Below are 72,089 nucleotides of genomic sequence, written 5' to 3' on the forward strand. Positions count from 1 at the left end.
AAATTAAAAATTAACAACAAATTCTTCAATTAAAACTAATTAATTATAACTATTAAATTAAATTAAAAATTATTAAATATCATAACAATGAAAATGAATTTGATTTGCTTTTTAAATCTTTAGGTAATCATTCCATTTCTATATTTAAAACTTTTATATTGTAATGAATGAATAAGTAAAGAAAATATAACGTTTTAACTCTGAATTAAGTTCAAATATTATATTTAATTTATATATATATATATATATATATATATATATAATTTTTTTCAAAAGTTAACGAATATTTTTTTTACATACTTTTAAAATTTTTTGAGTATGAATGAAGTCTAAATCTTTACAACTATCGAAAGACTTTCAATCCGAGAAAAATAGAGGTTAGTTTTTAAAATGTTATAGAAGCATTTTTTATATTAACATATGAAATTAAAATTAATTTTTATATTAAATACAATCATTCTTTTCTTTTAGTTTTTACTTAAATCTTAATTGAAAATTTTTTAACAACTCTTTTTTTCTCTTCTTCTATTATTTTATTTTTAAAAAAAATTATTTAATAAGAATTGATATATCATAATTATATATAACTTATTAACATAGACAATATTTTATTTATATTTTATATTATAATAATTATGATGACAAATTTAATTTTTTTAAATTAAAAATTAACAACATTTATCTTTAATGATTTTATTGCAATGTTTCTTCTTATAAAATGTTATAATGAGAATGACAAATTCAAAATTCTCCAATTAAAATTAATTAATTATAACAATTAAACTAAATTAAACATTATTAAAAATCATAACAATGAAATCGAATTTGATTTGATTTTTAAATCTTTAGGTAACTATTCCATTTGTATATTTAAAACTTTTATATCGTAATGAATTAATAAGTAAAGAAAATGTAACGTTTTAACTCTGAATTAAGTTCAAATATTATATTTAATTTCTATATATATATCATTTTTTTAAAAGTTAACGAATATTTTTCTTTACATACTTTTAAAAAAAATTTAGTATGAAGTCTAAATCTTCACAACTATTGAAAGACTTTCAATCCAAAAAAGATAGAGGTTAGTGTTTAAAATGTTATAGAAGTATTTTTTATATTAACATATGAAATTATATTTATTTATTTATTAGAATTTCATATTCTAATTATATGATTATTCAAAATTTTCATATTAGAATATAAGTTCTAATGCTTTTGAAAATTTTCCTGGGAGCATTCAATTGCAAACACAAAGAACAGTGCTTCATAATGGAAAAATTCAATCATTTTGTGGACTTACAATTAGTTCCCAAAATATAAATCAAAATACAGGTATTATACATAAAAATATGAAATCAATATAAATATTTTTTTATTAATATAATTATTTATTATGTTATATTCTTAAAATTATACATTTTTTAATTTAAAAAAATATATTTAAATTAGGTTCACTGAATATTGACATTTTTTGTAGGACCAAGTAATGTATGAAGTAATGTTTAAATTACAAGAATATTCTAATGTAGCATTACTAAATTATACATATTTTAATTTTACCATACTATTCCAATATGTATGATATTGTTTGTAAATAAATTTATTTATATAACAATAAAAAAAAGAATATATTTTAATTTGTATACAATACCATATTAATTTTTTTTTTATTTATACTGAAATTTTTATTATTATCAATTTTAATAAAATTATGATAGTAATAATTATTTATTTATAAAATAAAATATTTGTTAATATCATCATTAAATTTTTTAATTAATTTAAAGAATTTTTAAAAAAAATTAAGTAAGTTGGTATTTATTTATTTATCTTTTAAAATTTATTACAATTATTACCATATGAAATTTATTTATTATAGTATATTTTAAAATAAATAATAATATGTATGACAATATATATATATATATTAAAAATTTACTTATTTATTTATTAGCTTTTTTAAGATACAACATATTATTAGTTTTATTATTATCTAAATAAATATTATCATAATTTTATTAATTCTATTATTATTACATTGACAAATAATTATTTAAAATTATTTCATATTTAAAATTTATTTTAATTCTTTATTTTAATTAGAGATTAATTATAATAAAATTATTCATGCATGTATTAGTATTAATATTATAAACTGTAGTGATATTTGCTTATTTATTTATTAATATATATTTATTATACACATATAAAGTTCTTCATAACTGCTCTTATAATTAATATTATATCATAGAAATCATAAATTAAAAATATGCTTTCTTATTTATTAATAATTTTTTTAAAACTGTAGGTGATCATTCAAAATATATGAATTTAGGATACTCAAGTTACACCTGTGAATATTATATCATAGAAATCATAAATTAAAAATATGCTTTCTTATTTATTAATAATTTTTTTAAAACTGTAGGTGATCATTCAAAATATATGAATTTAGGATACTCAAGTTACACATGTGAATATTGCGTAGTTCTATGTGGTATACAGAAAAAGCGAATAAATCATGACAACCAAAAAAGCCTAAGTTTTCTCTTTGTTGTCAACAAGGAAAAGTTCAATTATCAATCCTTCAAGAACCACTAGATGCTTTAAAAATCTTCTTAATTATGAAGGTGGTCATCAATGGGAGCATATAATTCTATTTTAGCTTTTACATCAATGGGAGCAAAAATTGACAACAAAATAAATTTAAGACCAGAGCCATATGTTTTTAGAATTAGTAGTCAAAATTATCACAGGATTGGAGCACTCATACTAGAATAAGGTTAACAACCAAAATTCTCACAACTTCTGTATATGATACAAAAAATGAAGTCCAAAATAGATTACATTCCTTTAATAATGGAGAAAATCTTGACAAAACTATTGTTCAAAGTTTGAAGGATATGTTGGACATGCATAATCCTATTGCATAGGTGTTTAAAATGGCAAGAGATAAATTATCTTCATCTGATGATAAAAATGTACGAATCAAGTTGCTTGGTATAAGATCAAGAGAATCTCAACAGTATAACAAACCGACCTCAGCTGAAATTGCTGCACTTATTGTTGGAGATTTTGGCCAATCTAATGGAAGGAGAGATATAATAATAGAGCATCAAACAAATGGGTAACAAAGAATATCAGAGTTGCATCCTTCTTTCATGTCAATGCAATATCCATTATTATTTCCATATGGTGAGGATAGATTTCACTTAGACATTCAATATTCTTTTAATGATGGAAAAAATAGAACAAAAAGAAACAATTTGACAATGAGAGAATACTATGCATATCGAATACAACAAAGAAACTTTGAAGCAAAGACTCTTATTTCTGCTGGTTAGATATTCCAATAATATATTGTTGATGCATATACAACCATAGAAGAAGATCGGCTACGATGGATTAGGCAAAATCAAACAATTTTACGCACAGAGTTGTACAAAAATGTTTGTGATGCAATTGTTTGTGGGGATACAATAGCTGCTGCTGCTGGAAAAAGAATTGTATTGCCTTCTTCATTCATAGGTGGTCCACGATATATGGTCCAAAACTATCAAGATGCAATGGCCATATGTAGAACATTTGGAAATCCTGATATTTTTATCACTTTTATTGCCAATCCAAAGTGGCCCGAGATTCAGTATATGCTTGATCAAATTTCAGGACAACCAGCTAATGATAGGCCAGATGTTAAAACAAGAGTTTTCAAGATGAAACTTGATCAACTAATGAAACACGTAGTGGATAGACAGTACTTTGGTCAAGTTATATCAGGTAAAGAAAAGTATTATACTAATTTTTTAATTTATAAATTTAATCTTATTCTTACTAATTATTTATTATATTTGTTCCTTCTTTTAGCTATATACACCATTGAGTTCCAAAAAAGAGGTCTATCACATACTCATATCCTAATATGGCTTCACCAAAATAATAAATATCCAACGCCACAAGACATAGATAAAATAATATCAGCAGAATTACCATCTCAAGTGGATGATGATCCAGTTGGATTCAATGTTGTTTCATAATTCATGATACATGGACCATGTGGAACTACCAATGAAAAGGCACTTTGCATGGTTGATGGCCTTTGCAACAGAAATTATCCTAAAAAGTTTACGGATGAAACAACCATAGATATGGATGGTTTTTCTACTTATAGAAGACGGGATGATGACAGACATGTCAAAAAATGAGATATCAACTTAGATAATATAATTTAGATTTATTACTCACATTTCAGGCAAATCTAAATATTGAATAGTGCAATAAGTCTAAGGTTATAAAATATTTCTTCAAATATCTCCACAAAGGTCCAAATAGAGCAATCATGGTAATTGATGAGATCAAAACTTATTTAGATTACAGGTATGTAATTTTATAAATAAATTAATTTAATTAACCATTTAGTTAAAATCATTATATATTCTTTTTTTATTCTAATTTCTCTGATACCATATATTTATATATTATTTTAGGTATTTATAATGAATTTATAATTATTAAGATTTAAAATATTTAAATTTACTATAGAATATATTACATAAACAAATTTGCTATAAATTGCATTAGATTACAATTTATTAAAATTATTTATAATATTTTACATAATGTAACAATTGAAATTATAATTGATTCATATTTATTATCTTTGAATTATATTTAAAGAAAGTTTATTAGAATTTATGCTTATATAATTTTAATAATGATAATAATAAACTATTACGAATGACAATTTAATAAATAATTACTAATATTTTTTATATATAAAAATAATATTCTATAATTATAATTAAATAATATTATTAAACTATATATTTATTACTTATTGTATATTTATTAAGTGTACAAAATCATATATAATTTTTATAAATAAGTATTACTAAATAAATAATAGTAGTTGTTATACGTATAAATTTTTAGTCAATTTTATTAATTAAATTTCATATTGACTTTGATATTAAGTGTTATATTTTTTTTTTTTATTTTTAAACAACATTGAACATATTTTTTCTTTTTTATATACTCAAACTTTTATGAATTTATAAATATTATAATTATTGCTCATATTTCAGATATTTGTCAGCATGTGAAGCAAGTTGGAGAATTTTTAACTTTGATATACATTATAGAAGTCCAGCTGTTATGAGATTGATCTTCCATTTACCAAGAGAAAATTCAGTTACTCTACAAGATTCAGGACATTTGCCAACAGTTATAAGAAGAGAAAGAATAGAACAAACCATGTTTACAGAATGAATGAAAATGAATTATATAAATTCTGAAGCATGCATGCTAACATATTGTGGCTTTCCTACAAATTGTTTGGGATGATAGAAACAAAAAATGGAAACAAAGGCAGACTGGAAGAACAATTGGAAGAATTTATTATGCTCATCCAAAATCTGGTGAAAGATATTACTTAAGAATTTTGTTAAATATTGTTCAAGGACCAAAAAGTTACGAAGAAATCAGGACAGTTAGTAGAGTGACACATAAAACTTTCAAAGAAGCATGCTATGCTCTTGGCCTTCTAAATAATAATAAAGAGTGGAATGATGCATTAAATGAAGCAAGTCATTGGGCCTTACCTTCTCAGTTAAGAGAATTATTTGTTACAATTCTTCTTTTTGATGAGGTTATAAATGTTAAGAAACTATGGGATAACAATTGGCAGACACTATCTGATGATATTCTTTATAAAAAAAAAGAAGGTTATTTCATCACTTTGGTTTGGAACTCACAAAATAACAGATCCAAACTTATTGTTTAATTGAAATTGACAAGATATTGATGAGAAATGGAAAGGTCCTCTCCGACTTCAATGGAATGTCTTTACACGATAAATCAGCAGTAGAAGTGATGGACAATAGACTGATTAGAGAGGAACTTGATTATAATATTGAAGAGTTGAAATTGGAACACCAGAGATGCTACCCATTACTGGATGACCAACAAAGACAAATATACAATGAAGTTACTAATGCAATATCTGCTAATGTAGGTGGACTTTATTTTGTGTATGGCCACGGAGGAACTGGAAAAACTTTTCTTTACAAGACTATCATTTCTAAACTAAGGAGTGAGAAAAAAATAGTACTTGCTGTTGCATCTTCGGGTACTTAACCACTTCCTTATATTTGATTTTATATTTTTATTAATTATATATTTCTCATATTTAATAATTTTTATTATATTTCTCATATTAATTATATATTTTTATTATTAACTTTTGTACTTACACATGTAGTATTTTATTTTTATTTTTCAAATTTTAAAATTTACAAATATAAAAATTTCAAATCTAATTAAAATTTCAAATCTAATTTTTTGTTTTATTATATTAATATAAATTAAATTTTTTATTAATACTTACAATAAAAAAATACATTATCTATAAAACTTATAAAATATTCTTTTATTAAATAAAATAAGACAAAAATATTATTTTATTAATATTACACACATAGAAATTCTAAATTTTAGTATTAGCATCATCAAAATTATTTTCTATTTGTCATAAAAATTATAAAAACATCTATTAAAAATTAATATTTCTTACATTTTAACGAATACTTTTATAAACTATTATATACATGATTTTATTTATGTTTCATTTATTCTTACTTTAAAATTTTATAGGTATTGCATCATTATTGCTTCCGGTGGTAGAACAGCTCACAGTAGATTTCAAATACCATTAGATCTTTTTGAAGAGAGCACATGTTCAATCAAACAAAATACTCAGCTTGCTCAGTTAATAATTCAAACAGATCTCATTGTTTGGGATGAAGCACCAATGATAAATAGATTGGTTTTTGAGGCTCTTGATAGGTCCCTCAAAGATATTGTGGGTTATAAATATCTTAACAGTACGTCTAAGCCATTTGAAGGAAAAATAATACTTCTTAGAGGAGATTTTAGATAAATATTACCCGTAATACCAAAAGGACGACGACAAGACATAGTTCAAGCATGCATTAATAAGTCGTATTTGTGGGATCATTGCAAAATTCATATGTTGTCTAGAAGTATGAGAATTTTCAACAACTCCTCTTCAAGTCAGGAAAATTCCTTGGCACATGAATTTAATAAATGGCTCATACAAGTTGGAGATGGAAACATACCAATATATAGGAAAGAAGGAGAAGACATTCCTATGTGGATAAAAATTCCAAGCCAACATCTACTTAAGCCAATGGAGGATTCACTCAAGCAAATTTTTGAAAGCACATATCCAAATTTTCAACAACAAATGCGAGATGAAAAATACCTTCAAGAGAGGGTCATACTTACTCCTTTAAATGATATTGTTGATGATATTAATAATTATATCATAAACATGGTTGAAGGATCAATAAAGTATTACAGAAGCTCTGACAAGATTGACAAAGCAACTGATAAAATAATTGAGCAAGAGCTTATGTATCCCGTAGAATTCTTGAATACTTTAAATTTCAATGGATTTCCTCCCCATTGCTTGCAACTTAAAGAAGGAATGTCAATTATGCTACTTAGGAACATCAATCCAGCATTAGGAATGTGTAATGGAACAAGACTTCTTATCATACGTTTAGGAGAGTGGATAATTGAAGCAAAAATAATTACAGGAAGCAACATTTGTGCTAAAATACTTATTCCGCGGATAGTTTTAACAGCAAGTGACTCCAAGTGGCCATTCCTTTTAAGAAGAAAACAATTTCCAATAAAAGTATGTTATACAATGACAATAAACAAAAGTCAAGGACAATCGTTAAATTATGTTGGATTATATTTGTCAAAACCTGTATTTAGTTATGGTCAATTATATGTTGCATTGCCTAGAATAATGTTAGCAAAAGGAATAAAAATCCTTATTATTGAAGAGGATGACAAATATATAGGATATACAAAAAATATTGTATATAAGGAAGTATTTCATAATCTTCCTCAATTATTTATATTTAATATAATAAATTTTTTATTATATTTATATATTTTTATATTTAAATTATATATTTTATATTTTAAAATAAATTAATTTAATAAAAATAAAACAAACTCGTACAACACAAAGATATATTTACTAGTTTATAATAAGTATTTTTAATAAAAGATAATATTTATTGAACTGATTAAGATTATTAAGTTGTGGAATTAAGTTATAACAATTCTAGGTAGTTTTAAAATGAACATTAAACATTTAAAATTTAAAATAAATATCCTTAAATAACAAAATTTCATTTTTAAATATTTAAATTCAACTTAAAAAGTTAAAAATTTTAAAACCTCTAAAAAGTTATCCTAGCAGGTAAGTTAGAAGAAAAGGTTATCTTAAAACACAAAATAAATGAGTGACAAAAATATCATATTCGTTTAACACACTTTGTCATACTTCAACTGAAATGTGAAAATGGATAATAATAAAATTACACGCCAAGAACATGGGATGATAAGAATTCAACTTTAAAAATGAAAAGTTTGACAAAACGCGGACGAAAACGCGCGTTTGATTGAGACTCCCGTGTTGTTGGTTCATGCTAGCATTTGACCTAAATAAGTAATTATAAATATAACAGCGTTGCTAACATCAGAGACTCTATTTTTTTCCATGAATTTTTCAAGGATACACATTACTACAGATAGATCGTTTATTCAAAAAAATTAAAAATATATAATTATGAACATATACCTAAAATATAATAACGGATAAATATTTGCAAAAATTACTAAATAAAAATAAAAATTTAAAATTAAATTATCATTTTAATTATTAATTTATATGAAATAAATAATGTTACAATTGGGATCACGATGAAAATAATTTTAAAAAAAAATAGAAGACAACAAAAGAACTGAAAACGATTGAATAAATGTTGGATTTACTCTAAAATAATAATTCATAATTTTTTCCATTTATAAATTTATTCTTATCTTATTTGTCTTATTCTAAATTTTATAATTTAAAAAAATTAGTTTTTTTATTTTTTTAAGTAAAGAAATATAATTTTAGAATTTTTTTTTAATTTCAATTGGAGGAATAAATTATTTATAAAAGTAATATTCTTTTTTATTTTTGGGTAAAAGAAATAAATTTAAAAAGTTATTTGATACTTTAATTTTCTAATAAAATTAAGAAAAAGTAACAATTTTATTTTTCTTTTTTAGAAAGAAGAAAAATTTTAAATTATTTTTTAGTCTTTTAAAAATTTAAAATTAGATTAAAAAAAAAAGTGTTTAAAATTGATGTTTTAGAATTAAGAAAAAAATTATAAAATATTTTTAACTCATGGATTCAATTTTCGCTCTTATTATCACATGCAATAGAAAAATCAAAGTTATGTAATTATCATATGTTTATAATGCATTGTATGTCTCATAACAGGTATAATGCTTTATTTTTATCTTAGTTAATCCCAATTCAACATTAAAAATATATTAATCTCTCTTACACACACATAAAAAAAAATTGATTTAATTTTTCATCTTAAATTTTGAAAAGAACTTTTCTTTAAAAAAATATCTGAGCTTGAAAAATAGTTTAAATTTCAAAAAGATTAATTTAAGTTGGAAAATAATTATTTAATTTTTTTTATTTTAGAAAAAACTCACTCTTAATTTAGCAGTGTACCTACACAACAAACTATCAAAATAAGATAAATCTACTACTCAGTTAACATTAACTTATCATTGTGTATATTGAAAAATAAATGAATCCACTTTCACTTAAGATTTATGTTATCACATAACTACTCCAAAATAATAATAATAATTATCTTAGTTTATTTTTATGAAACTAAATTTGTGATTTTTCATAAAAATTATTCACACAAATTATTTGCAATAACAATAAATATAATGATAAAATAAAATAAAGTATAGAAATAACATATTATCATTTTAAATATTTAAATAAAAATTATCACACAAATCATCAGTTTTATATATTTAAAAACCTAAAAAGTCAGAAGAAAAGAATATCTTAAAACTCTAAATTAATAAATAAGTGAACAAATATCTTGATTTAAGAAACGTGAAAATATTTAAAAGAAAAAGTACTTTTTGAAAGTCTTTGGATTTGGATTACTGCGATTGTAAAGATAATATGAGAAACAAAATCCTAAGTTGATAATAATAAAATCTGCAACATCATGGGATGATAAGAATTCAAAATTTAAAAGCGAAAACATTTGACGAAGCGGAAGCATTGACCTAAATAAGTAATTATTTACAAATATAGCAGAGACAGAATATAAACATATTGGCCCACCACCACCCACAACCCTGAGTTCCGTACCTCGTGACAGAGACAGAATCACAGAAAAAGACGCAAGCAAACAAAAAGCAACCTCACTTCACAGGTTCTTTCTCTCTCTTTCACTGTTAGGGTTTATCATTTGTTTATTTGGTTGGGGTTTCGTGCTCACCAATTTTACTGTTTGATTGAGTCTTTATTGTTCTTCCCAAACCCTAATCCATATTCAATTAGCTTCGATCGCGCTTCTTGATTTAAGCTTCGCAGTTAATTGGGTAATTAATTGATTGATTTTCACGATGGTGCTTGTTTGATTGATCAAGTGAATGATAAACGAGTTCAATTAATTCATGTCTCATAAATTTAATACCAATCGTTGTCGTATTTTTAAAATAAAATCTTCGAATTTTTAACCTAATTAAGCGGTTTCTTTTTCTGCGAATTTAGTGAATCTTGAACGTAAATCAGTGTTGCTTGCTCTTTTAGTTTTCTTTTTGTAACTTAGACGCAGGTAACTTTATCTATGGTTGTATAATTGAGTATTAATAATCTGGCCCCGCGGAGTGTACTTTAATCGATTTTGTTAAATATCTTTCTATTTTAAATATTTAAAAATAATAATTTTTTATTCAAAATTATAACATTTATTATACTTTTCTTAAATTGAAATAAAAATTTATTATTAAAAATCTTGGTGCCTATTTTTTTTTTGTTATTACTCCTCTGAATCGTTACAAGATTTGAGGTATTATTTCCGCTGCTTTAACTGTAACCTCTTATAATTTCCTATCATCTTAATATACTCATAAGAAACTGCTAGTTCCATCAGTTGAAAAATATACAAAATAGCTTGTAATTTCGTGTCATTGCCTAACTAGGGCAAAGTAGCAAACAGTAGGAACTCTAAATTGTCGAGTACGAACTGGCATTCTGACTGTCACCATACAACAATTTTCTGTCAAGAAAAGTTTCAATTTGTCCGGCATGGATATATATAGTTTTATTGTTAGACCCCAATCCACATGTCTGATGTGTATCTATGTCCTCGTGATAGATGTTACCCAATCGTCATAACCATGCTTCTGACTTGTGTGTCTCAACGATATTTTTCTCTTATACTTGTTGGAATCTTAGTAACAAGCTTCATCCTTTTGAATTTACTTACGATGGATTTAATCTACTACTTCATTTCATGACTATGCAATCTTAATCTAAACTAGAGGCAATTGATAAAAAAAAACATTCATTCTTTTAATGTAGAAAAAGAAGTGTGAAAAGCATATTTCTTCCTTACTGCCCGTATGGGACTACTACTTACCACTGCAAGAATGTTTGGAACCACGAAAAATTTTCTTCTTTAAAATTGAAACGCTAATAATAATTTTTAAATATGTCCCTTGAGGGTGATTCAAAATTACATAATGACTTTCGATGCTGAATTATTGAAGGGGTGCCATATACATTAGGCAGTCATCTTAGATTTTATCATGTGTTGAACTTGAATCATGAGTTTTTCTTTCTAAAATTTTGACTTTTGATAATCCAATTTTGTGTCTGTTTTGTTTTTATGCCGTTTCAAGATGGATATGGCTTCTTCGTTAAATTTTGAATTTTAAATTATTTTAATTGCTATTCACATTGGTTTTTGAGTGTGTAAACTTAATTATGAGCTTGTTTAAATTTTTGATAATCCTGCTTTCGTATTCTGGGTTAAGATATCATATCAAGAACATGTAATACATTTTCTCTAACTAACACATTAATAATTTCTAGCGGCTTATAGTGCCTGCAGAAGGATAGTTTCTGATAAAGTAAGAAGATGCATGCCAAGGCTTCTAATCTTGGGAATACCTGCAGACAAATGCAAGGAAATTCTTTGCCATTTTTCTGTGACCTTCCTCAGCAAAGTGGTTTTGATTTAAGCCATCAATGTATAAGAAATCAAGTAGGAGTCTCCACAGACTGGCGTAAGCAACCTGGAGTCATCCACTTCCGTTATTTGATTAGAAATAAAATGTAAGTGATATGAGTTTTGATATTAACTTGAACTTGTATAACTTTTATCCCTGCATGATACAAAGATGCTGAAATCAATAGTGATGGCATTTTCTTCAACATAAGATTGTCATTGAGTTGAGACTAACTAAATTTTATATCAGTTTTGCAATTTTCAGTTCCGGAATCCATTATGAGCAAGAGCAGCAAGCATATGATATTGCAAATATTCTGGAAAACTGGCTATTTATTGATGCTGCTTCAAAGGTTGTTTTTTGAATTGTGTCTGAGAATATGGGGTTTTCATTTGTTAAAAAGGCAATAGGAGGATCAAATGCAAGTTCTATCTAGTTAGGTAAGCATCCTGGCTATTTATTGATGATTTTTCTTTCTACATATTTGGCAGGAGGAGTATATGAACCTGGAGACATTGATAAAGCGATTGGAAACTCCACTCAATAAGTTGCATGCAACTAAATACAGTCAACAAGCAGATAGCTCTATTACTAACACATCTAACGCAATGCCCTCTTCTGTGTTATTGCATGCATGGTCTAACGGAACTCTACTGGAACCTGCTTCTCGTCAAGTGGCTGGTCCTATCACTGGGGCCACTGATTTTGCAGTGGCTGTAGATAATAAATCTGGCTTACCAAAAGGAGGGCTATCTCATCAACCGGTTTTTTCACCTCATGCCTGTTCATCAATCCCTGCATGCACTGATAAGGAAATGCTTTCTAACTTCTCTGTATCTGGTGGGGGAAGGAATCTGGAAGCTAGCTCCAAGTCAATTAGTTCCTATTTTCCTCAGCAACAGGCAGACAATGGTATGTTTAATGAGTCTTGTGCTGTCTCAAGTTTCAATCCCCATATATGTGCACTTCTGATTTTTGTTTTTAATTTTGTTTTTCCTTATCTCTTTTTTGCTTGAACTATTGTTATTATATATAATGTATTGTTTACCATTTAATTAACTACTTTGGCAGTGGAGATGCAGATGATAAAATATAGAGATTGTTCAGGGACTATGCAAAAAGATGACTCAATGGCTTTTCTTAATATGATGGGAAATTTTGAATCCTCAAAGTTGCTGACCCCTCAACATGCCTCAAGGGAAGTTTCAGAAGTTTCCAATCTTCTTCCTGGATTGAGCAGCCTTGGGGATACAAGGCAATACCAACACCAGAAGCTTGATATTCAACAGAGTCTCAATCATTCTATACAGCCATATGAGCTTCGTGGTAACATTTATATGACCCATCCTAGTTCATGCTTTGTCAATCAAGGTGAACATTCCTGTCAAATGTTGGGACAGAAATCTTTGAAACAGCCTCAGTGTTTTAAAATACTTCTTAATGGGAATGAACAGTTCACTTCAGAAAGTTCAGCATATCTTTATGGTTTAGATGGATCTGCTAATATGAATTCTTATAGTAGTTCCCAAGTCCCAGTTACACAGAGGATCCTGCTTGCATATTTTCACAAGAATCTAAACAGTGTTTCACAGGCTAATGTTTTGAAATATTTGCATTCAGCAGTTTGTTGCAAAGGGACATGCGCTTGTGAACAGTATAGCAAGCTGTTATTACATTTTGATGGTTGTCGACGTGATGATTGTCATATATGTTACTCCTGGAAATTGGGCGGTACTGATATTCTGGAGCGTCAATCTGAATTTCCAAACAGTGTAACCATAGGTTCTGTTGCGAGAGAAAATGATGCCCCTTCTGTTGGTTCTAAAGCCATGCTACCAACTACCAAAAGACAAAAAATGGAGTATGCTTTTGATGTCTCTTTAATTAATAATGCACTTTCTGATCAATTGACTCCGAAGATGGTTCAACCTCATTCTTTTGAAGTACTTTCAGAATTTCAGCAGCACCAGGAATCTTCTCTCTCTTCTATCTATTCTGAAGTTACAGAGTGTAATGTGGAACAATTTACAAATCCAATGCTTGATTCTATAAGCAACATTGACACAAAGAACAGTGTGATTGATGATACAGTTGGGCAGACTTTTAAGATGGAAACAGTTATCTCTAAAGGCTTAGAAGCTGATCATATATCAGAGGAACTAGACCTCAAAAGCCATGATGCAAAAGCCAACAACAACTTAGAAGAAAATGTTGGATCCAATTCCAATATGCATACTCTCTGCAAAGAACTGCTTGCAGATGTAGAGGACAGTGTGATTGATGATACAGTTGGGCAGACTTTTAAGATAGAAACAGTTATCTCTAAAGGCTTAGAAGCTGATCATATATCAGAGGAACTAGACCTCAAAATTCATGATGCAAAAGACAACAACAACTTAGAAGAAAATGTTGTTGGATCCAATTCCAATATGCATACTCTCTGCAAAGAACTGCCTGCAGATATAGAGGACAGTGTGATTGATGATACAGTTGGGCAGACTTTTAAGATGGAAATAGTTATCTCTAAAGGCTTAGGAGCTGATCATATATCAGAGGAACTAGACCTCAAAAGCCATGATGCAAAAGCCAACAGCAACTTAAAAGAAAATGTTGTTGGATCCAATTCCAATATGCATACTCTCTGCAAAGAACCGCCTGCAAATATAGAGGACAATGTGATTGATGATACAGTTGGGCAGACTTTTAAGATGGAAACAGTTATCTCTAAAGGCTTAGAAGCTGATCATATATCAGAGGAATTAGACCTCAAAAGCCATGATGTGAAAGCCAACAACAACTTACAAGAAACTTTTGTTGGATCCAATTCCAATATGCATTCTCTCTGCAAAGAACTTTGGCCTGCAGATATAGAGGACATACAAGGTAGAACCAGGTTCGACAAGGCTGGGGTAAATGCTACAAAGAAAATCATTGACCCAAAAGCTGATCAAGAGAAGGAAACAAGGTCCTCGAATCCAACGGTTGATACTGTTTCCTTAACAGATTTTTTCACAAGTAATCAATTAATGGATCACATTATGAGTCTAAGAAGGCAGTTTGTTCAGGTTAGTACACCATCTTCCACTGTTTTCCTTTGTCTTGATCTGTTTAGGTATTTTTATGAGTATCTTTAGCATTGAAATCTTCATTGTGATTGTTTTCTATTTGCTTTTAAAACTGCACAAATTACTCTGTAATATTAACAAGGATTTAATTTTTTGTAACGGAATAGTTTAGACTGCTATGCACCTACTTCACCATAATTTTTCTTTCTGACATGCTTTGTTTTTACAATAATTTGTATATATATGTGTGTGTTTTCAGGTCTATTGGCAATCTGGGATTCTATATCTATGTACGTTAGTAATGATTGTATAACCTTTATTAAACTTTCTTTATATTTAATTTTTTTGTAATTTCTTCTGTTCCTATTCACCATTAAGGTTACATTCTTATAATGTGATGCTAATTTTATAAAAGCATGCCTACTGGATAGAATAGAGAGAAGAAAGAATAGAGAGAAGAAAGACTTCAGATAATATTCTATTATGTAATGAAATATTTGGAGAACTAGAATCAAATTTAACCTAATTTGTGGGACTAAAAATATTCTGCCCAAAACAAAATTGAATTATATTAAGGACCAACTCCATAGGCAAATGATGGGCTTATACCTTGTACATGTGCATGTCTATATTTTATAAGTTTGCTTTTGAATTTTTCTAAGCATGTACAAATTGATGCTTCCTTTAACAGAGTCGAACAGATGAAGAATCAGAAAATGCTGCTTACATATGCCAATTATGTGAAATGGGACAGCTTTATTTTGCCCTAATGCCAATTTATTGCTTATGTTGTAACACCCGCATCAAGCAAAATGCAAACTATTACTGTAGCAGAGCAGAAGAATCTGATACACAACATTGCTTTTGCACTGTGTGCTATAGAAATTCTCGAGGAGGGCACATCACATTCAATGGGACATCTGTTTCCAAGTCACTTCTTGATAAAAAGACAAATAGTGAACCATCAGATGAACCGGTAAGTTTAACGACTACTCTACTATAATTCAGCTGCATATAGAGCATTTTAAACTCACTTTTTATGACTGCTGCTTCTTCCAGTGGGTTCAATGTAATACATGCAAAAGCTGGCAGCATCAGATATGTGCCCTCTATAATGTTGAAAGAGATTTTGACCAAAGTGCTGAGTATATATGCCCTATTTGTCGCTTAAAGGAAATTGAAAATGGAATGCATGTGCCCTTACCCAAAACTGCTGCATTTGGTGCTAAAGACTTGCCAAGCACCATGCTTAGTGACCATATAGAAAGAAGACTTTTTAAGCGTCTCATGCAAGAGAGAGAAGATTGGGCAAAAGTTGAAGGGAATAAGAATCTTGATGAGGTAAGATGAAGAATGCTGTTCAATTGAAGAGGTTGAATGCCTATGTTTTAGCATTAGTGTGCATATGTGTAAACTTCTAGCTTTTTACATTTTCTTATTCTTATGCAAGCCAATAAATTGGAAATAGCAGTAAATTAGTAATATATCCTAAAGGAGCTCTGGTACTAAGAAACAAGTTTCTATTAAAATAGCTATTCTTCAGCCAGAAAAAAGGCTGCAGTTTACATATTTTCACACATACAATATTATCCTCATATAATCAATTTCTTCCTATAGCCTTTAAAGTTTTACAGACATTAATTTAAAAATTATATGTTTTCTGATTTGCTTTGTATGACTCCAAATTTTTAGGTTTTGGTTGCAGAACATCTTTCTGTTAGGGTAGTGCTATGTGTCGACAAACAATTGAAAGTGAAGAAAGAATTTCTGGACATCTTTTCGGAGGAGGATTACCCTGCTGAGTTTTCTTATACATCAAAAGTAAGTTAAGAGTTTTAATTAATAACTAGTATATCCTGATATCTCCAGCATTTGTGTTATTCAGAAGTGGTGACAGCAGTTTCATCTGTTTCAGGTTATTCTTCTGTTTCAGCAGATTGAAGGAGTAGATGTATGCCTTTTTGGAATGTATGTCCAGGAGTTTGGCTCAGGATGTGGCTACCCAAATCGGGGAAGCGTATATATTTCATATCTTGATTCTGTGAAGTATTTTAGGCCTAAAAGAGAGACTACGACTGGAGAAGCCCTTCGTACCTTCGTTTACCATGAGATATTGGTAAGTTGCTTATAAATTCTGTTGTTAATTGCTCTCTGTTTTTCTTGGACCACATTTCAGCTTGGGTTCATTTATTATGTCAATTAACTGGGACACTGAATGTTTGAAACCTTCCATTCGTTCTATGCATGTTTTAATTTTTCTCTTTCTATCATCAGATTGGATACCTTTATTTTTGCAAGAAACGAGGTTTCACAACTTGCTACCTATGGGCTTGTCCACCTTTAAAGGGGGAAGATTATATACTATATTGTCATCCTGACACTCAAAAAACTCCAAAGAAGGATAAACTACGGAACTGGTCTGTCTTTTTTTCTCCTGAAGTTAGTATTGAATTTCATGTGCCTCAGTATACATTTCTTCAGCCATATCCCAATAACTCATTAGTATTGTACTTCTGTATTGTTATAGGAGTAAATTGCTTCTGTATTTTCATCGATTCTTTGGAAAATCAGCATTGCCATATAACCATTGAGTGATTATATATATATTGTTTGTTTAATTTATGCAGGTATCATTCAATGCTAAGAAAGGCTGCTGAAGAAAATATTGTTGTTGGTTTAACTGACATGTATGATCATTTCTTTGTTCCTACTGGAGATTGTGACTCCAAAGTATCAGCTGCTTGTTTGCCTTACTTTGATGGAGACTACTGGTCTGGTGCTGCTATGGATATAGCCAGGAAAATTGAACACGAAAGTAGGGGAGAGTATGAAAAGATGTTGAAGAAACTAGCATCGAAAAGAACTTTAAAGGCCATGGGACACGTAAATCCTTCAAAAGCAACTGCCAAAAACATTCTAGTAATGCAAAAAGTATGTCAGCTTTGACTATCACCTTCATCCATTTGTTATAGTAGCTCTTTATTGGTGAATCAATATAGGTAGTTTAAAATGTTTGCAGATCTTCTCTGTCACAAATTTTATCAGTGTTACTTTTTACATATATGAATCTCATCCTGTGTGATATATCTCTATACATAATTGAAATGTGAATATATCTGTGTAAATGCATTTAAGTTATTTTTGTTGATTCTTCATATTTTTAGATGTTATCTGATCTTTCTTCCTTTTCTTTTTACCCCCTATGTATGTTAGCTGGGCCAAACCATTTTGCCTGTCAAGGAAGATTTCATCGTGATTCACTTACACTATGTATGCATACACTGCCATGAAGTGATAGGGTCAGGGAAGCGATGGTTTTGCACTGAGTGCAAGAAATTTCAGGAGTGTGAAAGGTGATGATAGCTTAAAATTCAATTACTTGAACTGTTGTTTTACCTATTGTCCCTGGTATTTTGTCATTCATGTGCTGGTTTAATTAGAATTTTGATCCAAGATCCTTTTCTTTGTATTTTGCAATTTGCACGATTTTGTCTCCTTCGTTCTTGTAAATAGTTATCGAAGTGCCACTGCTGCATTCTTTTTTCTCTCATTGAACAACTTGGTCAAGTTACAACGTTTTCTCCCCTAGACACTTCCAAACATAAAAAAACAAAAACAAAATCCTTATCTCACTAGATGTGATTAACTACATGGATCACTAGGTGCAAGTAATTTGTATTAATAGGTTCATATATTCATAGGGCAACCCCATGCATGAGGCTCCCACCTGGTGGGGATTTGGGATGGCTTTCTGGAATCAGAGAGGCTGTTTACATAAGAATTTGAATTCTTGTCTGTTAGTAGTTTCACTACTGGTATGAAATGTGTGAAGTGTCATTTTAAAAAAGGCTAAATAAATATCATCTCTCATTAAAATTAGTCATCAAGTTGCCACTGGTATATAGACTAAATACATCATTTGTTAATGAAAGTTGATTAGTTTCATTTTCTCTTCCCTTGTGAAGGATCCACTAAGAAATTTAATCTTTTCTTTTGCACCAATTATGCTAGCAGAATGTTTAGTGGGAACTCTCAAAAGTATGAAGCATTCTTTTTCTACCAGGAACATATAATGAAAATCCAATGTTCATGACATTGAAACTTAGTTACTTGACTTGTAATACGGGAGCTGTAATATTTTAGTTGTTTCCCGATGTTACAATCCAATAATCGACCCTTTGATTGTTGTGTTGAAGATTTGGTACGCAAGGAACTGAAATGTAGGATATGTCAATTGAATTTTATTATAATGTTTCTCTAGGTATCTTCTCTTTTTTCTTTTTCCCATCCTTTTCCCCCTATGCTATGTTGCATGCTTCTTTTCTGCTTTGAAAAGAAACAAAAATGTCTTATGTCAGTTACTTTTCATATTAATATTTCAGATGCCATACTGCTGACTCACACATTTCTATTGGTGGCGAGAAGCATACACTTTGCCAGGTGCCTTTCTAAACTTGAAACTAAATTCATATAATTTTCTCATTCGTTAGCGATTTCATGAAACAACTTATATTTTTCAATTGTGTGACTTTCCAGGTCCTCATGAATGATAGCTTTTTTGATACTAAGGAGAATGATATCATCCTTGATAATGGGTTATTTGAGGATAGGCAGAACTTTTTGAGCTTTTGCCAAAAGAAACTGTTTCAGTTTGACACACTCCGCCGAGCCAAGTATTCTTCAATGATGATACTCTATCATCTAAAGAATCCTACTCTGCTGACTGTTGGAACAATATGTAGCATCTGTTTTAAACGCAATGTATTGCATTGGAACTGGAAATGTGAGATTTGCCCAGAGTTCACTGTCTGCTTTTCATGCTATAAGGAGAGAGGTGCTATTTGCCATGTACACAAGTTGAGTCGAAGTTATTCAAGAGCACAATGTCCCTCAGGGAACAAAGGGTCAAAGCAGAAGTTGGTACGAGAATGAACCTTTTCCCAGACTTTATGGTTTCTGTCTCTTGTTTCTTCTAGATTGTTGTTCACACCTACTCTTTTCTTTTTCTTTTTTTCGGATTTTATTATTTTATTTTCCATTCTTGTGATGATATGCATGCTTGCTGCCTTACCATGTAATTGTCATGCAGATACAGGAACTACAGGAAGTTATGCTGCACGCATCGCAATGTCACTCAACCAGAACTCAACCATGCTCTTACCCTCACTGTCTTAAAATTAAAAAGCTGTTCTCTCATGCAAGTAGGTGCGCTATTCGCGTTTCTGGGGGCTGCCAATATTGTATGAAGGCATGGCTGGGAATAACTGCACACTCTAGGAATTGTAGAGATTCAGAATGTCGCATCCCCCGCTGCAAGTGTGTTACTTTTACATTTCACTACCTACAGTCAATTTTGCCTTAAATTGTTTATAAATATTTATTCCTTTATATTTTTGACAAATTTGCAGGGATCTGAAGAAGCATGCAGAACAGATTGCAATGCAATCTAAATCGCAGTGTAGAGCTGCAGTTGTGGAAAGCAACAAAGCACCCACCGCTCATTGATAATTTGGTCCATGTATATATTGATTGAATAGGATTCCAACAGCAATAAGCCAGTTTACAGTCAGTTGTAATTCGTAAAGTTATAAGCTTCAAGGAAGTGTACAGAATTTTTTTAGAAGTTTCTATAAAAGTAAAGGTTTAGTTACAAATTTACTTTAATCAATGTAATAAGCCAGTGCAGTCAGTTGTAATTTGTATAGTTATAGGCTTCAAGGAAGTGTACGGAATTTTATTTTTTTTTAAAAGATTCTATAGAGTAGGTTTAGTTACAAATTTACTTTAATTTTGATCTCTCTAATTTAAATAGCTCACATTTGGTCATCATAGTTTTCCAATTGATAAAATTCGGTTCCGCATCATATATTCCATCCATTTACTGGCAGAAATTTGATGTGGTTTTGTCTGATTTGGCACGAACATCTCGTAGCCATTGTTTGTCTCATGGTTGGATTGGAAAATTTCTGAATGTGATTAGGGTTTTAGCCCAGATTTTCTCCTTGAGATCCAAAAGAGTGGGTAGCAGTTGCAGTGGAGTGTCAAATGTTTCTGATACTCATCCACAAGAGTGAACTACTTAAAGTAAAGATATATCCCATTCCTTCATTATCCCAATTTGATTCACCCATTTTCTGTGTTGCAGGTCCAGGTGAAAGAACATCATCAAGGCTTTGTTGAAGAGGGTGGATGAGATGAATTTGGGGAAAATTTTCTGAACGGTGACATTGTAATTTACTGGCAGAAAATTTCTGAATGTGATTAGGGTTTTAGCCCAGATTTTCTCCTTGAGATCCAAAAGAGTGGGTAGCAGTTGCAGTGGAGTGTCAAATGTTTCTGATACTCATCCACAAGAGTGAACTACTTAAAGTAAAGATATATCCCATTCCTTCATTGTCCCAATTTGATTCACCCATTTTCTGTGTTGCAGGTCCAGGTGAAAGAACATCATCAAGGCTTTGTTGAAGAGGGTGGATGAGATGAATTTGGGGAAAATTTTCTGAACGGTGACATTGTAATTTTTTGGGACATCATTGGGGGTATTAGTTATTTTTGTAACCAAGTTATGGGATTATGAATGGGGTTGAAGCTTTGTTTATTTGTTTGGAAAGGTTGATGTCTAGAAATGGTCGGTAGTGTTTTGAGGCTAAATGTCAAGCGATGATTATGTGACTGAATGGTTGGATTATTATCTTCTTATTATTTAAGGATTTTGATTTGATTTGAATTGTTTTAGGGGTTTTATTTGTATTTTGCTTTATTTTTTTAGATTTGATTATGTCTAGTTAGATTTTATTATTGTTTGTGTTTTGTTGAATAATAACTTTATTTGAAAGTATTTGGATTAAATTGGAGTTAATTCGTATTCAAAAGTTATAGTTTTAGATTAATAAAATATTTATAATTTAGAACTATTTGGTGGAGAGAATATCTGCATATTTAACAATAAGACATGATACTTAACACATTAGTCTGGACATTATTTTTTTTTCTCAAAGAGTGTTGATAAAGGAAAAGTTTCAGACACAACCAAAAATATAAAAAAAAGGAAAGGTTCCACTTGTTAGAATTGGAATTTCTAATAATATCAACTAGAGGTGCATGAAGATGTAGTGTTTATGCACTATGAGTATTCAAAGATAAAGAAATATTAGAATTATTCAATTTGAGTTGAGAAGCTAATCAAAGAGCATATATATAATAATAATAAGTTCAACATAAAGACTAATTGAAATATCATAAAAACATGGAAAACCTAAAATTCATATCCAAGAGAATATTTGATTAAGTCACAAAAACCTACTCTTCCTAAATGACTAAATACACTCTCTTCTACATTGATTATATAAAGTTTTTTCACTAGGAAAATATCAAGAAGCTAAGCATTGAGGACGAGTTACAATATTACCATTAAATAACAAGATTACTTAAAATTGTATAAAATAAAACTAAATAAAATATTATTGAGTTGTAACATAAATTATAAATTAATTAAACAAGTGTATAATTAATAATGTTTAGCAAAACTTCATAATTAAAGTACGTTCTTAAATTTTTACATATTCAATATAAATAATTTTATTTATATCACAAATATTTTTTATTGAAAATAGACAATCATGTTCAAATTAAAGAAAAATATTACGATTAATACGATTAATAAATTTTTTAAATATTTAACACGATTGTATTTACTAAAACTTAAACATAAAGTTACAAATTAAACTATAATAACCTTCTATTAGTTGATTTACATTCTTGATGACAATAGCATATGTTATGTTTGATAACAATATACCAACATTATTTTTATAAGAATTAAACCATGTTCTTTCTTTAAATTTTTTTAAAGTAATCAGTTATGTGTAGTCTGTTTTTAATAAATATGATACAAATTAAATACAAATGCATGGTTCATATAGAAATATAATTTGTGACATTTTATATTATCATATCACCAATTTTTTTTTGAAGTGAGCCTACAAAAGTTTCGTGAAAATTTAATTTTGATATGTAACTTAATTTTGATATGTACTGCAGAGTCAGGGAGAGCTAGAATAAAATAGAGTTATATTATTTGTATATCATTATTTTATTTTATTTTATTTTATCTTCCTAGCCATGGTTATAATTTATGAGTGCATCTAGTGATATCCCTAATTTTGATGTTGTAAATTTGGCCATGTTGTAACTAGCTGTGTGCTTCAGGCATCTTGCTTTATGAGTTGTGAAGGAATTTAAATAACTGCAACATGACTTAAGGTAGGTGATGATAACCTTGGACTAGAAGGCTATGAAGTTGTAATTAATTTTAATATCAATATACCTTTGATTTTTTAATGTATAATAAGATGTCTTTCCATTTATGAGAGTTAACCAATTGATACTAAACTTAACAAAACATGGATATTTTTTAAAAACAATGTTAATTCAATTTCTAAAGCTGAGTTTCAACATTTAAAATACAGTAAGTTTTATATATTTTTTTAATATTTATCTTATTTTATAAATTTAATATAATAAAAATATTAATTTTTAATAAAATTTTATTATTTTTGGTTACTTAAACTTAGTGTTAAAACTTTAAGTTAATAAAACCTTATTAAAAAAAAAAAGACAAACACATATCTTCATATAGCAGAAATGATAAGAAAATAAATATATACAAATATCTTTTATTACGAAGAAATTAAAAATTAAATTATATATATATATATATATATATATATATAGAATGGCCTTCTTATAGTGTAAGTTTAAAAAAAATTTACACTCAATTTAAGTCTTTTATTTAATTTATATCTAATGGTAAGTGAAGTAATATAAATAATATTTTATTTTAACAAAATTATATGTTACAAATATAAATTCACAATGTTTATACACTCATGAATTAATTTTTATTAAAAAATATATTAAATGCAAATAATTGGGATAAAAAAAAAGAAAAGAATCATTGAAGACTCACTTTTAAGAAAAAGAATCGTACATTGCTTAAAGCAGAATGCCTTTTTAATACCATTCAACCAGCGAAAAGCTTTACTCTGTACAAGTCACTTTGCTTCCAACCTTTACAAAACAATTAACAAAGCTTCAACCAAACCACACTTTGTATGAGGTTATGAAACATGTTTAAAATAAATTAAAAATTTCAATTTTAACATTTTCATTAAATTTGTTATATATGTAGACACACACCTCTAAATAATTTTATCATACTCTCAAAAATGAGATTTTAAATTATCAAACAACAATAATTGTTCTTTATTATGACATAATCGTGTTTGAATTGTCACATTGCATATGTTACATGTAGTAAAACTTAACTACTATATTGACTTTCAACAAACAAATATATATCTTTAGTAAAACAGGTAATAAAATTTTGACTATTAATTATTAATTTTATATTGAATGGCTATGATTGATCAATAAAAAATACAATTAATAAACATTTGAATTGGACAAACGGAACATAAAATTGATTTTTTTTTCTACAATAAAAATCTCAAAAAGAATTTACTTCTGAAGATTCAAATCAAAATTTTATAATAATACTTATTATTTTAATAAAAATTATAATTATTTAACAACTTATATATTTACTTTTATTCTTTATCTTTTTATTAATAGTTATTTTTGTTTCATCTATCTTTCTTTTTATCATTTATTTGACATCTTATTCAGGATAAAATTAATAGTGGTTGTTGGACTCTCTTCTATATTAGCAATATATATGGGTCCTAGTGTATCTCATTTATTTTTTGCTGATGATATTATATTGGTTGTTAAAGCTGATAGTCTAAATGTTGAAGTTATTTATGAGGTTTTGAAATTCTGTTTTGCTTTTGGGTTCTCTATTAATAAAGATAAACTTTTGTGTATTTTTTCAAAAATTATGATATTGGCCTTTTTATGGATTTGAGTACTAAGCTTGTTTTTAAATTTTGCTCTCAGTTTGAAAAATATCTTGGAGTCCCAATAAGTCATATGAAATTTTCAAGGCATGATTTTGTATTCATAATTGATAATATTAGGAAAAAACTATTTGTTTGGAAAATGAATTCGTTATCCATGACTAGTAGAATTACCCTTACTTAATCTTGTTTTATGAGCATCCTTAATTATTTTATGCAAAATATTCTTTTCCTAAATTTGTGTGTAACGAAATAGATATTATTTGTAAAAAATTTATTTGGAGATCTTTGGGAGATAAAAAATGTCATTTAATTGGGTGGGAGAAAATTTGTAAACCTAAGAGTAAAGGTGGTTTGGGTTTTAGAAGTGTTGCTTCACTTAATCAAGCCTTTATCATGAAGCTTTGGTGGAGACTCATTTCGTGTGATACTAAGTTGTGGGCTGAGGCCATACGTAGGAAGTATAAGTTTTCCTTAGGCAAAATTTATGTGATTAATAACAATAAAAAAAAAAACCTCCCCCCTTTGGAAAGTTATGATTGCAGTCTGGGGTTCCTTCTGTCAGGAGTTGGGCTGGTCTTCAAGGAATGAGATGAATGTTAGATTCTAGAAGGATAATTGGCTTTCAAATCACTAGGATTTATCACAGTATGCTCTTTAACCTATTGTTGGAGAAGATTTGAATGAACCTATGGCTACTTTAGTTCTTCAAGGTAGATGGGATTGGGATAGAGTTCATCAGGTCCTCCCTCCCTCTATTTGTAACTCTATTACAAGTATTGATCCCCCTATTTTGAATTAGGATAAGGACCAATTTTTTTGGAATTTGTCTACTAATGGTATTTTTTCAATCAAATCGGCTTATAGTCTTATTTCTGGTCATATCCTAAGTGGGCAGGATAATAACTATATTTTTAAATTAGTTTGGGATTGGGAAGGACTCCTAAAAATTAATGTTTTTCTTTGAAAAATTGCTCCTGGTAAGTTCTTTACCAATAATAAAAGATATATTTGCAAAATGTCTTCTTCTCCTTTGTGTTCTAGGTGTTTTGAGGCTCCTGAAACAGTAGTTCATGTCCTCAGAGATTGTGAGTGTGCCTCCTAGATCTGGAACCAATTCATCCTCCCTAACAAATGGTCTTCTTTTTCAATCTTGGCCTTCATAAGTGGCTGGGATTTAATCTATCTAGCAGCAATTTTCCCTTGTTTCCTTTTTGGAGTAAATTGTTTGGTGTAATCAGTTGGAATCTTTGGTGTAATAGAAACTGTGTGGTTTTTCAAAATTCCCCTTTATCTAATGATGTTTTGTTGAACAAAATAATTCATGATTTTGACTGTTTGTTGTTTTGTGACAAAGGCAACCCGAATCATATTGCTAGTAGCTTGGAGCCTAAAAGTCTTGTTAAGTGGATTCCTCCTTTACTGGACCAATTTAAGTCGAACACTGATGGAGCTGCTTTTCTTTCTTCTGATGGTGCTAGTTGCAAGGGTCTATTGCGTGATCATAAGGGAACTTTCTTGGCTGAATTTTATCCCACCTTGTTCTCCCCTTACAGTAGAATTATGGAGAATTTATTGGGGTCTTGAGATTGTTATCTCTAGGTTTATCAATGTAATATGGGTTGAATGTGATTATAAGGATATCATTTCCTAAGTAGCTAATGTTCAAAGTAGTGCTCATCCGTTATTTTTTACCCTTGATAAAATTAGGTACCTCTTTAGGAGAATTAAGTTTGTTAGGCTAAGCCATATTTTGAAAGAGGCCAACTACTGTCTAATTGACTGGCTAAGTATGGGTTCGAAGTTGGTATGTCTTCTTCTTATTTTTCTAAGACTCCTCCTTCCCTTGATCTACTGTTAATGCTTGATTCTTTCGATGTTTCTTAGCCTAGAGTGTTTACCTAGGCTTGTGTGTTGTTTTGAGCTTTTAGTCCTATTTATTAAAAAAAAAATTATTTGATTTGTAAAATATAAGTGTCACATTTGCTTAAGGTAGTGCATACCATTAAAAATTAACAAAAATAAATAAATTATTTCTTATACTAATCACTCTTTCATAAATTAAAAAAAAAAGTGCTCTAATATTTTTAGTCTAAATTAATATATTTAATTTGAATCTTTAAATTTTTTTAGTTAATTTTAATTTTTATATTTTTTTGGAAATTGTCCCTATAACTACTTACTAATAACATAACATGTATTTTATCAAGTTAATAGTTAATAATTTTTATTTTAAAAATTAAATTCCATATAAAATAAAGAGAAGGTGAGGACCACCTTCACACCCTTTAAATTCATTCCTGATTCTTGAATTCCAGAAGTAAGAAATTAAATATTCAAACTAATTCTTTCTTCTCTATTTTTAAAGCTAACCATACATATTCTTTTTTCATGATATTTTTAGAACCGATAAGTAAGACATTAATGACCCAAAACACAACCAAATTAATTATTTTTTTATTTTTCTTCAATTTAATCATACATAAATAATCAAGATTATTTTTATATTATCTTAGTACGTAAGTAATTTTATTTATTTTAAAAAATTACTTATTTATTTTTACCTTTTTAAATAATTTTTAAGAAGTAAACGTTTTTTTTAATTTAAACTAAACTAAAAGTAATCTTATTATTCATTTTCTTCATAGTCATATGATTAAGATCTCATACTCTATTTTTTAAAGAAAAAATAAACATATATATCATTTTTAATAAGTTCAATTATACATAAAAAAATTAAATATTACTTTCCTTATAATCTTAATCCACATTTTCTAACAAAATATTTCTTAAAAATTATTACATATTTTAAATAAAAATCTTAAAATATTGACAAAGTTAATAAAAGAATTGGTTTATTTTAAAGTTAAAAAAACCAATTTTTTAATAAAAGAATTGGTTTTGTAACTTTGTTTATAAAAAAAATATAAAAAATTAATTCCTTCATTTTTAAATAAAAGATATATACACATTTCAATTGTTAATTATGTTTAATAATTAAAAAATAATTTGATGAAAATGAATTCTAAATGTGAAGTTACTTTCTGGTGTGGGAAGCAACTGAAGTACAAATTTATGTAGCGCAGTATGCAAAGCTGACCCACATTTTCTTTGTCCATAATCTTAATATATGCTCTCAGTTTTCTTCTTTTTGCCTTTGGCTCTCTCGATTCAACATTCAACGCTTTCTTTCTCTCTCTACACACACAATCTCTCTCTCTCTCTCAAGCAAAGGATAGAATGGCGGGTCCGCCGGTGGTGAGGTTTCCGATCTTCACGGCGGTGAGAGGTGTCGGCGTGGCCGTCACTGTTCTTCTGCTGACATGGGCTCTTCATTACAGGGGAGGCCTCGCTCTCGTTTCTGACAACAAAGATCTCATCTTCAATGTAACCCTCTCTTAATTCATTTAATTTTCCTTTTTGGGGTATGGGTATCCCATCTTTTCTCTTTTTTTTTTTGGTACAATTTTATTTTTTTCAAGAGAAACTTAAAAAGGGTATTATAATTTTGAGTGTGTGATTATGAATTTTTTTTTATTTTTAATTTTAGCTCCAAGTTTTTTGCACATTTTGTTTAATGTTTTGAGCAAATGCATTTGGATTGCTTGTGTGGTTTCAAATTAAACCCTTTTTTTTTCCATCTAGGTCCATCCGGTTTTGATGGTGATTGGGCTTGTTCTAATCAATGGTGAAGGTAAATGTTCTTTCTGAATTTTTATTTTTGTGGTAATCTTGCACTGAAGAATGCTAAGATCTCAATAACTATTGCAGCTAGGTGAAAATGTGTGAGGTCAGGAAATTGGAGTAATCATTAGGAGATGATAGATAAAAAATAGTTTTTGAGGGGTTGGACTGATTGGAGTAAAATCTAGTTGGGTGTGTCTCTGTCTTTATATAATTGCAACAAATAATATGAGAAAACTCAGCCTTTGACTTGTACATCGTGCTTCCCTTCATTTTGAAGATGAAGAAGCATTTTACGTGTACCTAGGCTTGTTAATCGTTCTCGTTTGATTGTGAAGTTTCTGGATTATATGAGATTGTTCTAGCTCTTCTAAAGATAACAATACATAGAGTGCAAATAAGATTTATATCTGTTTGTTATCTCCTTTTATGAATCCCGTCCTTTGTGAAATACTACCTAGGAGCCTATTTTTATAGCAAAAATCTGAATAGTAGATCAATATGAAAGTCTGAATAATCTTCACTGTTGTCTTGGGAATATACATTTTAAATTTTGATTACACAAATTACAGCCCTCATGCTAATAAGTTATCCCTATTTTCTGTTCTTATTGGTGTATCTTACATGGCAGCATGAGGGCCGTAATTTGTGTCCATAAAACGCTCCACTTCATCGTGACACCTGGGAAAATGGACAAAATCATTTTTCCTATCATTTGTTTTGATTACTTTTGGTATCTGAAGCCCTAGAACTAGTAGAGCCCTCCTACCCAAAAAGAAACTGCAGAGTTCAAATTAAAATGAAACAAGCTGGTCCTTGTTCTGCTAACTGCTAAGCTAACAAGAGACAGAAGATGGGCTTGCTCATAAAACTTTTTATGAAAATGTAACTTCCCAAGTCAAATGAACTTATTGTCATAGATTTAATAATGTTTCTTCTTTACTATCCCTTGATTGTTGGTAAGGATTGAACATCATGTAACTTCTTTTATGTGTTTCTTATGGCAATGTGAAGGGATGCTTGCATACAAGACAGTGTCTGGAACTAAAAACTTCAAAAAAGCAGTTCATCTCGCGTTACAGTTTGTTGCTCTCTTTTTGAGTTTAATTGGTGTCTGGGCTGCCTGGAAGTTTCACATTGACAAAGGCATTGACAATTTCTACAGCCTGCATTCATGGTTGGGCCTTGCATGCCTTTTCCTATTCTCCATCCAGGTATCTGTATTATTAGGACAAATTACATTCACATCCCTTGAGGTTTAACAAATTTTTACCCAATATTCCTCCCTTTTTGACATTACTTTAAGCTCTCCTAATTCTTATAATTGCATAAGAAATCAAGGATAGTTTGTGTAATCGAGAGGGGTATGTGGTGATATGTTATTTACATACATTAAGGAAAGTTTATATAGGGTAGAAAAAAGGGTATTAGGTGAAATTTTGTTAAATATCAGGGCGTGTGAACGTTATTTACCCTTATTATTATTATTATTATTCTAGTTGCATTTTGTAAGTTGTTCAATTCTACCTCAAAACTTGAATTCCATGTTTCTGATTGCTTGCTATGATTTGTATCAGTGGGGTGCTGGCTTTGCAACATTTTGGTACCCAGGAGGCTCAAGAAATAGTAGAGCTACCCTATTGCCATGGCATGTGTTCTTTGGGATCTATATCTATGCCTTGGCTATAGCCACTACTGCTACTGGTATTTTAGAAAAAGCTACATTCCTTCAGGCCAACCAGATCATCTCACGCTATTCCAATGAAGCTCTGCTGGTCAATTCCTTAGGCATTTTAATAGTCATTTTAGGTGGCTTTGTTATTCTTGGAATTGTTACGCCACCTTATGGTAAAGCTGATGCCATAAGAGGAAACGAGTAACTATATATTGGATCTATAATTCCAAAATTGAGAAACATGAACATTTGTATCTTCTTATACAAGGTCAGATGGATGTATTAACAAACTCATTAAACGTATATACATGTTTAATTTTGTTTCATTTAATATGATCACTTTCCTTATACTAATGAATATCCATGTTTTTCGTGCATATTAATTACCCAAATTTATCTCGAAATTTTGGGCCCTTTTTCTTTTTACACCCACACACCTTTTTTATCTTGAAATTTGATTTTGAAATATTTTTTTGAAAATTAATTTTGAAAGTAAGTTGTAATTATTTTAATTTAACTTTTAAAATGTATTAAACTCAGAAGTTAAATTTTAAAAGTGATTTACAAATTATTTTTAGAATTTAATTTTCAAAAGCACTAAAAAAGGGCATTAAATGTGTAAATAAAAAATTGAGAGTTGCGAAAAAAAAATCTCAATATGGAGTAGAGAGGCCCTTAAGATCCGTCAACTAACCAAAGGAAGGAAATGTCTCTGGGAGGAGCGATCCATTAATGAAGAGTAGTGTCATTGGCATTGTTCATCGCTTAGTGAGCTTTCCAGACCAAAAAATAAATTCACTTAGTTAGCTTCGGAAAATCACTTCCCATTCTCTGTTTTTTCTGTGAAGATTGCAGAGGGATAGTTAATCAGAAATTCCAACCAGTTAACTATGACGTGTAATATTCATTTCACAATAGCATAATTTAGGTAAACAACCTGTCACATCATTACAACCGATGTTTGTTTTGAACACAGAATAATATTTGTTCGTAGAAACAGTATGAAAGTACAAAAAAAGAATCCGCATGATATGCAGTTTAAAATAGAACTGCATGTGGTGTCATCTATTCGTTGTCGCTCATTTAACTCCATTTTTTCAAGATTTTATAAAGAAAACAACACTTGCAAAGTTTGAGGTCCTCTACATTTATTTTTAAATTGCATGAGATCGGGATTCATGATGAACAGTTGATGTAACTAATTAAGAATCACATTTTTCTGAATTAGACATCTTTCGTTGTTGCTTTTACATTTTCATTGACATTTTTTACTGACACAAGCTAGATGAAATAACAAGGTAATGGTGAAAGTATTTGAATAGATTTATAACACAGTCAAGCAAGATTTAGAGGTTAAACTACAGCATATAACAAAACTTCATAAATATTTTTTTTAATTTAACATTCTTTCTGTTTGATACTTTTCATTCTTTTATAACACTTATCAGTAAATTCAATAACACCTTTCATAAGCTTGCATCTGATGAGATTCAATTAATGTCCGCGGTATCTGTTTACTTCACCCAGGAGTAAGAAACAAATTATGAGTTGAAATTATACCTTGCCAGCTTGATACTCAGCAAACAAAAGGGTTAATGGCAACAAAGTATCTAATAATACCGTGGCCTATGTTTTCAAGCAACCATTTTCTATATTTCCGACAATTAGAGCAACCACACTGAAAACACATTTTCAGGGACAACTTCAATTCATGATGATGGTTGTCATAAGTATCCAAAGAAGGGGCTAAACACAACTAAAACTTGCTAAACCAAAATTGTGACCTCATAATCATCCAAAAGGTAAAGAACAATAGAACAAAAAAACACTGTTACAGAAGAGAATGCATGGCTAAATCTGCCTGGAGAGGCGAAATTTTGCACTCTTCGCTAGGACAGGTGAATACAGAAATGTCCAAAATTTCAGAACAAAAAAGGCCCATTACATTATTCCGAGGTGGGAAAATAATACAGAAACATTCATCACAACCATCTTAAATTTATTGTTACCAGGGTGCTAAATAGGGATTTTGCACGCCAACAAAACTGAGATGGTTAAAATTAACAAAACTTATATCCAGATTTGTTCTCTCCCATATTCTCTTACAATTACAGGCACACTTGTGGGGGGCACCTGCCAAAGTAGAAATGTCATCCAAAATATATTCATAAGCAATCATGATCTACAAAGTGAAAAACGTGAAAGGATAAAGCCCTGATTTTTTTTTTTAAAGCATGCATTATATCACTGGGACGAGGGGCTTGGTCGATGGATGTTATAAGCATGAAACTAGTTTAGAAAGGGATAGTTTATATACCTCTTCTCTTCTAATGTCCCCCTCACTTCTTTTCAATAGTTTATTCTTGCTTAAATATTTACAGTAAGGGAAATTATAAAAAAAATGCTTTGTATTTTATATTATTCTTTTAGGTTCATAGCGTAGTGTAAACTGGTATTTCGATCGTCACTTAGAATCATTACCAACCAACATTGAAACAGAAGTTCTGCACTCGATAAGTTAGATGCGATGCAAACTATAAGGTGCCAGGATCAAATGCATTTTAGGATGTTTTAGCAGCAGGTATAAAAGTCCCTTTTAAGAATTGCAGCACTTACCATTCCATAATCTGTGACTATCATTGAAACATAATCTGAAGGGGTTGCATCATAACTGCCATCAATTTAGAGACAACTGCAAGGTTAGAGTGATGATATGACAATTTGGTGTGGTATTTTATCTATATAACTGCTTACATCAGATTCAAAAGTTGCAGATTTTCCATATTGGCCCAACCATCCAAGTGGCTGACATCCTTTCGACCCAGAACATTTGAAATGACATCTGGATCACCTGTGACAACACCGAAGAAACATCGAGCTTCTTATACAAATGCAAGGCAAGAAACCAATGGTAAACTGTAAATAGAATCCTCATCATCTATAACCATTAAATATACATACCAAGTTCATTAGAGCATATTGAATCCAGCTGTACCCTTTCATGAAATTTATAGGCCTCACAACATACTATGACAGGTACACGGAATGCATGAGCAACCATTGCAACACATGCAGTTCCAACTCTTGAATATACTGTTCCATTAGATAACACTGATGAAGCACCCAGAAAAACACGAGTAACTTCATGCATAATGTAGGAAACAGCATTTATATGCGTGTATGTACAGCTTAGACCTTTCTCCACAAGCCTGCGAAGTAAAAGTTGCCCTCTAAGCTTTGGACGAGAGTCAACAACCACAACACGAAACTGTTTTCCTAACTCATGTGCATGCAACAGTATCATTTCAACTGCCGATGACGACCCATAAGTTAGAAGAACATCACCATCTCTTATTTTAGTGACAGCATGTTTCACTATCACCTTGTTGGCAAGTATAATCTTTTCACTTACAAAACGCTCAATATCTGACTGGAGAGATGCTTTTGCTTCTGACTCAGACAGGGTCAATGGTAGCTTGGCTATTCGACTTTTGAGAAACCTAATTGCATTTCCCATGCTGATTGACAGAGGTCGACATTCAATAAGAAATGATACATAACTACTAATTTTTGCTGTTAAGTCTCTCACAAGAGTCTTCTCAAGTGGAACCTTGTAGTCTTTGATGGCCTCTTGAAATGCTTGAAGCATTGCAATACAACGAGCATTACCACCAGATATATCTCCAGATAGATACTGCAAACCCACCTGGAAAACACAATGGTGATAATGAGAAAAGATGTATTACAAAGGTTGAGTTCACAAAACATATTGAACAGGGTTCTGGACAGTAAAACATCACAAGTTCTAATCATGATTTGGCTCATGAAGTATCTCCGTGCAAATACAGACAGTATAATAGGCAACACAATGTAATGCATTATACCAGCCAATAAAATTGATAATTGCATCATGCAATTTTCAAATATTCTTTTTACTTTACAAATTTAGAAAATTGGAGCTATATAAACTATACTATTGCACAAATCAAGCAGTACTTGGTCTTTCTTTTAATTCCCCCTCCATTTGTTGTTACTGAAACCAAAGGAATGAAGGTAGCACAGCATAGTGCATACTATCTGAAATATAACCCATGAGGTCAAGACTGTGCCTCCTTCATTGAGTAAAGGAATTAGTTTTAATAAACTATCAATGAACCATCTGATCTCACCTATTGAAAAAACTGTTCAGTTCAGAGTTATTACTGCAAGTGAAATATGTTGCTGCATATGGTTTTTGCAAAGGGCTCACAGTGCTGTTGTGCATTGTAATGCTCAGGGCAAAACATATTACATTTAAATATATTACTATAACCCAAAATTAACTGTAGCATACAAATCAAAGTATCAAACAACAAAAATTCGGATTTTTAACAAGAAGAAATAGCATAAAAACATAGATACCTTATAAACAGCAGGATGCACGGGAGAAAGATGGAAAAACTTTGCCTCAAGTTCTGGAAGCTGACTCCCATGTTCATATTGTGGTAAATGCCTGAACAACTCAACTCTGTTCCTAGCTTCAGTTTGTTTAACCACAGCACGACGTTTAGCTTTCTCCACTCGGCTCCTGTCATCATACTGCATGCGTGGTTGGGGAGCATCTTTCTTTCTATCCTTTTCTGGTGGACAATCACCCCCCTTCTTCTCAGAGGCTGCAACCACTGAATTATCAACTTTCTGGGCAGGCTTTGCAGCTTTAGCTGATTTTGCGGTTGTTGAAGTTGGAGTTCCAGATGCCTTATTTCCTTCAGCTGGTGACAGATTTTTATTAAAAGCTATAGCATTATCCAAATGATTTGTGCAGAAAAGGGATCCATGAAAGAACATTACAAAATCCCACTTTTAGGCATGTTAGGATCACTAGAAAACACAGTATTATAGTTGATGAACACTTAACTGTAGTTCTGATGAAGAATTAGGCATAAATAGCATCAGGGAAAAAGATGAGCACATAATCACAGATAATATGTCCATGGTAAAAGCACTTTCAGTCAGAATATGTCTGATAGCTTAAATGAGGAATCAGTGGACATACTAACAATTACACACCTTTTGCAGCAGCCTTTGCAGCTCGTTGAGCTTCTTGAAGAGCACGTCTTTCAGCTTTTGAGGTTTTTGGTTTCTGCTGTTTTGAACTAGTAGGTTGGTCTTTCATTTCCACTGCTGACCCTCCTCCTTTGTTTACCTTTTCTTTTTCTAATGGGGATTACAGAAGAAGATGAAGAAAAGTGTACCAAAATCAAGCCAAAAAGAAAACAAACTCAGACCATAAATGGCAACAAATAATTTAAAGTTTAAACTGTTCTCTTTAGAGAGACATCCACATGTACATTGGTAAGAAGCAAGTCAGGCCAATTCAAAACTTTTAATCATTAGTTCGAAGTTTCCAACATGTGGCAAAACGACAAAAGATATATTCCATTTAAAGTTATAAAAAGAAACCTCTTGCTCCATTTCCAGTAAACATCAGTTTAGGTATATATTGGAAGGATTCAAACAAGATCCTTCCTTTTAAGCATGTAATGTAACAGTCAAATTCACAAACTCAATAGACATTACTTCTTTCCCTTCATGAAACTAATTAAATTACTTCTGACGAACCTGACCCTATACACACTCTAAATCCAAACGTATATTAATGATGGTTCTCACTTTCTATCTCTAATTCATACTACATAATAGTCCATGCTTCTTACATAGTTTCTCATGTAATGAATCAAAAGCTCAATTGAATCTCTAAAATCCAACTTTCTACTTTCACAATTCACATTAAACTCCATAAAATTCAAATTCAATACATATTCTCCACTCTTTCTCATCCAAAACCAGTTCAAATTCAAACTTAGCCGTAGAGTGTCAAACCAAATCAAAATCAACAAAGATAACAACTAAGAAGCTAACCGGGAATCCCAAGCGAATCATTCACCACAGAAACAGTGGTCAATTTGCTCGCCGGAACGACACTCGCTTTCATCGCCGTCAAGTCGAATCCTCCGCGAGGAAACGACGACGCAGCCACCTTTCCGGCATTGTTCCCCTTGCCGCCGTTGAAGAAGCCTCCATCGGCGGCACCGGCGATCCTGCTGGAGTACGAGGACGACGGCGCCGGCGACAGAGGAGCAGGGAAGAAATCGGAAGCATCGTAGGAGCTTCCGGCGGCGGCGATGGACTCGGCGCGAAGAGGAGAAGCGGCAGGACGAGCGTGAAGGAGGAGATTATCGGAGAGGTGGCGCGGCGGCGGGATCATGACCGGCGAGAGAGAGTTGCCGGAGGGAGAGATATCGGAGATTGGAGCAGCAGAGTGAGTCGGGTCGGGTGGACCCGACTGAGATCGTTCTGGTGGAGCTCCGGGAGCGAAGAACCCGACTTGTCGGAACTTGGGAACGGGGTCGATCACGGCGCGTGGAGCTCGGCGAGGAGGATCCATGGAATGGAAGAGCACAAAGTTTCAGCTTAGGGTTTTGTGACTTTGTGAGTGTGTTTGGATGGTAGGAAAAATTTGAAGGGTTTTTCTTCGGAAAAATTGAGGGTTTGGAATCAGATGGAGAGAGAGAGAGGGAATGAGCTTGCAAGAGTGAAAGCAGAGCTTTGCCCTTCGCAGCCAAAATATTCATTTTATATGAATATTTAGATTTTTACTTTAAATAAATTTTTGTATTGTTTTTATGATATACCTCTATCTCCCATTAATAATCACTATTTATTATTTATTTGAATTTGCGGATAGTAATTTATTTATTTAAATTTTGACAAATAATATCATTGGAATGCATATCATGATTTGATATAAAATAGGGCTGATTTTTTTATAAGTTTGGAAAAAAAAAAAAAGCTTTTTGTAACATTTTAAAGAATATTTTTTTCTAATTTTGGAAAACACTAAAAGCATTTTATTAAAAATAAATAAATCATACAATTTAAACATGATTTTAACTAAAATATTTTCATGCTTTTATTATTAAGATGAAATGTATACATTAAATTATTTGGATTACACACTATTAAATAGAATTTTTCTAAAATTTAGTCTGATAATAAAGAATATGTTAAAAAAATATTTTATTAGTATTAAAGAAATAACGACGTATTCGTTACGGAAAATATTTTGATGCATGTCAACGCACATTTTGCACAAGTTATAGAATTTAGGTGAGATTTGCTAACAAATCTTAATAACTTTGCATCCATAATTATTTTTACAGCATGTTAACATAATTCAGTTTTTTTACAATCTTTTCATTTTAGTTTTGAAATTATATTATTTTAAATAAATAATGTATTTATTCAGAAAAATAAACACTGATTTTTTTTAAAGCTTATTGTTTTAAATAAATAAATATATTAAAATTTCATAAGCTTATAATTATAATTTCTGAAACTTTAATTTCAGAAAATACAAAATTAAATATTCTGAAAATTTTAAATTTTGTTAACATCCCTTTAACATGGAAAAAAAAGTACATCAGATATTTAAAGTAAAAAAAAAATTAAACTTAACAAATAAATAATTTTATCACTAACATATAAACAATTCCAGCAGTGTTGACAATTGAGAAACATAATTGCCTATATTAAATTATGAAGATGGTCATTGTTATATTAATTTAAAAATATTTATTATTAATAATAAAGGTATTTATCAAACAAAAATTTTATAAAAAAAGAGTAAATGAGCAAACAGTCAACAAAGCAACCCCTTTGTTTTTTGGTAAAATTTTAAAAACTAGTCTCAATGCAGCGAAGTAAAATAAGACGTAAAATGAAGAAAAACAAACCATCTTCAATTTATGTATGGGATCAAAACCATCCTGCCTCTTGTGGGCCTTAGCCTGACGCTGGCAAATTTGTTAAAAAGATTGGGCCAATACTTTTATCAAAAAAAGCCTTTTTAGTTAATTTGGTTTTATATGGACAAAAACAAAGGATAATTAGGTTTCATGTGATATTTGTCATTTATTTATTTATTTATTTATTATTATTATTTTTTTTTTTAGATGACACTATGACCCATGGCTGCCTTGATCTTCAATTATTTGGTACTTAGAAGCATGTTAAATTTGATTTTCTCCAAATTTCTGACTATATTGATTCTATTAGTGATTCTCTCTTCTAGTTTCCAAATTTTTAACAATAAGAATGTTTGATTTTAATAGGTTTGTTTAGTGTATAAAAGACAAAATTTGCTATCGAGCATGAACACGACATAAATTAAGCATGCCTCAATATAATATGAAATACATTTAAATGTATAAAAATACACGGTTGAATCATTAAATTAGGAATAAAATTAATATATTTTTTAATAATCTTTAACTAATAATAAATTAGTGTATTTAAAAGAGTGTGTTAAAGAGACAAGAAATGTTGCTTTAAAAAATATCCTTTAAGTAGATTTGAAGAAATTATTTATACTCTAGGGCTACTCCTCTACCATATTGGAGTGTTTGGTGATTGTAGATTCATCGGCATTGACATAATATACAACTTCAACCTCTAAGTAGTTTAGAACTTCCAATTTCTTTAAAACTTCAGCATCTTTCACTTATGTTATATATTAGCCCAGCAACTAGAAAACTGAATAACGCAAAACTTTTTTGAGTTCAGTTAAGTTAAGTTCAGATAAGTGTAAAAGTGTGTAAAATATTTAAAAGTTAAGATATTTAAAAGTTGAAATTTGGGAATGACACGTTCTTTTGTTCTTAAATGCATCCATTGTATATTATGTCATTTGTGTATGCCAGACCATTAAAATTTGTAGGGTTTCTTTGTCCTTTTTAAAATTACCAGACTTTGTGGTTGTTCTTGCCAAAGTTTTATTTCTTATAATTTTGCAAATTCAGTGATCAATGGGATATATAAAGTAAGTGTGAATGACCACTTTAGGAATAGGGGGTACTTTCTTTTTTTTGTTAATAATATCTGTAGACATTTTCTTAAAACTAGCAAGTATGGAAATAAGGAATAGAAAAGGTCATATTGAAGAAAAATGCTATAAGTTGATGTGTCAATTACAAATATGAAAATAATTGATGAGATACTTCAATGGTAACGTACGTAATCAGAATACATGAATTATTAATAAACTGTGAAATTAGCTCGTGGGGAAATCTATATGATTAAAATATAAAATAGATGATATCAAATAAAATTATTTTTATTTCTTCTTGATTTAATTTTTCATACTAGCTAACTATTTAAAGTTTTATATATAAAAAATCTTTAAAAATACTCAAAGCATTCCAAACATAAAATAAACTCCCCACGTTCTTTAAATCTTGCCAATAACTTTAGGCAATCTTTTCAAAATCATTCATAGCAGTGTATGGCTACTATGTAATTAAACCTTATATAATATATATATATACCCTAAACGTTTGTGTCGCTCTGCTACTTATATCATTGATTGTACATTTTACTTGTTCTAGTTTTTTATTTTTTTTCAAAAAAAAAATTATCATTATTCTTTTTTCCTCCTAAACATAAGAAATAAAATTTAATTTTCATACGTATTAATCGTTTTTTATATTTTATATATCTTAAAATCTATAAAATCAAGGTACTTACCATTATTTATCTAAGTAAATACTTTTTATTTATTTAATACATAAATTATTATGTTAACTATTTAATATTATAAGTATTTCTGAAATGCAATATAAATTTATGATATTCAACTGCTTTTATTTGATTTAATAAAATAATTTTTTTTATAAGAAGAACTAAAAGTAACATTTATTTATGGACAAACAACAAGGCAGTTACTGGTTAATATAACCTTGCTGTTATTTATTTGTTTAAAAATAAAAGAAATTGCATAAATTAAGGAATTCAATCTTTTAATTAAAATTAATTATTAAGCTCTTCCTAATATATCTTGGATTAGTGAATTTCTTGTTAATTCTCAGACAATTCAGATAATATAAATATTTTATGTCAGCAAGAAAATAACAGTAAATATAGTTTAATTCAAAGTAATTGATGTCTTTATAATTCAGAAAAAGATATTTGAAGGTGGGGTTCAATTTTGAATTATGAAAGGAAACTCTAACTTGTTGTATTCTCAGCAGTGGCTGTATTAACCTCTCAGTTTTGATTAAGGGGTTGAATATTGAAATAATGGCATAAGAAACCTGAGTGAGATCATTGTTCATAGTGATTTTTCTTGTGGTAAAGCTCATTTTATCCATCACCGAGAGATTCTGTTCGAGGGGGAAAAGGGTAAAGGTTGCTCTGGTTTATAATTTATTATTAATTCGGTGGTCCAATCGAATCATGGAAATATAAAAAATATTAAATAAATTTTATTAAATTAAAAAAATGCAAGTGCAGTTTATCTTTAAAATATTAACGGAGTTAGGGATTTTCTTTATTGCTTTTTTCCAGATCGAGGATTCTGAATTCTTCATAAAACACAGTGAGGTTGGTCAAACTATGTTAAAGGAGAGTTCCATAATGTCCTATACGCCTAGCTAGGGTTCATTATTATACACTCAAACGTAGTCGTACAATCTTATTCTCGATCAGAAAGTATTAAAATAGTAGTATTAGTTGAATTTATGGAAGAAGGCTAAGTAGGTCAAAATAGTTTCTTCGCAGTCAAAGAACACAGGCTATATCATAGAAGTGATCATTTTCACGTAAGTTTGCCGAATCCAACGTATTTCTTTTCTTTTCTTTTCTTTTTATTCATGGAGAAATTAATGTTTGAAGTCAAAAATACATGATGATATATTCAAGGTGGATCCTCTCCAGTAAGATTTTTTTCGGTTTCTTTCCCATAAAATATTCATCGTTTTTTTTTTAATAACGAATGGCTAAAATTGGTCAATGAAAAGTAATATAATTAATTATGAAAAAGTAAAATAGACCAACTCTCGTATAATCAAAGAAAAGAATGATTTGCTACGTATGTGCACGTCATTAATTAGCTATGTTTGTACAAAATGTCGAGGAACTGAAATTAATGCATGTCAAACAACACACAATACAAAAAAAAAACAAGAGCAAACACTGTGTCAAAATGATTTGATAATCTCAAGAAGAAATTCTAAACAAACAGGTTATCAGCTTAGCACACAAGATAAATAATTGGGTGTTTAAAAGTGATTTTGCAGTGCCAAGTATCAATATCAAAGAAAGTTATATATTTTTTAGTATAGATCACAACTTGTTATTGGAGGAATAATTTTGTTTGAATCACAAGAATATTTACGACATAATATAATTAACTCTTTCTGATAATTGTTTTTATATACAAAACTTAACTTCAAAACCATTTTAACAAGAATTTGATATATATATACTATTTAAACCAACCATTCATTAAAAGAAACTCGTGTTCAGAATGCGTGCCAAACAACTCATTAGAGTGCTAATTGCATAATAATAAGGGCCCACGTACTTAGCTATGGTACGGAGAAATAATAATTACACACTGTAACAATTGCTGAGAAATGAACAGTATAATCTTATTGCGGCTGATGCGGTCTCAATCATAGAGTAATGTGATATATGGTCCACAAATTCAAATCTTCATACCTTATTATATTAAGTTAATATAATGTTGCTAAGTTGTTATAAAGCAAGCCTTGAGATTCTGCATCCGATGCATGGAATTGGTAGTGTGTAAGAGAGACAGGAAACTAGCTGGAGAAAGAGATGTGTCATGAACTAGATTTCACATTCCAATGATGCAGCAATCTATGCTCCGTATTTCAGAAGCCCTTTAGTCTCTGAGACATCATTTAGTAAGATTTCACAATATAATATTGGATTTGCTGCTCATCGAACTTTGCAGCAAAGTAGTATGCATATAAAATGTTTCTTGTACACAAATGTCACAAAGAGCAATTGTGTAAGACTTCAATATTTAAATTATACAAAAAATTGAAAATTTTCAACATCCCACAAAAATTTATTGAAAACCGTATTAATGGAATTTCTCCTCTTACATAAACAGGCTCAAAGTATTTGAAGAAAAGAAACCATGACAAAGATGAGAAGTTTTATTATTAATTAAAATATATATAAAATTAAAGTAATCGTCAAATAAAAATGAATTTGCTACACATGTATCACCTTACATTTTTTTTAATTTACTTAGGTAATATATATATATACAAATAATGTTTAATTAATAATATTTCTCAATCAATACTTACTTTATCATATCTTAATTTTTCGTTTATTTTACCCTATTATATATTTCTTTTCTCTCATCGTATCCTTTACATTTTTCACTTCTCTTTTTAAGATGTGAAAAAAAAAACTTTTCTTAATTTTTATATTTATTTGCTGCTGCATACTGCCCAGAGAGAAAGCCCGAATGGAGAGTGACGTATGATACTGCACATATCTGCATGCCATGCACACACTCATTAACTCTCTCTCTATCCAATAAGCAGCAAATAGTCTTCCGCCATATGACATCAAACACACAGCAGTGAGATTAATTGTTTTTTTGCGGTAGAACCTAAGAAGTAAGAAGTAGCTACCTTACTTTAACCCCCACTTTCTGCAAAAGAACCAAACATGCTCATCATATGTCTCTCTCTCTGTAACATGTTAACGGGTATATATATATATAACCATTGATTTGATCTCACATATTCTATCTTTTAACCAATATATACTATATATATACTCTCTTACTCTCCTAGCTACCTAGCTCACCCTCCGTCTCTCTCTCTCTCATTGTCTCAACTATCAAGGTTATCATAATATCACTTTTCTTCTCTGCTGTTCTTTGATCCAGCAGTTCTTGTTGAGGTTAATTACTGTTTGTAACTCACACATGCACTCACTCTCTCGCTATATATATAAGCTTCTTCTTGCTGTTCAACAAGTTCTTCTTTCAGGTAAATAACTATTTGTATCTTCTCTCTCTTTGTTATTGGTCGGGTCTATTTGTCTTGGGGGTGTTTTCTCTCTGTGTGTTAGATAGTCAACTCGAGCTTCTTCATTTGTTTCATTCATGTGAAGTCTAAATCGTTGAAGACAACATCTCAATATGCCATTTTGTGTAATTTTCCATATAAGGGTGTTGTATATTTTATCTGTTAGTTTCAGGTTACTTTTTCCTTTAGCATTTGTCAACTTCACCTACGTACGTACTTTCTTTGTTTCATGTTAATGAAAGGGCCAAATCGATTGGAGACACCAGATATCACTTTCTTTGTGCATTTGGTCAATGACATATCAGCACATTTGGTGCACCACATATCACTTTCCTAGTTTCATAAAAAGAATCAAATTCCTGAAACTATATAAGACATACAATTGCTCTTTGCATTCTTCTTTTGCCCCCCTTTACTTTTTTTGTGCTTATGGAACATAATTTTCATCACGTGAAAGCATTTGGAACCTGTTCAGCAAGTGAAAGGGGAAAGCCTAATTTGGGAAAAAAAAAAACAAAGAGCATACCGTTAAAGATTACACTTTCAAATATACGTTGATTCGTTCCTAGAATTGAAGGTGGTTGATTGAGTATTATATATATATATATATATATATATATATATATATATATATATATATAGTACTATCTTATCGAAGTGTCTTTTATTATTATTATTATTATTGATATGATTGATTATATTGTCTTATTCTCTACCACTACTTATTTGCAGATCTTTTTTCTTTCGTCACTTATCAGTGTGAAGATATACTCTATTGACTTTTCTAACGATACAACGAAGCAGAGATGGAAGCGAACCATGTAAAAAGGTCACTGCCCCATATAGGTGAGCAATCATTACCATTTATTGTTTTTCTTTCTTTTTTAATAATTTCGTATTGAAATTCCTTACCCAAAAAAATTATGTTTGAAGGGGAAGTTTATGATTTGATTAATTTTTATTAATTGTTTTGCTAATTATAACTAGTTACTCCACAATGGCACATATTTGGTGTGAACTGCTGGTGGGGGGCAACTACCTTTAAGGTATGTCCCATCTCGAAGCATAATTATTCCCTACATTAATGCTTAATTGTATGAGTTTCTTGTTTCATTTCATCATAATTTTGTTTTTATGCATTGTGATAAAGTAGTTTTTGTTATGTTTAAGAGCTAGCAATTATATTTTTTAATATAATCAATTTTTTATCCTCTCATTCTTTTTTTTTTCATATTTTTTACATTATTTCTTCTTTTTTATTCCATATTTTCCTTCCACGTATTTTATACCTCGTTTTAAAAGTGGGAATAGATTATTTCTTTAATTTAAAGTTTCTATTTAATTCTCTTTACTCTAAATTACATGGACACTATTAATCAATTACTGCCATCAAACATTTATTTTTATTATTGAAACAACCTAGATCACATTTAAAGTCTCGAAGATTACGAAGGTAATGAATGAATTTTCGTTACGCATAAAAATTATACATCATTATTGATCACTACGATTTTTATTTTAAAATGTTGATAAAAACGATAAATGGAAATATAAACTGAAGGCGTAAATGTGGTAGACTATTATAGACCAATAAAAGACACGTTCCATGGTCCCTACACCAATTGCAGAAACCACTGTTGCAATTAAAAAAAGCAGACCCCAGGTCTTCACTAATTTAAAAGGCAGATAATAATAATATATTCATTATATTTTTATAACTTCAATATAATAACTGTATATTTTTTACATAAAATTTTTTTATTTATAAATACTTAAATTTAATTCTTAAAACTGAGATTAACAAAACTTTTATTATAATAACTAATACTACTAAATTTTTGTCACAAACAGACACTTTCTTTGTTAAAGAAAATGATGACGTAAAAAAAATTCAGTCAAAAACTTGTGAAAAATATTATTTATAAATTCTAAAATCTATCACATATACAAATGTATTGTATCATATTGCCAGTGTTATTAAGGGTAAGAATTAAACTGAGTTTCTCTAACATTAGACTGTCAAACTTTGAACCTAATTAAGTTATAACTTGATTAATGAGAGACTGCAAATTATATTACTCAGATAATTAAGAAAAATATGCACATATAAATATTAATTACAAGAAGATTGTAAGAATTTAAAATGAAAACTAGAAATAAAAATTCGAATATAAACTCCAAATTATACATTTAATTCAATATGATAGGAGTATTTGAAGCAAGTGAGTGATGGGATGCATAGAGACAACAGAGTGGTCGCTTTGTACGTATCATTATGTTTTTATTATGGACGGTGTGTGATAAGATGATTTTGACGGTCACTATCTTCAGTTGTCATTCATTTATTATGTCGTTATCCGATAGAAAGTTGTTGTATGTGTTATGAGAAAAACATTATTTTTTAAATTAGGGCTTGTTAATCTAAAAGGTTGATACATGAATATAAGGTCAAATTATATTCACATGAGTAGGATATCTACAAGTTCTGCATTTAAATTTCACAATATACAAATTTCTTCAAGCTAATAGCATTAACAGCCATGAATCAGGGGAATGATTAGTTTTCAACCCTTTTAAGTTTAGGAATTTCTCCTCTCTCTTACCCTAGAAAAAAAGAAAAAAAATTATTTTAATGAACAAAAAAATTATTCATACAAATAATATGTATTTCTTTTGTTGTAAAAAATCAAGTTAGATTACCTAATTTATTTCACTAAAAATAATTTATTTGATCTCTGCAGAATAAAATTATTTTCAAAAGTAATTCTTATTGAAAACCACGTTATAAAATAAGGTATGATCTATATATATATATTATACAAGATCCTAACGCATGTTGGGCACTCGCGCCAGAATATAGTCAAACTCTGTTAATAACTTTTATTTTTTAAAAATGTTAATATCAATTTTTTAGTTGATTTTAAACAAATAAATAATATGTTTTATTAAAAAGTATTTGTAATATTAAAATAGACTAAATATTTTTAATACAAATTATAATAAACACATAAGTTTGTTTATTTAATTATAATAAAATACTTAGGCTAACTCAATTCTCTTGTATAATATTAGCCTTTGGTTGAAATGAAAGTAAATGTTGTTAAGATCTTGTGTCGATAATTATGGAATATAATTGAAATAATATTTATAAAACTTAAAAGTTATTTTTAAAATTTAGTTAAATACAATTTATTTTATGTATAATAAATCTATCTTATTCTAATATTAAGCTAGGCACATACAAATATATAGTTTCACAAACTTGGTGCTCTAAGTATCTAAAATCATAGTTAGTACTTTTAAACTATCCTCTTCACGTAAATTAGCCTTTTAAGATTTGAATTAAACGCTGTTCATTTCTAATAAATGAAAAGAAAAGAATTTATGTTTCTTGAAGTAGAGTGCCACCATCACAACTAATATTTTCGACCATTGCTTCATGGAAGCACCTTTTATAACATGTACCGAAAGTTGCTACTTTTCATCCACCTTAGCCATGACCAATCACTCTAGCCACCACCAACTAGCACAGCCATGGCTACTAATTCTCCAATATATTGAGGGAACAAATCCCAAAAATTTCGGAAAATTTTTAAGCTTCAAATTCAAATTTAAGGTGAAAAAGCCTTCCTAGCAACCCAACAAATAATAAAATCAAAGATATAAATTTGCACCAAAAGTCACCGTTCACTATGAGTGCCATAGGGGGTGTCAAACACTGGGGATATATAAATAGAATAGGGGGTGTTAAAACAGTGGATGTTGTGGTTTCTAGCTACAGGAAACTATTTTTATTCCACCATACAATTATACATGTCAATAAAATTTAGATAAATAAAAATGATTTAATGTAGATACAGAATTGTGTTCTATATTAAGTTATTATTAATGTAAGAGTAAATATAACTTATATCAGTATATATAAATATATATATATTTGAATTAATACTTTTTTATTTTTACACTTTTATTTTTATAATTATTAAAAGTAAAACATTAATTCTTATAACAGTTAAATAATTAAAATTGTAATAACTGAAAAACAAGTTAAAATTATATTTTTACTACAAATATAATTTAATTCAAATTTTTTATTTTTAAGATTTTTGCTGTTTATTGATTATTATATGCTATTTGAGTTAAAATGTAGTTAATATATATATATATATATATATATATATATATATATATATTATACTATAAGAGATTTTTATATAAAAAAATCACAAAAAATTTGTTTAAAATTTATGAAATAAAAAGAAATAATAATTTTTAAGTTTTTTTTATATATAATCACAAAAATAATTCCAACCCAATACACACATTAGATTAAAATGGTAAAGTAATATGTAAACAGTGACAAAGGTCTATGGATTTAATGTTTGAGGTTGAGTTATATATATATGGGAAGTTATGTCATAAATTGGTAAAATATTAAACATATAAACATAAAGAATGGGAGTAAATGAAAAAGGAGTGATTGATGTGGGTAAAATAGGAGAGTAGTATGGAAAACTAGATAGAACTTAACCTCTGACATTACCACAAAGCAGTGGAAACCAAAAGGGTATTAATAGTGTGGAGTGAAGGAGCTTGCTTCCAACTAAGCTAGCATGTTTTCAAAGTATAGGAGCATTTTTCTCCTTTAATTAGCTTTTGTGGAAACTTTTTCTTTTTATCTTCATTAAAAGCTCCTTTCAATTAGTTCTCCTTTAAAATTGTATCTCTGTCTAGACTTTTTCTTTCTAGAATTTTTTGACAAATAATGAAACCCATATATGCTGTACAAATTCTCCTTCTATGAGGATCACTGCTGGACTCTACTGTTTCTAAGACTGCCACCACCCCAATAGATCGATCATTGCTACCATTCAACCACTTGGGTTATAGCCAACCTTTCTATCAACTCAAATGGCACCATTTTTCTCCCACCATAGAGAAATAATCGAAGTAATTTTTTAAAGCTTCAATACCAAATCTGGTGCAAAATCCTTCTTATCAAGTCAACTATTTGAACAAAGAATTGAACACACACATATATATACCAGTAGGTTTTTGCGTATGCCGTATATTATAAGATCTAATCAACTTTTTCATATCATAAAGTCTTATCATGTATTTTCAGATACACCAAAATCCTATATTTGCTTCTTACATGTGTTTCGTACACTACTAAAACATGATATTACAATCACTTTTCAACAACTATAGCTACGACTAACCTCTAGGAACTCCAGTAACCACCACTGCCGTAGCCATTGCCATTTTGTGGTATATTCTAAGAAGAAATTTCAAAATTCGCAGCAAATTACGAAACACCAAAATCAAATCTAGAATTAGAGAAAGCTTTCTAGCAACTCAATTATTTGACAAGGAACAAAACCAAAGATCGACAAGGAGGGGTTTCAAACAAACTTGTTCTGAAAGAAGAAACAAATTAAAATAATTTTCATCTAGGTTACAATTTGGAATAAGATCCTTTCATTTTCTATTTTAAAATGATGTGTCATATTATTAAATCTCAATTATTTAATTCAATTAAAAACTAAATAATGGTTGAGAATAAAAAGAGATAATGTTCTAACTGTCTTCTTTTTTTTCATTCTCTAAAAATTCATTACTCTAAAATATTAATAGATCACTTTTTAATGTTATTTTAAATTATAAAAAATATTTCGACCCATTTTTTTAGTGACTTTAGACAGTTTTCTTTTAACAAATTTTACATCAAATCAATGATAAAATTAATGATGGAAAACACTTAGCATAGAGTTTTTTTTTATTTTAAACCACAATTTCCATTTTTTTTACAATTAGAAAAACCTACGAGATCCTTTTTCCCAACATTTCGAGTACATTAATATAAAATTTTAACTCATAAAAAGTGAAAATTTCATTTTAAAAGACAAACCATGTAAAATTATTAATTCAAAAAATTCATAATTGATATTATTGAAAAGAGAAACAGAGAAACACAGGAGTTAAGTTGGAATTTTTTGCAAGAAATGAAATATCTAAAAGAAAAATACCAGTTTCGAGAGTTACGTTGATTCATCCTACAAATTTAGGATTTTGTTTGAACCTTGACAATTCGAAAATAATTCCAATTCACTGAGTACTTCAAATAAATACAAATAGTTTTAACGTTATAAAGAATTTATATTCAAGTAACTTCAATAATAACTAAAGAAAGCTCAAAATGTAACTTCATTGGAAGTGAGTTAGTACTGTTGTGTTTTTTAACATTTTACATGAGTTGATATCTCTTTTTATATCTCCAAAAAGTTTGTTAAACATTAAAGACATTCATATGTTTTTTTGGAATATTCTTTTTTCTTCTTCTTCTTTTTTTTGTTAAAAAGATGTTTAGTGTATAAGATAATAAAAACGATACTTTTGGGGTGATTATATAGGAGTGATTTATTAATCTTTGAGATGGATCTTAGTTTTTATATTCTTATACTTGTATGATACTATAAGTGATTTCTTGACTGCAATTGATTAGTAGTATCATTACCATATTTAGATTCCTTTAGACAGATGATTTCTTATATTTATTCATAATAATTGAGTGTGTGACTAATTTGTTAGAAAACCAACAAAAATTCATCCAAATACTGATATCCTTATGTCATTTTTTTTACATTTGTCTTACCTCTAATAATAAATTTTATGCACAAATATATTAATTTATAATATTAAAATATTATTTATTATTTTTAATAAATAATCCTTCCTTTAAATGATTAATTAAAGCACATTGGCATATGTTAACAACAATTTTTGAAGAACATTACAAAATGAAAAGCTAAGGTCAGTGTTCAAAATGAAATGTTAATTACTTTTTACGAGGTATGCAATAATTTTGGAGGAGAAATGACAACAAAATTATTGCATGTACGTACGGGAGATTTGGACGAGTAGTTGGGGAAGATTGCAGAGACAAATGACAATAGCTATGTCGTTTCTCCATCTTTGCCCTATTCTGCCTACAGCTCTACATGTCTTTTTATGGCAAGCACCCCTTTATGAAGAAATCAACCCTACTCCTATTACCTTACCTCGTAGAAACTTTCCAAAGGTTACTACTTAGATGTTCGTCTAAAATGTGCCCTGGAAATTAAAACATTAGGATCTTATGAAATGATACATGGGATTATGTTTATCCAGATTCAGTCTCGGTAATTCAAGTATTAGATGTATTTAATTTTATTTTTATTTAAGTAAAAATAGACTCGTTTAAGTAAAAATATAAAAAATAATAAAATTTTGTAATATAAAATTAACTTAAACAAATTTTATAGATTTATTTAAGTAAATTATTTTGCTTTAAACAAAATTTATATCTTTTTTTTAATATTCTCTTTTCTTTCTCGACATGTTTAAGATTCTCTTTTTAATTTTTATATTTCTTTATTTTTTTCTCATATCTAACTTCTTTATTCATCTCTCAGCTCCATTCTTCCTTCACTTTATACTCAACTCCTCTCTTCTTCTTCTTACTCTCATCTCATCTCACCTCATACTTATATCTTTCTCTTGCATGCTCCATACTCAACTATTCACTCTTATCTTCCTTTACCACCACTTCTATATTACTCAACTCTCCACTCTTATCTTCCTTCACCACCACTTCTATATTATTACTTTCTTTATCTCTATCTATCTTTAGTTTTTCTTCTCTGCATCTAGTTTCTATCTTTTCAAAAGACGCAAATTTTATTTAAGATAAGATAATTTATTTATTTATTTATTAGTATTTTTTTAAAATAAATTTATTTTTATTTAAACAAAAATAAAACTGAATGTCTAATATGTTAACTGAATTGAATCTAGATCCTGTTTATGTTATTATTATCTTGAATCTTGATAATATTATAGCAACCTAGAAGATCATTTTGTTAATATGGAATTATCAATATTTAGAAACCATACTAAGTCTCATTTTATTTAGTTTTAGATCTATTAACGAAGATAAAACTCATAGTATTCTTTTTTCCTATTTATAATACCCAGATTTAAGATTTTAGTTGAAGAAAATCACGCTTCTTTTTCACTTTGACCATCCTCAAACATCATTACTGTGAAACCTTTAATTATTTAATTTTCTTTTAGATAACTCTCATTCTAACGAGTATTAGGATCAACTTCAATTTCAATGTGGCAACAAGACATTCTCTTTCAAGTTTTTAAATTTTTTATTTAATGCCTATATAAGAAATTTAACATTTTGATTCTTACATGATTTTTTTGTTTACAAATTAATCTCTACCATTTATTTACATTATAACGATGTTACAGTTTTTTTTTAAGGTGCTGAATCAAAGAAATTTTGTAAAGTATACATGCCAAAATATACAGAATTTTTTTCATGTCGGAGAAAAAATGAGGTGGAAATTTATTTCACATAGCAACTAAAATTAAAATTATTCTCAAATATAAAAACTAAATCTAATATCATTTAATGATGATAAACGACAAATACTGCTTCATAAATATCTTTCTTGATCGAATTTTAGAATTTCTTCATTTTCGTACTAGAACAGAAAAAGACTGTTAGGTATAGGGATTGCAATTTTTTTTATTTAAGATTAGATTAATATGCATATACATTTTCGAAACACATTTTCAGGTTCACGAGAATCATATCAATATATTGTATATTGAGAACTTAAAAAAAAAACAAAACTAAAAGTTGTTCATACAAACCGTTTAATTTTAGCTTATTTAAGAGTGTATAACATATTGATATTAACTTGATGAATGAACTTGTAAAATTATTTGATAAATATAAAATAAATGAGTTTATAGTTTTTAAAAGTTAATTTCTAGAAGTTATCTAAAATAGTGTTAAATTTTCAAAAACTAAAAGTAACAATATTTTTTTATATTTTTATCTTTTATCTTTTAAAAAAGATAACTTACTTATTATGTAATTAAATTTTCACATACATACATTAATTTTATCCTTTTCACTTTCACAATTTATTTCATTTTCTTTTTTCTATTTTTTATCTCTTATTTCCAAATATATTTTATTTTAAAACAATATATATTTTAAAATATTTTATGTTCAAATATATATGAAGAAAAATTTTATCTTTTTATAATTATTTCATTAATCAATCTTAAATTAAAAAAATAAATTAAAAGCAGTAATTCTAGCATTTGACGCTGCTAAGGCTCCATCCCCTCTCAATGTGGTAGCAACAAATTACAGAACTCTTGCTTGTTATTTTCAAGTTCTTTTCCACACTTGAAGTTTAGGGAAGGGAACACAGTGTTTACCTATTTGATTAGGTGTATATCCAAATAAATAACTAGTTAAAAGCAGACCCTAAAAAAAGAAATCAGTTGAAAAATTAAATAAGCCATTATAATTGATTAGTCTAATGGTTTGGATTGTTTTTATGTAGTTTTGGTTTTGATTTGTTTGGGTCACTATAGTTGATGGCTTGTTGGTTCTTAGTTTAACCTTTAGAAGAACATTGGGAAATTGTTAAAAGAATCATATTCTATATGAAAATATTAATTATGATCTATTACTTGAATGCTCCTTTTAACTCTCCTTTTGTTTGCAGGTCTATTATGATGCAGAAAGTGCCTTTAACCCTAATGATCGATGATCCACCCCTCGTCCTACATATTTCTTGGCCCTATTATGATATCTTGGTGGTCTCAAAAGCAAACTATAGTTGCTTGCTGTAGTGCAAAGGCCAGGTATTTCAATCTTGCCACCACCACTACTGAAATAATATAAGTATAATCTCTACTTCAAGAGCTACAAACATCACTATCTATCTTTATAATTTATTGTCATAAACTAAATACTATTTCTTTATCGCATAATCTTGCTTACACCCCAGGACCAAGCACATGAAATTAGACTTGTATTTCACTAGAGAAAATCCTTAACAAATAATTATAAGTCTCTCTTGTTCGAACATTAGATCAAATTGTAAATATTTTTACAAAATCTCAATTAGTCTCTCGTTTTAACGAACACAAAGATAAACATTGAATAATTGATCGATTTTTATTGCTTCAATAACCTAAAGTTTGATTAAGGGAATATTAAGATGCAGTACCTATTGCCTACCTTAGGTACGATTGATGTTGAGCTATTACTTAGCTTTATAAATTTTTTAATTTTTAATATTTTTTTATAATTTTGTTAATCTCAATTTTTAAGATTTAATTTAATTCAGTATTTAAAAGTAATAAATTCTTATTAAATACAATAAAATACTTATTGCATTAGAGATGTAAAAGTGAAATAATATTTTTTAATAAATTTTTTGTTTGAATGTTTAACTCAATAATCGGAAATAAGGTTAATAAAATTAATTTTGTTATTAAATAACAAATTCTTTATCTTTCTCTCTCTCTCTCCATGTATATGCACATATGTACACCTGGGCTCGATCAGGTTAACTAAAAATTAAAATAACAAATGAATTACTGTTTTTGAAGTCCTTTAAATATAATATAAACATCATTTCTTGTGTTTGTAGCTTCACCTTCACCAATCATGAAAAGAGAATCAACTTTCGTCTTATTCTTGAGTAAGTTTAGTGAAATGACTTAGTTATCACAAAGTGAGAAATACAATTTAAATTTCTATTGAGAAAAGAACTTACACATTTGATGTTGAATAATGTTTCAATGGAATTACTTCTTGCAAAAAAATGTTTGTGAGGAGGAAAAAGGTCAATTTGAGAAAATAAAGAGAGAGAAAATGAGGAAAAGTGTGCCATCCTCATCCTAATGAAATTACTTCATAGTAGGGAAAATGTAACTTGTATAAAATATTGTGACTAATTTTCCTCAAACTCCCATATTATTATTTTTATTATTCTTTAGCTCATTACTCACGAAATTCTCTAATAATCACGTTAATTATCTCATATATATTGTAAAGACCTTGTATATAAGGTATGGCTATTTTGATGCTTGTATTAATAATATTTTCTTTAAATATAAAAAAAAAAGTTAATGTCAATCTTTAGAATTAATTAAATAATTGTAAACTTTTATTAGAATAAATGTGTTTATTAGAACTATATGTGTGTGTGGATGTATATTATCAATAATGTATGTCTTATAGAAATTTAATCCAATTAGTAATTATTTTTTTTAGTATACCTTTTTCTTAACTAATATTAAACATATGCTGGCTAATTTTTCCCTAATTGAAATGAACAAATATTATCGTTTTATATTTATGCCTTGAAGTTACTATCGAACAGTGAAATAAACCAAATTGAAAAAGATTGAAGAGAAAAAAGGCGAGATTTGAGGGGAAAAAGGATCTTTTTTATTATGAATTAGAATACCCAACTCTTATCCACGATACACCTTCTAAACAAGTGAGTTCTTCACATGCAATTACCTTTTCACAGTAACCTTGTTAAGCATTTTCATATCAAAACCTCTCCTACAACTCCATGCTGTCCTTAAGGGTGACTTTTTCTATGAAAAGATGGATGCTTTACCTCCCTTTACCAATCCACTCCCTCAACCCAAGTGGGGGATATTTATATTGGTCTGGGAATTGCTTGAATTTTATAGAAATAATTGCTTATTTTGTACTACTTATCTTAGCAAGTTGACAAAAATAAATAATTATTTCTTTAAAATAAGATGAACCAAACATAGTTGGATTTTTCAATAAATAGTTCTAATCAGTGTTATTAAACTTAGCTCAAACTATTCGGTTAAACCAAACCAGGCATGCAATCAGATTAGCTTAACTTGTAACTTAGAAACAAATCAATAACAACTTCTTCTTTTTTTTTCTCTTGAATCATTGGATTTAAAACATTTTAAGTTTTTGGTGTGGACAATTTTAACTTCAAAGAACTCCATTCACACTAATTGGAGGTTTGTCCGATGAGAAACTATTCACTCGAATACGAGAAACACTCTCCAACACAAGGGATTTAAGGAGAGACGTATCCAACCACACTAGATTTAATATGTAATGGTTTAACTAATAACTCACCGATTAAACGTGTAACCTGTTAACCCAATACTTAAATCGAGTTAATAACATGTCTAAGTTTTATAACACTAATTCTAATGTATCACTACTTGCCAGTTCGTTGGCCTTTTTTTCATCTATTTGACGTAGCTGCTACTCTACTAGAGCTTTCTTGCTTCAATTTCTTTTCTTGATTGTACAACGTTGTTCTTACCCAATTTTTTATTCCAATTGTTGATTTCCCTCGCTGCACTACCTTTGTTTCTTGGTATTGTTTCATGATTTTTTGCCAGCTTTGCCTCAAACAATGTTTCTGGAGCAAGCAATTTGACTCCCACTACCAATTGAAGTTTTAGTCCATATGGCATAAAGTCAATTTATGATTTTTATTAATGTTTATTTTTTAAAAAATTAATCCATCAAATGCTTAAATTCTTTAAGCTTTCGACTTGTTTAAGCTACTTTAATTCCTCCATGGAAGAAATATGGATCCAATTGAATCCTGATTGCTTTTGTTAACATTTTCTTATTAAATTGATTTTGTCCATTCTCAGGTTCTTGATTCACAGTGGATGAATCAGAGTCAACCCCTGTACCATTTCTTGTAGCCCTAGCATTTGCTACTCTATCATATCAATGCATTCATGTCCTTCCCCACTAATTACTGGTTCATCGCTCCCATCATCCACCTTTTTGTTTCCTTGATTGTTGCTGCCTCCGCCAATATGGCTGGGATTAATGTTAAGGACTCAATTTAAGAAACTAAAGAACAAGAGAAGGAGATAGAAGAAATCAAATAGAATGGAAAGGGATAGAAGGAAACAATAAGGATGTTTATAAGTCAGTTCAATCCAATGCAATTTACGAAAAATCAAATAAAAATAATAATTAACTGTAAATTGAAAAAAAAAATGAAAAGATACAAAAGCCCTTTATTTTTCATTGGATCAGATTTTAGATTCAATTTTAAAAATCAATTTAATCTTCCAAATTAGATCCAATTTATTTTAACTAAACTTGATTGTGTATTTAATTTTATTTATCTAACTAATCAACCTCTCACTCATACTTACATATCTATGTATTCGTAAAATTATAATACTTGATTGTTTTCTTGATTTTACTTTCAAAGTTAATATTTATAACTGTTTTGTAGGAATACATCTTATTATTTTAATGTGTTTATTCTTTTTTAGTTTTACATTAATTTCAATTCTTGTGCCTCACATTTTTCTATTATATAAGTGTTGTTTTATATAAAAATTTAATTAAAAAATGGTGTAGAAGAAATGGTAAAATATTTATTTACTGCTTTCCAAATAAATTGAAAATAACATATGAAAACCAATTTATCCAATCTAAATTGTTTTTAATTGGATAAAATTAGATTAAATTTAACATTTTATTAAAATTAATCCAACTGAACAAAGAACATATTTTTATGATCAATAGGATTATATTTTACCTAAAAGGTAGTTCAAAACCAAACCATAAAACAGTCCTAAAAAATAAGGACAAAACAAAAGAATTAAAAAATAATAATTTACAGGAACAGAGAGGAGATATAAGAAGAAAAAGAATGAGTATCTATGTTCCAATACAAATGATATGTACTATAGAATCAATTAATTGGAAATTAAGAGAATTATAGAAAAAGAATCTGTCTTAAAGATGAGATGAATTTTCTTTTTAGATAAGAATGATAACTTATTATAGGAGGCCCTTTGCTATGCGTATAGGCGCACATCAAAACCACTCTAGAATCGCCCAGTATTCATAGGTTTGAGTTCTATTTTGGTGTAGTCTTTAACATATGCATAAGCCTATTTTTACAATATATATCGATCATTATGACGTAGGTTTCTTTTATCAGTATTTCCTTTCATGGCACTTATATCCTTTTATAAGTATAATTGGGTCCTAAAGCGAGGACATATCATAGTATTATTTTTAAATACACCTAAATTTTAGAATTGAACTCAAGACTCTATACATAGGGGATGTGACCTCTTTCAATACATGTTAGTAATGATGTGGTTATTAATAATAGCATTATTAACAAAAGAAAAATGTTAAGGTGCTTTCAAATTTAAGTATAATATTGAAAATTTTGATTGAAAAATCAAATAGATTTCTTTGTTGTCAAGACAAATAAATAGATAGGGACTGAAGGAGCAAAGGAGGGTCAATAGAAGTCATGAAGAAAGGGATAGGAAAAAAGTTATTTTATTTATGCAATAGCTATATACATACTGGAATTTGAAAGTGGAAGAAGTAGATCTAGAATTGACTTAAAGTTTGCAGGTTCAAGTAGGACCGTTTAATAAAGAATAGTTGCTTAAAAGAAACTCATGGTCAATGAATTTTCACCTGGGCATGAATTCTACCATGTCTAACACAATTTGTAGCAATTCTTTATCCACTTTCTCAGCTTACCTTGAAAGCTGCCAAATGTTGATAAATTGGGGAATCTACGTTATAAGACTCTTTTGGTAAACTTTTAGTAGAAAAAAATTAATATAAAAAAATAAAATTTCTCTCATAAATTAAAAATAAGAGAAATTTTATTTGTTTTATACTAGTTTTTTATTCTAGATTATAACAAAACTAGAAAAGAAGAAAGGGAATATGCCTCTGTATCCAAATGCAATATATATATATATATATAATGAGTGATTTTTTTAAAAGAAAATAGCTTATGGATTAATTTTTCCAGCCGACTTGTCCTATGACAACAAAAAAATTTGGATACAGTACAATTTAAAAGAAAAAAAAATTGGATGTATTTAAATAACAACTTAGCTAAATATTTATTCAATAGTTTATTATTGTATAAAGAATTAATACCATGAATTAGATGACAAAATTTATTGATGTAAATTAAAAAGACTTATTTTAATAAGTTATACGAAAAAAATTATAAAGGTCCATAAACTATATTGATAAGGGTTTCCAAACGCAGCCTTGATTGCATGTTGTTTATACTATTCTTTTCCTTCCTTTTGTCATTAACTTTACAATATCTAACATCTACTTCTCTCTCTCTCTCCGTAATTAATGAGTAATGCTACAGTGTACACTGTCACACTCCAAATTGCAAAATAGAATCAAATTAACTCCTGTGTAGGCCATTAGAAAAGTCCAATGGCACTTGCCAAAATATTGTGGTTGGGACCAAATCACGTGTAACATTACTTGTGATTCATATCATTCATCTATTTCAACTTTACATGTAAAGAAAAGGAAAAAGAAAAAAAAAAGGTGGTTCAAAAAAAAAGATTGAACCTAATTAGGATGAACATCAAGGAAAAGCTTTCACTCGAAAAATGAAATCATGTAAAAGCTTTGATATTGCTATTTTTTCTTGTTTTACACACACACATTGATCTTCTTTATATAGTTGATGTTAGAACAAAACTAAGTTAGTGGGATTTCAGTTTATGTGGAGAGTGGTTTTGTAAATCCCAAAATTAGAATTGAATCACAAATAAGTAAATCCCAAAAAGATTCATTGTAAAATGTAGGGATCGGAACTGTAGCCTTTGGTGAAAATTCCAATGGAAGATTGTCTCAACATCAATGCAGATGCACAAACTAAATAGAGATTTCAGAATGTCTGCTGAGTTTGTTTGTATGATCATTTAATTAATCCATCATGTCTGTTTCCCTGAAATCAATGCTCATATACCCATGTTTCTTGGAGAAATTATTTCATTTATTCAGATATTAATAGATTATACTAAGAAAGAGTTTCTTTTCTAACTTTAATCCTAAAGAACTAGACTTAATTAAAGTTGGAACAATTTCTGCAAGTTCCTGTATCAATTTCCACATCTTAGTTTGTTAATCCTGGGCCAAGTCCTTACCAAATATATTGTAAAATCACACAATTAATATAGATGGACAGATCGTAAAGAGACTCAAAAAGCCTCACATACCATAAATTAGTGACTAGAATATTTTTAGGTCAAGTGTAAAAACAATTGATGGAAAGTACCAAAAAATTAGGGAAAAGTCAGGCTAAAAGATTACTAAATATGTCTTATCAATTAAACCATCTGACTTTCTCAGTCATTGTCTTTGCAACAATATTGATAGAAGTTCTCAAAGTCAGTACATCAGTAATCTTTGCCATTTCCTTGCTTGAAGATTGCAACCTACTATTTAATTTAGAAATTGGATAAGAAAATCAAAATACAAAAACTTTGAATTGTTCTTCTAAGTTCTGCAGGGAAAAAAACCATATACAAGCCTTTTGTGCATGCATGGACTCATAAATGCTACCCACACCATTAATGCTATTTTTTCTAGTTGAGAATTTTTTCATATCTATATAGTTGGCAATATTATATGAAATCAGACACTCAATTTACTCTTAGGTAGAATGAGATGGTAAACTCATGATTTGCACCCAAGTGATCTTACATATTATATAAGCTTCAAAGATGTAGAAAACTATATTTCCATTAGAGTAAAATTAATATCACTATTTTCTCTTCTTACTGTGGCTATACGGTGAATTCTCATTGTGACTGTCTAAAATTACATACAGTTGCCCAACTTCCGTCACAATAGCTTAAGCATATTACAGAACTGAGATGGTCGATAACTGTTGCCCAGTTACTTTGTCAAAGACATGATGAGACAACATGAAATTATTCATTTAAAACAACAGAAAGCTGAAGTTCCACATTTGTAAATATGTGTTTGGAAATAGCTATTTAAGGAAATAATTACTCCTTTTCAAAGCTCTCTTAAAAAGTTGACAAAAGTAAGTAATTATTTTTCTAAAATAAGGCAAACTAAACACACATAATTAATTAAAATACATGCTACATCAACAAATATAAACATCATTAATGATTGACATGCATGTTAATAGTGCTAATTATGAGTAGAAATACCTATGTCTGCTTTCAAATTTTTTTGTGTAAGAGCTGAGTTTTAACTAATACTTCAATATGCCTATGCTTTAAGCAAAATAACACATCGCACCAAATCAACATTCCATAATGAGTAAGACAATCAAATTTGTTACATATAGAGACAACAATAACAAGTATCAGATTAATGTAACTTGAAACTTTTACTGAAAAAACTGAAGGCAATGGTTGGGGGGAAAAAAGCCATTCTTCCATATCTAAAATTATTCTACGATTTTGATAATCTTGTATGATTTCCTGGGGGTATATTGTGAAATTTTATTGTGGTTAACTTCTATTCTTCCATATTTTTCACCCATGTGTAATCTCTTTATATATATATACAAGAAACTAGCAGTATAGTTATATGATGATTAATACTGTAAATCAGCAATGCATGCTTAGGAATATCAATAACTTGAGTGCAAACAAAAGCTCAAAGACCTTGTAATTTCTTTTGTATCACCTCCACTTGCAACAAGTTATACACTGCTTGAAATGTTTTTCATAACCAAGGAATATATAAATATTAGTCACTGTTGAACAATACTAACCAAATATATATAAATATTTAAAGCTGCTAGAAGGAACAGCATCTTGATAAGTAATTGGCATTATGCAATGCCAACCACACTTTAAATATTTGGTCAGAAACAATACACGCAGCAGCAACCTTTGTGCCAACTGTCACGCCATTGGCTGATGATGAGCAAAAGAAGATGAGGTACAAACATTGTGGAAAGAGAATATAGGACAGAAAAGTTACTGGTAGAAAACACTGAAAGATGCCCCTTCATGATTCCTTGGCATACTTACCCCTAGAGAGGGTTTCATTCGGATCAGATGATACTGAAAAACATTAAAAAAAAAAAAAAATAGCACACACTCACTCACACACACACACACACACACACAAACTAATGTAAACGTGGATTGGTGCACTCCTCCCAAGACTTTCCAAAGATTTGAAGCCCTGAAAATGAAGACTTATAGAATTGTAAATATCATCAAAATAGTAGGTTTCAAGAAGGGCAGTTTAGCACAAGCAGGTATGTTCATGAAACACACACACACACATACCTGTGGATAGATTCATGCTAGCTATGGCACAAAAGTTGGAGCGGCCAGTGGAACCATTAGCATCCCAATTTGGAGACAAATTGGGGAAGGGGTGGTAGTCACCGTTGTTGAAACTTGCAGCTTCCTTAGGGATCACAAGGTTTTGGTGATGATGATGAGAAGAAGACATCAACGATGGCTTCAACTTTCTCTTGATCACAATGGATTCCTCAATAACATTGAAGTCATCTCGAGGTGCTTCACTTCCCACAAGGTGGTGAGGGTGGTCACTTGGTGACCTCGATTGATGCATGATTTGAGGGTGGTTTTCAATTGCAGGGCACTTTTTCTTCAAGTTGGTGTTGGTGTTAACATTGCACATGATCTTGTTACTGGTCCTTTCCCTTGCTCTAGCTCTTGCTTTTTCCCTTGACTCCTTAATCTTTGCAGGTTCCTTCTGTGACCTTTTCAACTTCATCCTCTCTCTTGCAGCCATCAACGTTGTTGACTTGTTGTCATTTGAATCTAACCCTTGTTGTAGGTTGTTTGGAGTAGCAGCATCACAAGTGATGAGTTGTTGTTGTTGCTGCTGCTGGATCCCAGAAATCACTTCACAGTCATCATCACACTCAGATGAAGAAGAAAAGCTCTTGGCTCCTTCTTCACTATTGTTGTTGTTGTTGCTGTGCTTGCTCCTTGCTAGCTCCTTAATTGCTTTCTTTGACTTGTTGAAGAGCCACTCAAGGGTGTTGCTGGCTTTATCAAACCCTAACATGTCTTGAAGATCAAAGAACTTGCGAGCAATATCAATGGACAACCTCACCCTTCTGTCCCTCAAACCCTGAGAGGTGTAAATCTTGCTGTGTCTGTCTTTCTTAGCTGGCCTCTTTGTTAGGAAACAAGAAATGCCATAGTGAGGAACACCACTACCACCACCACTTGGGTCTTGTTTGGTCATTGTAGAACCACCACCACCACCGCAGTTATGATCTGAGAGTGGAAAATTGGTCAGTGTTTCTTGGATGTTTGGAGGGTTATGAGTTGGTATGTAAGGAACAGACAGTGGATCATGAAGAAGAGTGTTGCTAGCTGAAGCATGTTCAGGGTTGAGGAAAGGAAAAGGAGGGTATGAAGAAGAAGAAGATGAAGGGAAGGAAGGGTAAGGGGTGGAACTGTAAGGGAACATTTGAAGATTTTTTGTTTCTTTGTTTTCTTTCAATTAATGAATTTGGGAGACACAAAAACCCTAGCTTTTGAAGATGTGTTTATCTATCTTCCTCTGAACAATGAACTGATTTGGATTCTCAGCTCCCAACTTAACGGTCCATAGCGATGCCCCAACACACCCTTTTATATAAACAAAAGGGTTTTCAGGGAAGAGAAACACGCACTTTTGATTTTGAGAAATGGGTAAGAAGAAGGGATTTCAATTAGGCCAATGATGGAACTTGGATTTGCTTTGCATAGTTTCTATGGTTATGGGAATGGAGTATCTGTTGGACCATATTCATTGGCAGTGAGTGAGAGAGAGAGAGAGAGAGGGCACAGTAAGAGTGTAAGTAAACAGAGGACAAGACACACATAATTTGTGGGTTTTTTGCCTCATTATATGGAAGCAACGTAAGCAGAGGAGGGTCAAATCATTCAACTTTTGAACCCGTTAATGTGTGTGTATGTGTGCTTTTTTGTATTGCCTGGTGGCGTTAGGGTTAGGGTTCCACTTAGCCCCCACAGAATTTGAAGGAATGAGGGGTTAAAAATAGGTTTACGTAATCCTTGATGGGTTAATTTTAAATTATACATGCTCAATTTTTGAGAAAGAAAAATGGGGTGGTGGAAAGTTATCATTTTTCTATTTTCTGTAGAAATTAACTGGGAAAGATGGTTTTTTCTATTATGAGGCTTCAACTTTTTAACCCAAAGACCGTGAAGTACAAGGTGGGTGAAAGTGAAATTGTGGAAACACCGTAGACTGTTTCTTCTGTACAATGAGTTTTGATACTCTAGAACGATGAAAGCAAGATTAACAGAAATTATAATAACCCAGAAAATTAAAAGAATTGATGCATTCACAGATATCCTATAATACCCACTTGTATTAAATAATTAAAATTTTATCAGCCTTTATCATTTTCAATACCCATTTAAAAAAAATAAACTTTAATTTATATATCCTTAACTAAGAATTCAATCAAGTAGCTTAATGTAACCAACTTTTATTGGTCACTTTAAGCATACCTAAATCCAAATCCAAGTACAAATAATAATATGTTCTTGACTTTTCAAACAGTGAACAATCTTAATTCATACAGTGGCGACAGATTTATTAATTAATAAAGAGTTATATACTAAATTTCAGAGTTTATTAAACGTACCGACTGAGCAAAAAAGACAAAATGGTAATTACAAAAATTAGGGTTCTTTTGAATGAGCCGTACCACCTACTGTCATTTTCAACCCGGAAAACTCATCCAAACTCTGACACCAATTGCTCTGTTGCACTTTTGTAGAGTGGGGGTCGTCCCTGCTCTCTTATCAATTTGTATATTCAGTAACCTGTAGTTGGTGTTTACACACAGCATGGATCATGGATTGCTTCTTACTTCTTGGTCATTTTTCATAACCTAAGCCATTTAGATTTTGTACCACAACCTGGGAAAAGAAACTAAATTATATATATGCATAGTACCATTGGCGTATCTGCACTTGGATCTGAATTCCAGTACTTTGTTTAGGTGATAAACCTGTTAATTATGATGAGAGTATAAGAGGGTATCACTTAATCTTTTGTTGCCATTGCCTCTCTCTCTCTCTCTCTCTCTCTCTCTCTCTCTCTCTCTCGTTTCTTTCAATTCACTGAGGACTCAACTGAAAGGCCCATCACACCTAACTAGCTAAATAAAGTGAATGAATGTGTTGAGATTTCAGCTTATGGCTTTCCAAAGCCATCCAAAAAGGGAATATAACTGTCTCTTGACCTCTTTCTTTTACCTGCCCCTTTGTAGTAATCCAGTAATCACAATTCACAACACATAATGAAACATCAGTTAGTATATTACATATATTATTATATTAATAATTATATATACACTTTATATCCTTCTTTCCTCAGGCTCTCTATGTATACGTATACATATATAGTATATCAATTAACAACAATTATATTTGTATCACTAACATAATTTGATAATTAATTCAGATACACAATAATTCCTTGTGCTTAGTATAAGCTCATTTTAGAGTATAAAAATATAGAATCTATTAAATTATCCATGTTAACTACTTCAAGGGGTTGGTTGGTGAGTGAAATAAAATAGGCCTCACATCTAACAAGTCAAAGTTTTAATTTTGAGTCCCCCTTGTTTCTTTAAGCTAACATAGTTCTCACTATTAATTTTATATTTGTCACAAATTTTGTTCCTAGCTTAAATTTAGGTCCTATGTCCAAGATATAGGATCTTCTACATTCACTCTAACCTCCTAGTGTAACTAGTTACTTAAAAGTTCAAATATAAGGTCACATTAAAAGTTTATATGTGTTTTCTAGGTGAAATTTTGACTCTGATTAAATAACAATATTGAAAACAACTATTAATTCACTTCTTTTATTTTGCCTCTAAAAGCATATGCTTTTAGAAATTTTATTTTTTGAAAGTCAACGTGCTAAGTTTAGTCTACCAAGTTGTAACTTTTAAGGAAAAAGAAATTTGAATAACAAAATTGGACAACCAAATGTTATCCCTTCTGATTTTAAATTTGAGATGTATTCTTTTATAGAAGTGGATTAAAAATTGTAAAAGAGATATAAAAATGTTTTTATATAATATGAATTAACAATTCTATTTTTAAATAATAGAACAAATTAAGCTTTAAAAAATTAAAGTAAGACAAGTTAGCACTTCAAGGACCAAATTGTACACTAGCTACCTGAGGAGTCTTTATGTTCGGTGGTTACCTGAAGCTTTATAAATGGTCATTTCAATGCGCTTGCTTAGAGTGTTTTATTGTTCAAATTGTCGTTTATTTTGTAAGGTACCTTAATTGTACTTTTTGGTTCTTTTGTACCTTTTGGTACTTAGCTCTTTAATAAATTTCCAATTGCTTCCAAGAAATTAATATCAGATATTCTATATTCATCAATGAATTTAAATCTATTTACTATCTTGTAAATGGTATTTTGTAAGCAAATAAATAATAATAATAATAAGAAGAAGAAGAAGAGTACAAGAGATACTCCACCTTAGAACGACAGCAACGGAAAAGATTAGGAGTTGTTCATCCTTTTGCTTGGGAATTGTTCAAAGTGAACCATACAAATCTATTTACTATCTGTTCATGTGGATTATCAAACAATACAAATTTCTCTCTCTCTCTCTCTCTGTTTTATTTTTTTATTTTTTTTATCACGCCATATAACTTTCCCTGAATTATCATTTTTTAAAATCAATCTTGATTTTTATTTTTTATTATTTATTTATAATAGCAAAAAATTTATAAATTTACTTTAATCCTATTTTGATATAATAAAAAAATTATTATTAATGAAAATCTTTATTATTTAAAATTTAATAAATTTACAATAATTATATAATATATTTTTAATTACTTTATTTATAAATAATAGTCATATAGATCATAAAAATTCACTAATTATATAAAATATTTGATTTGAACTAAAAATTAGTGCATAAAAGAAGTGCCGACAAATGTCATATCACTAAAGAACGGATGGCATCTTTGATCGGAGGAAAGATAAATAATATAAAATAAAAAATATTTATTTTTTAAAATATCAACACTAAGTATTACACTTTAATATCTATATATTTTAATAATTTTTAATAAAAAATAAAATTAACTAATTATACAATTAATTAAAAAAATTTATCAAAAATATTAATTTTAAACATTTTATATAAAAATAAAATTAATAAATGCTTCATCGTATTATTTTATTTTAACAAATAATATGCTTTTAAAATATAATTAAATATTAATTTTTAGATAACATATTTACAAATATTTGAATTACGTAAAATTTAATATGAACATCATAAAAATAATATAAAATATTTCAACTATTGAATTAATAATCTCGTAATTTATAAAATATTATTAAAATTATATGGACATTAAGAAAATTGTGGAATGGTTTTTATATAAGTGATTTACATTAAGGTTACTTCGTGATTAACAAACTTGTATAGGTGCAATATCTTCTATGCAAAGGCGTCAACGGTGGTGGAATGTATTTAATTAATGAATAAATTTAGCTTCTAAATAAATATCTTTATGAACCAGAAAATATGCATTTAAAGTTTTATTGTATACCTTGAAGTAATAAATATATATTGTTTTAAATTAAGATTAAAATATTATTTATAATTTTTATTAATAAAATTTTATTTTGTAAAAAACATAAATTTATAAATTTGTATAATAGTATTTGAAAAATCGTAAAAAGAATTTATGTAATTAATTTGTTAGAATTTTTTATTTAAATTATAAGTATTTTACATAAAGAGCAATTTTATTTAAAACGAGAAGGTTCATAGCATAGTATAATTAGTTCTTTTAAAAAATATTATATTCACCGTGTTTAAATATAAAATCTTATTTAAAAAGTAAGTATATACTATTTGAATCAATGTTTGATAATTATTACCTATAGAACTTAAATAGAACTTAGATAGAATTATTATAAACAACAAAATACTTAATTTACGTGCTTAACGGCGGTGATAATTATTAAAAATTAAGTACATGTTTGAAAATGTTTTTTACTAAATTAGAATTCTCATTATATGGCAAACTAGACCAGAAGAACAAAGCAATCCAAGATTAAAATGTGTCTCAACTTTTGGTTTGAATTAAAAGGTACGTTCTTGTCATTAATTATTACCCTCCCTCTTTCTAGCTCACTTCAAAATCCAGAATTTAATATTATAATTAAAATGACATAGAATGCCTTTGATTTTATTTTTCACCACTGCCCATTAATATTTTCTTCTAGCATACTCTTCTGCCCCTTTTTCATGAACTGGAAATGAATTGCATTAAACTGAAACAGGAAAAATGTACAGAAACGAAAGAGTTGGAATATTAGAGAGTATGTATATCTTCCATCATTACTCGATCATATCATGCAATGTGTTTTTGCCACCTTCACCCATAAGAATCTAAGGTATCTATTCTTTTCATGTTCCTTTTCCTCCCAATTCTAGACATCTTTTTACTTTTTGCTGGGTTTTCTGGTAGTTTTCCCTTCCAATTGTTTATGATCATTCCCTATATATCATATGGGTTTAGTGAGGGGGCAAATTGAAAATCTTTGCCAGATTTTATGGTTTTTTGCATCATGGTTTATTTTGACTTCAACAAGGGAATGATAATATGGTTTAACCTTTTTATAAGATGGATTAAGAGTTTAGAATTTATCAACCCACATAATCTACCTTTCGTAACCTACATTTAAATCAAGCAGATTGAATTCACAAGGTTAAATGTTATTTAAAAAAAATCTTAAAATATTTTTTTTTTCTATATGTCTTAAATCTTTACATATATAAAATTGAAAATTAATAAAATCATCTTTAATATCAATTAAATTAGAAAATTATTTTCACGATATTTTAATTTATAAATAAATATATATATATATATATATATATTTATATGCATACATAATGTTAGTCAAAATATAAGTTAAATAGTTAAAATAGAGAAAGAAATAATAGTTATTTATGATCATAAAATATTTATAAAATTAAAGAAAAGTTTTAGCATACAAGCTAACTATCTTATATAATATTATATTTATTATTTTATATAATAATAAATAATAAGTCTTAAAAAAACAACATGAAAAAAAAATATAAATAAAAATATTAAAGTAGATGATGAAACACAATAAAAAAATAATACATGAATATATTGAAGCAATATCTATAATAAAAAATAATTAAAAATCGTATAAAATAGTTTAATCATGTGAAGAAGATTTTTAAAAATACTAGTGAAGAGTACAAAGATATAATTTTTAATTTAATAAAAAGAAATAAAAAGAAGAAAAAAAAGTTTAAATAATTAAAAAATATATTTTATTTACTAATATTTTTAAAAATTTAATTTTTAACTGCACTGAACGACGTCGAATAATTTTTGTAATTGATCTGAATGAAAAATGTTTGATTATTGTTGTTATAATTTATATTATTTTATTTTTTTATACTTAAATAAGTTAAATTACTTTAATAGGACATTAATATGCTTAGTAATCCTAATTTTTTTATAATAAAATGGTATTAAAGTAAGAAATTATTGATCAGTATTAAATATTTTTGTTTTTACCATTAAAATAGGTTTTCAATATATAGTAAATTAAAATAGACCTGCATTTTTTTAACTGTCGTCTTAGTCCCTTAAAATCATTTGAACAGTGCTGTTTTGAATATGCTTATTGCATAATCTCTGACTAAATATTCGTACTCAATAAAATTTATTTCCATATGAAAACAAAAATATTATACAAACTTGACTAAAGCATGAACTACCATGTTTGTCCCTCTACAAACTTGCATGAAATATCAAAAACTAAATGCATGATACTTTTGTTACTTCAGGACTAACTTGTGACTATTATCAACAAATAAATTGAAATGTTAAATTAGTGTTGGTAAGCAGTCTGATAGACCTTAGAAAATAAGTAAAGTTTGATAAATTATAGGATTTGAGTTAGATAATAAATTTTAGGTTTGAATTTATTTTGAACTTTTTAAGTACAATTCATTCAATTTTTTTTAGTTAAGATTGAAGTTGACCTAATTTATTTAAATTTAAAATGTTTGTTCAAGTTAATATTAAGCCTCTATTATATAAGGCTCAAATAAACTTTATCGATCCAGAAAGCTCAAACTGGTCAACTTAATGTAAATTGAATAGTTTTTTTTTATTTCCAACTCTACTGTCCAAAATTAACAAAGCTTTATTGACCCAAAAACTTCAAACAATCATTCTTTATCACAAAATACCAAAATATGTATTGTTAAAATAATTTGCTTAGTTTCACATTTATTTATTTTAGTTTATACTATGTAAAATTTTGTCTTTCCAAAATTTATTAGTCAATTGAGTGTTTCTATTTTTAAAGAAACAAATATTTAGTATTTTTATTCAATTTTTCTCCTAAATCGTCAAATTTTTAGTTTCTATTCAAATAATTAGGGGCTTTATGATGCGTTTAGCATAAGCAATAAATGCAAAGGTTTAAAAAAATAGTAAAAATTTGAATAGTTTTGTAGGATGTAACATTGTTTGAGATTTTTTAAATTTTACGCAAAATTTAAAATTTTGATTAATTAGTTTTGATAAGAAAATTATTTAGAATATATTTGAATAATTATTTATTTAAGAACTTATTTAATAATATTTTTAAAAATATTTATTTTTATTATAAAATTTATTAAAATAAATTGAAAAAAAAACTTATTTTCATAAGGTATATCAATAACTTTATTGAAATAAGTTAAAAATAGCAAATCAATATATATTGATAATAAATATCAAACATAACCACTTACATTATTTAATAATTTTTTATAAAATATGATGTTATCCAATTTAACCGTTGATTTAAATTTTTTTATTAAATATAAACATTTTACAAAGTGTCATACAAAAATAATTTAATACAGACTTCATTACATTATTTTATTTTAATAAGTAATATATTTTTAAAATGAATAAATATCAAATTTTGAATTATATACATATATATATATTATATAAAACTTAATATACATATTAAATATAATATAAAAGATAATTTAATAATAAAATTTATTTTATGAAAAGTTATTAAATAATATAAATGTCAATGAAACTTAACTCAAAATTTGTCTATAAAAAGTGTAAATTGTTTTTTTAACTTTTTTAGACAGTTAAAGTTATAAGACTTTTCAGTAAAAATAACTATTTGAGGACTTTAAGCAAATAAAAATCACAAGAAAAATTAAATTTACTTAATTTAAAAAAAGAAAACTCGACTGAACCCGAAGAAATATATATACATGACAAACTAAAATTATAAAAATGTTGAATGACTTCAGATATATTACGGGGAGCGTGTGATTCAGAGCCACCCAATATAAAACTTTTGGTATTGCAGCTCTTAACTTTTGTTAATTTTTCTGGCTAACAATTGAAATTGTGATTTGTTCAATCAATACGGCTACTCAGTAGATTATTTTTTTATTTCAATTGTGTGTGACATGTTTCTTATTGTTTTCATAAATTGAGACAGCGATGTTCCATACATGTAATGTTTAAATTGGTTAAATAATGATTAAATAGAGTGAAATGAAATAACATAAATATATTTGTTATTTTATATTTTATGATAATTAAAATGTAAAACAAAATTCGCATCATGTTAATTATGGAGTGGACAAAACAGAATAAAATTATAATTTTTATTTGTATATAACACTAAATTTTAGAAATAATAGTATTTTATTTAGTATCCCTTTGATAATTAAAGTGATTATAACCAGTGATTTAAAAACGAATAGTTCTGTATCGTGTAAGCAAACATTCTTATAGAATCAATAACAGCAAACCAAAGAGATAAATATATTCATTAATCATGAATTTATACTTTGGATTTATTCCTCCTGGCAACTAGCGCCACGAAACAAGATTAAGAAACAAGGACAATAGATTTGAATCCATCATGTCACCCATATATACACTATTGTAAAACCAATTGACAGCTACCCTTTTCTTTAAGGCTTTCAATTTCTTCTCCAATTTCATTTTTCAATGAAATAAAATAATGTAACAAATATTTATTAATTTAATTTTTATAAAAATAATATATAGACAAACCTTGACTAATAACCCTTTTCATTTAAAGATTAATAACCTTACAAGAAAGAACAAACTAAGTGCTTGCTATATATAATGCACAATTAAAGCCTAACCCAATAATATATATGCATTACCCTTGAAAGAAAGAAGAAAGATAGTTGGCTCTCATCATCTCATGATAAGAACAAGACCAGGTGCAAGTTGCGTCATGGGTATTTGTTGGTAAACCATGTCTCTAAGATACTAAACTTAGCATGTGTGGTCTCTTTCTAGGGCCAAATTTGAGGGTGCATCATTGTCAATTTGAAGTTGAAAAATAATGGCAAACATTTGATTGATAATTAAGACACATTTTAAGACCATAGTAGTATTTCAAAATTAAAGTATGTGATAAAATGAAAGACGAAAATAAAGTAATAAAAAAGAATGGAAAGAAGAATAGACATAGTACACGTGTTGAAAAGCATGGGAAGGCTAACTTGTCCCACTGGTGATCATTCATGATTCTGTGAGGACAGTGGTTAAAAGCGACAAGACCTAATTGGTCATCAATGAAGAGAACAAGTAACACAGTGCTAACTAGAAACTGCAAAACAGAAGCCAAAGATGCACGGGTTGGTGCTTCACCTTCACATGTCATCTACATACATAAGGTTGGGAACAAGATATTTTGTTCTTTCAGACCTCCAAACACACACAAGGTTACTAGCATGACCTTTTTTCACATATTCAAGTACATTTTTCATCATTAACCAGAGGCAAATACTAGTCAATGATTTTTTTTAAGAGTGTTCAGTGTTCATTAAAACTTTATACAAATATTATTAGTTATACATTTTTATTACGATTTTTAATTATTTCTCTTAACTAG

General features: G+C 28.9%; 4 protein-coding genes and 1 pseudogene across 4 annotated transcripts; 3 read left to right on the plus strand and 2 right to left on the minus strand.

Moving 5' to 3' along the window:
* Positions 1-2,445: 2,445 nt before the first annotated feature.
* On the plus strand, positions 2,446-9,376 carry LOC113866524 (annotated as a pseudogene).
* A 2,277-nt stretch (positions 9,377-11,653) lies between these two features.
* LOC113866525 lies at positions 11,654-21,035 on the plus strand. Its single transcript, XM_027501354.1, has 15 exons — positions 11,654-12,256; positions 12,400-12,502; positions 12,642-13,062; positions 13,222-15,215; positions 15,907-16,191; positions 16,275-16,556; positions 16,908-17,036; positions 17,131-17,331; positions 17,490-17,632; positions 17,843-18,146; positions 18,429-18,568; positions 19,598-19,655; positions 19,752-20,135; positions 20,305-20,531; positions 20,624-21,035. Exons 1-15 carry the CDS (start codon positions 12,060-12,062, stop codon positions 20,718-20,720), a joined length of 4,965 nt encoding a protein of 1,654 aa, XP_027357155.1. The 5' UTR covers positions 11,654-12,059; the 3' UTR covers positions 20,721-21,035.
* A 7,205-nt stretch (positions 21,036-28,240) lies between these two features.
* On the plus strand, positions 28,241-30,819 carry LOC113867817 (probable transmembrane ascorbate ferrireductase 2). Its single transcript, XM_027503305.1, has 4 exons — positions 28,241-28,519; positions 28,778-28,826; positions 29,831-30,030; positions 30,394-30,819. The coding sequence occupies exons 1-4, from the start codon at positions 28,373-28,375 to the stop codon at positions 30,694-30,696; spliced, it is 699 nt and encodes a 232-aa protein (XP_027359106.1). The 5' UTR covers positions 28,241-28,372; the 3' UTR covers positions 30,697-30,819.
* A 1,390-nt stretch (positions 30,820-32,209) lies between these two features.
* LOC113867251 (translation initiation factor eIF-2B subunit delta) lies at positions 32,210-37,081 on the minus strand. Its single transcript, XM_027502437.1, has 7 exons — positions 36,393-37,081; positions 35,541-35,687; positions 34,893-35,242; positions 33,453-34,197; positions 33,246-33,342; positions 33,108-33,162; positions 32,210-32,624 (listed from the first exon to the last, which is right to left on the minus strand). The coding sequence occupies exons 1-7, from the start codon at positions 36,916-36,918 to the stop codon at positions 32,562-32,564; spliced, it is 1,983 nt and encodes a 660-aa protein (XP_027358238.1). The 5' UTR covers positions 36,919-37,081; the 3' UTR covers positions 32,210-32,561.
* Positions 37,082-59,109: 22,028 nt separating this feature from the next.
* On the minus strand, positions 59,110-62,965 carry LOC113867307 (transcription factor CYCLOIDEA-like). The gene is made up of 2 exons (XM_027502547.1): positions 61,373-62,965; positions 59,110-61,265 (listed from the first exon to the last, which is right to left on the minus strand). Exons 1-2 carry the CDS (start codon positions 62,535-62,537, stop codon positions 61,210-61,212), a joined length of 1,221 nt encoding a protein of 406 aa, XP_027358348.1. The 5' UTR covers positions 62,538-62,965; the 3' UTR covers positions 59,110-61,209.
* Between the last annotated feature and the right edge of the window lie 9,124 nt (positions 62,966-72,089).

This window comes from Abrus precatorius, unplaced genomic scaffold (assembly GCF_003935025.1).
Source record: "Abrus precatorius isolate BTA unplaced genomic scaffold, Abrus_2018 Scaffold5, whole genome shotgun sequence".
NCBI lineage: Eukaryota > Viridiplantae > Streptophyta > Magnoliopsida > Fabales > Fabaceae > Abrus > Abrus precatorius.

What these genes read in the sequence shown, in the direction of transcription:
- LOC113866525 (XM_027501354.1), top strand. Translation starts at nt 12,060, where the DNA reads ATGCATGCCAAGGCTTCTAATCTTGGGAATACCTGCAGACAAATGCAA. An exon ending in TCGTTTACCATGAGATATTG is followed by an intron (nt 17,332 to 17,489) that starts GTAAGTTGCTTA and finishes TTCTATCATCAG; the next exon opens with ATTGGATACCTTTATTTTTG. An exon ending in AAGGGTCAAAGCAGAAGTTG is followed by an intron (nt 20,136 to 20,304) that starts GTACGAGAATGA and finishes ATTGTCATGCAG; the next exon opens with ATACAGGAACTACAGGAAGT.
- LOC113867817 (XM_027503305.1), top strand. Translation starts at nt 28,373, where the DNA reads ATGGCGGGTCCGCCGGTGGTGAGGTTTCCGATCTTCACGGCGGTGAGA. An exon ending in ACAAAGATCTCATCTTCAAT is followed by an intron (nt 28,520 to 28,777) that starts GTAACCCTCTCT and finishes TTTTCCATCTAG; the next exon opens with GTCCATCCGGTTTTGATGGT. An exon ending in TTTTCCTATTCTCCATCCAG is followed by an intron (nt 30,031 to 30,393) that starts GTATCTGTATTA and finishes GATTTGTATCAG; the next exon opens with TGGGGTGCTGGCTTTGCAAC.
- LOC113867251 (XM_027502437.1), bottom strand. Translation starts at nt 36,918, where the DNA reads ATGGATCCTCCTCGCCGAGCTCCACGCGCCGTGATCGACCCCGTTCCC. An exon ending in TGCATCCTGCTGTTTATAAG is followed by an intron (nt 34,198 to 34,892) that starts GTATCTATGTTT and finishes TGTGTTTTCCAG; the next exon opens with GTGGGTTTGCAGTATCTATC. An exon ending in AATATGCTCTAATGAACTTG is followed by an intron (nt 33,343 to 33,452) that starts GTATGTATATTT and finishes GTGTTGTCACAG; the next exon opens with GTGATCCAGATGTCATTTCA.
- LOC113867307 (XM_027502547.1), bottom strand. Translation starts at nt 62,537, where the DNA reads ATGTTCCCTTACAGTTCCACCCCTTACCCTTCCTTCCCTTCATCTTCT. An exon ending in TAGCATGAATCTATCCACAG is followed by an intron (nt 61,266 to 61,372) that starts GTATGTGTGTGT and finishes CTTCATTTTCAG; the next exon opens with GGCTTCAAATCTTTGGAAAG.